This window comes from Electrophorus electricus, chromosome 17, assembly GCF_041902795.1.
Source record: "Electrophorus electricus isolate QZ-2024a chromosome 17, ASM4190279v1, whole genome shotgun sequence".
NCBI lineage: Eukaryota > Metazoa > Chordata > Actinopteri > Gymnotiformes > Gymnotidae > Electrophorus > Electrophorus electricus.
This window is the reverse complement of record NC_137513.1, coordinates 1,755,482-1,824,276: the sequence shown is the minus strand read 5'-3', so window position 1 is coordinate 1,824,276 and position 68,795 is coordinate 1,755,482. Positions and strand designations below refer to the sequence as shown.

Sequence of the window (68,795 nt, the reverse complement as noted above, 5' to 3'; positions counted from 1 at the left end):
AACAGCCGATTTGTGTGTTTTCATTTCACTGTTTTAATCTGTAAACTAGTTCTCGTGGTTTCGACTCGAGGCATTGTGGGACTGTGATGAATTGCATCCTGGGACAACATCTCTCTCAGTTCCGCGCTTTGTTAGCTAGCCGCTAATGCTAACGCTAACGCCAGCCCGCTCAGCAGCGCTGGTGTGCTGATGCCATGGGAAACACGGCTGTTCGGCTTTTATACACATTAAATAACGAGTGGCTTGTAAAGTGTGAGAAAATACCGACAGCGGTTTCATAAACAATGCCAAATTTTTGCGCGGCCCCGAACTGCACCAGGAAAAGCACTCAGTCTGATTTGGCTTTCTTTAGGTTTCCGAGAGATCCTGAGAGGTAACTTGTGTTTTATTGTAAAAGTCAGTGGTTACACTTAATTATTACAGCTCCTGTCGTCGATTAGTCGACTAGCCTGAAACTAAAAGTGCCGAACGTTTAAGTGCAATCCGCCTCAGCTAGCAGCTAGCTATCTTGAGCAGCGGGGGAAGAAGTTAGCAAGTCGTTAATTAGCTGCAAAAGTAAACACGGTCCGCTTTCATTGATCAGTAAGTGTTGTTGATCATGATAATTATTGAACAGTTAATATGCAGTTAACTGGCTATCGAGAATAACTGCATTAGTTAGCCAGTTTAGGCTATTTCGCGACGAACTAACCGCAAAGCTCGGAGCGTAAGTGCTAAAGCTGGTTGAGCCTGTTTACAGACGTTAAATGGACCTGCTGGCCCTTTGAGCCGTGTGTTCTGAAGAGGACTGAGTTATTTACGGTGATTTAGTCATGAACTAGGATTGTGTTCGACCTGAGCATCTACATAAAGGTCATTATGGTCTTTGGGTAGCCGTTCATGTTGGCCAGTGTCTGCATATATTGAACACTTCAGTTAAGGGCTTTAATGTCGTAGAGCGCGACTGAGTGTCTGTCCTACAAATGGTCAAAAAAGAAGTTTTAAGTTTTCCACTTATAGTAACCTGAAGTGAATCATACTATAAAACGTGTATATGTGTAGAGTCTAAGCTATTTGGTTGTTTATTTATTTCATTGATTGATTTATTTATATGCACAGATGTAGGCTGTGGGTGGAGAACTGTCGGCGTGCAGATCTTGAAGAGAAAACACCTGACCAGTTGAACAAACACTATCGACTATGTGCAAAGCATTTCGAACCCACAATGATATGTAAAACCGTGAGTGTCCTGGCCTGTGATCTCAGAAGTACCTATCCTACTTTACACCCATCCAGAGAAACTTGTCGAAGGTTCCTCTTCATGCAGTGCTGATCCTTATCCTTTTGCTGTTTTCTTTCAGAGCCCATATAGGACCGTATTGCGGGATACTGCTATTCCCACGATTTTTGATTTAACTAGCCACTTGAGCAATCCACACAGCAGACATCGCAAACGCATCAAAGTTTTGGTAAGTCGAACTTCTCACATGTGAGAAGCTATTGTTTTTTACATGCTTCTAGTTTTTAATACAGTAGCCCAGTGCAGACTTGTACATTTACTTATGGTTCCACAGTCTCTCTCTTGTTTCGGATAACCAATTACACCATACTAATATATACATTTTAGTCACTTAAATTTGTGTATCTTGTTTATTATTTTCAAGCAAAATATAAGCAAAGCATTTATAGTTGGACAATTATAATCTTTTTGGTTTGTTGTGCTGCCTAGCCCTATGGTATTTTGGTGAAGTCATTCATGTGCTCATTAATATTTTGTTTTATCCTTTTTTATACAGACAGATGAAGAAGTACGGAAAATCAAAGAGAGAAGATGTAAGTATTCCTTGTGGTTTCAAGTGTCGATAGAAATTGAAAGTAGAATCTGGTTCTTGTTGTAAATGTTTTTAATGTATTCATTAATTCATCTTGCAGTAGAGTCTTCGATAGAACAGCTGCTCTCCAAAAAGGACAAAAGCGATGGTCAAGATGACACTGAGACTAATGATGACATGCCTCAGCTGACTGCACACCAGAAGGAGCTACGAGAGTTTTTAAGATCCTTGTTTGAAGTGATCATTCTAATAGGAAAGCAGAACTTTCCACTCAGTAGCCACTCAAATGATGGTCCAGAAAAGAACTCCATCATGAGCACCTTTCAGGCTCTCGTGGAAAACCGCATCAATGCTGGCGACGAGTTTCTTAGAGGGAGGTTTGAAGCTTCACCTGTTAATGAGGAATATTGCCCAGCCTCCCAGCAGAGGCAGCTGCTGGAGGTGTCTGAGAGATGTGTTCGTGAGGAGCTGCTCCAAGAGGTTCGAGAAAGCCGGTTCTTCTCACTGGTTACCGGAGAGCTGGTGGAGTTTCCCGAGGGCCAGCATCTCCCAGTGTTCTTGCGTTTTGTGGACCAGACAAACACGCTCAGGGAGGAGTTTATAGAGTTCCTCTCCTTTGATGGAGAGGAACTCTCTATGGCAGATAAGCTGGAGTATCACGTTACAAAGGCGTGGGGCCTCAGCATGGAGGACTGTAGAGGCCAAGCACATGCTGGCTTTGGTGTCCTTGGCAACAGGATGAAAGCCATAGCTACCCAGCTGATGGACAAATATCCAATGGCTGTGAATAGCCCTTGCTCTACCTGTGCCCTTAACGTGCACTTAGCTAACAGCATTCCTCTGACCGGTGTTCAGGTGGTGATCTCGGTTCTTAAAAAAGCTGATGGATTTTTCAAGGCTACCCCACAACTTCAGGCTGAACTTGACAACGCCATCTCCATTCTCTGTCAGGGCAACGAAGACAGAGCCAGTGACCTCAAAGAGAGCTCTCGTGCAATCTGGACGGACCTGCATAACGTGTTTGAGATGGCCGTCGACCTGCTGGAGCCTCTCCTGCTCTGCATGGACAGTGTGCATGACAATGAAGACTTGAAGTGGAACGACCAAATCACTAGTGATGCTTACGCGATCTCCGAGGCTCTGGCTGACTTTGAGTTTGTCGTCACCCTGGTTGTGCTCAAAAACGCTCTCTCTTTCACGAGAGCGTTTGGCAAAAACCTACAAGGAGAGACCCTCGATGTGTTCTTTGCAGCCAATAGTCTAACGGCGGTCCTGCATTCTCTGCATGAGGTCATAGACAATATTGAGGTTTACCATGAGTTCTGGTTTGAGGAAGCAGTGCATCTTGCCATGGCTATGGAGATCCCTGTCAAAGTCCCCCGGCTTTTCCTCAGGAAGCAAAGGGCGGTGGAAACTTTGGAAATTCAGGCCGAGTCTTTCTTCAAAGAATACCTGACAGTTCCGGTCATGGAGTACGTCATTCAGGAAATTAAGGACATCTTCACAGAGAACCATCTCAAGGCTCTCAAGTGTCTGTCTCTCGTTCCAGCGGTCATGGGCCAGATGAAGTTTAATACATCAGAGGAGGCTCATGCGGACGTGTTCAGGAGCGATCTTCCCCACCCGGATACGCTGCCCGCGGAGCTACACTGTTGGCGGATCAAGTGGAAGCACAGGGGAAAGGAGGTCAGCCTTCCCTGCACCATCCACGAGACGCTGCACCACTCCGATGTCAAGTTCTTCCCGAACGTCAACGCATTTCTGAAGATCCTGGCCTCGTTGCCGGTGCTGAAGCTGGCTGGTGGCCAGGGAGAGACCGGCCAGAGACGCTTGAAGGCCTACCTTCTAGACACACCATTGAGCCACAGGTCCAAGAACCTGGCTATGCTTAATATCAACTATCACATAAAAATGGATCTGGAGGAAATGGTTGAATGTTACATCAAAAATTATCCAGAGGATGGAAATGATTAAAAAAAGCAGAAGGAAAAAAGAGTGACATCACACGGAGCCGACCAGTCCGTCCCAGTCTTGTAAAGCGTGTGTATGAGATGAGGTCAAGGTAGCTTAATGGAGTTATATTTTTTAACTGCTGTACATATATTTTTTCTGTATTTATCTTGTCCTATAGACACATTAGAACATTGTTTTATACTGCTTTTGTGTTGATCTTCCAGGCCTGAGTTTATTTAATCTGATAACCGCAGTATGAATTATGTTGGAATCTTGTTTTAGTTCAGTCTGAAGCAGGATGGCAGGTATTGCAGTCTCTTTGTAATTCTCCAAATAATTTAAAGTGTAAGTAAATGTAACTGCATTTTAATGCAGAGTTCCGAGAGTCTTTGGATGCCTTAGATTGATATGTTAGCATGAGGTAGTACAGAGAGCAAATTCACTAAAATATAAGATATTACACAAACTTGAACTTTTATGGTTGAAGTGGTTAACCACTGTGTGTGTGTGGTAGACCGACTGGTCCTGTACTGAAGGAGAGTACGTAGTCTACGCTTTATTGCCTTTAATGTAAATAATACATTATCTAGGTTTTGTTCAATGTATTCTTAATCTCATGATTTTTTGTGCGTAATATATCCTGACAGGAAGTTGATCACACCCGTGTGACATGTTTTGACATTTTTACACAAGGAAAATTATCAGAGTAGTAAATTTACTCCGAATTAAATGTAATCTGCATTTCTTCTTAGTCCCTGTTTGTTATTAAAGGGATGAATTGTGGCGTTTCATTACCTCTGCCTACAAACCCTGTTGTTGCAAATGAGTTATTCAGATGCTGAATTGGTGTTTGTTTTATTTTTTTTTATAAATAAAATGAATTACTAAAAAATTACATCTTGAATTAAGAAACATTAGCTCTAATAGAAGATATCAAGACTGAACTTTGTGCTGTAGCAGGTTTTGGGAAACCAAGACTGGATTATGTAATAGTAATTTCAGTGCAGGGGTCAATACCATAAAACATTTGAGTGGGAATGATGAAGGTCAGGATAGTAGGAGCCAACTTGAGCTGGTCTTTTCTTTCTTTGGATGTGAACATGGTTTTATGAGAGGAGATGATGGTTCATTCAGAGAGATGATTGGGAAAGAAAAACGTGTTAACAGATGAGCACTATCACAGCCGAATCTTGAAAGAGTTCTTATTTTGAAAGAAGTCAGTACTATAAGTGTACTAGTGGGCTTTAGCACACATATGCACTCTATAGCTACCCATCTAAAGCTATTTATATTTTTATACAAAATTCAGGACAAATTATGTTTCAATTCTTTTTTTCTCATCAGTAGTGAACCAGACCTAAGGTTATCATTATCACAGGAATTTTTTTTTAAATTATTATTTTATAATTGCTATATATAACCAATATATTACATATTTAGGTTTCCATATTTTAATGTATTTACAAAATGTTTCACTTTTGTTTTTCAACTATATATGAACCAAGATGCATTAAAATTGTCTTGGTGTTGGAGGGGTGTAAATATAACCTAATATACCAGAATTTTGGAATCCCTCCTTTAACAGGAGTGCCATTTAAAAAGTGGATGTGCAGTGCACTAACATGGTCTTGCTTTGTAGCATGTCATAGACATGTCATAGCCCCGTCATAGCAATGGCATTGCCTGTTAACGTAACGCTCCCTTAATTTCTCACGTTTCAAAAGAAGAGCAAAAGTCGAGGTGATGGCACTGTCTCAAAGACAACCCTAAAGCCCAGCATGGTGGCGGCAGTGCTGACGTGGGTCTCTGTGCTGTTAGATCGGCCTCAAACAGATCTGCATTCCAGTGTTGCACTGCAGTTTCATGTGTGGCAAATTACTGTTGAATATCTACTATGTTAACACAGAGTCTAAGATCCCAGGGGTCTTCATCATACTCATGGTAGCTTTAGAAATATATGTTTGTTAATGTCACATTAGAAAGCGCTCTCACTCTCGCTCTCTCTTTCTCTGTGCTATAGATGATCAGCACCACTAGATGGTATGTATTTCTCACGTGCTCTAAGAAGGAAACAAAAGAATTGTGCGTGCCTCCGTAGCCTACGAGCGCGCGGAAGTAGTAGCACTACTGTCTGAGCGTGACATAAGCTTGTGAGTAGCTGCAACTGAGGTGGAATAGGGGCTCCACAATTTAGAGTAGTACCAGCAGAGCTGCTCTCAGATCAGGCTGCATTTGTCACAAGAGAAGAGCTGAGACAGACGCTGTGAAGTAAGGAAACTCCTAACAAGACCATGCGAAAAATGCAAGGTGGCGGGGAAGCATTTTCTAAATCTCATTCACGCGACTGTGCATAACGCAGAACGACTGCTGTTGAAATAAACAGGTGAATAGCTGCAGTTAACAATAAATGTGAATAAATGGGGGGAAAAAAACAGGACGGCCTATGCGTGAATAGGACTTTTTCTAAACCACGGTGATAGGACCGTTATTTTTCGTCAGATGCCAAATGGTTAAATTAGGGGCGTCTCCTCCCTATCCAGACGCTGACGGCTGCAGGTGACCGTTGACTCTGCAGAGACTGGGCATTTACACGAGGATTCCTCACAACCGGGCTGGCCTTCATCCGGTGCGCCTGTGTACACCCTTTTAAACTGCAGCGTTTTATTTGTCGTTGTGAGGGCCAGCGCACGGGAAACGTTAAATGACTTGAAATTACTTTTTTTTTTTTCGTTGCAAAGGCAAGTGCGCAAGCGCGTGCAGCACAATACGGGCTCACAGCGTTCGCGGACGATTTTCACGGACTTTCCCTTTCGCATCCCTTTCGGGAGTGATCGCAAAAGGTGGGACAGTAACCCCTCCGCAGCCGCGAAGAGGAAAACCCGGTGTCTCATCTTCGTGCAGTCGTCCGCCGCGGTGCGCCATGGCCTGGCCGTGCATCACCAGGGCTTGCTGCATCAACCGCTTCTGGAGCGAGCTGGACAAAGCGGACATCGCCGTGCCTTTGGTGTTCACCAGGTACTCGGATGTGGCCGAGGTACAACAAATTCACCCGCAGCCCAAGTCGTCGCTACATCCACAGCGGCGAGGCCCAGTCACCATAGAAACCCAGCCCGCCCAGGAGGACCCTGCCAAGGTGTCTCGCGCAGCTGATGCCGCAGCATCCCCGCGCGACGGGTCGAGCGCCTCTGTGATGCGCCAGGATTTCAAAGCCTGGAGGATTCGTCCCGAACCGAGCTGCAAGCCCAAAAACGAGTATCACCCGTCCGAGGCTCCGTTCAACAACGAGACGCAGTATCAGAAAGATTACAAAGCGTGGCCGATTCCGAGAAAGGGCGACCACCCATGGATCCCCAAAGCCAGCCCCCCTGCGTCGGGTATGAAGGCCGAGAGCGCGGGCGCAGAGCAGGAGCCGGCCAAAGCTGCCGATGAGACGGGCGTGGAGAAATGTGAAATAGAAGAGAAGGTGCGAGAGAAAGAAACCAAGGAGAAGAAAAAGAAAGCGCCAAAGAAAGAGAAGACGCCCGGAACTGTGGGCTCCAGCACCGAGAAGCGTGAACCGACAGCGGAGGCTCCAGGAAGATCGGTGGCGGATGCGCTGAACATGCAGATTAAGCAAGAGGTGACCTCTGGAAGCTTATATAGGTAAATATTACTGTGAACATTCTGCATATTTTTGTCAGTGTACTATGAATATAATAATGCCATAATGTCACTTTGCATGTTTTCAACTTTAGCAAGCTCATTTTTAACACTCAGTCATTCCTGCCAGGGATGGAAGCCCAAGCAGATTAAAAATGTTCCTAGTCACTTACTGACATCCATTGGACTCGTTCGCGAAGTAAAATCCTGATAGTGATTTTAATCTTTAATGTTAATTCATTCCCCAACCCCACCCCAACCCCAGGGTTTAAATTTCATGTTGTTTGGTCACTTTGGCATTGCATATCAGTTACAGGGGCACCAAGAAGTTACATTTATTTTAACATGAAGAACAGATTTACACTTTAATTATCCTTCATGGTTCCTTATAAGAACCTGATTCTAAAAAGCAGAATTATGACCAAACAGTAGTTAATGTACTGATCTCTTTGCAAATGTTTATATACACATGGCACATAGACATAATCTACTGAACTGAGGTCAGTTTTTATTTTGTGCTACTACTTGAAATTGAATGAGTCATGCCTGTATTTTCAGCCCACGTGACTCCTACACTTCAGAAAAGTAGCGTATTGCATAAATGTCATAGAAATACTCATGTTATTGGTGTCATGCATTGTATACATTACTGCTCTTTTGTTTATTGCACTTATTGTTGTCTGTTACAGAGCTTATATGTATTTTGCACTTCTAGGCATCAGCATTGATCCCTGTATTTCTACAGTATTCTAGTTCATTGGTATCTGAACTCTAACCTGCTGTACCGTACTAGGATGTACTCTATGAGTAAATGACAAAGCACTTTTGTAAGTCGCTCTGGATAAGAGCGTCTGCTAAATGCCATAAATGTAAATGTAAACATAGTTTCAGATTTCTCTCATATACATTAAATATTTGACCGTTGTCTCTTGTCCTAAAAGGAGCGCACAGTGGATTTATAAGGTAGATCAGTAAATTAATTGTTGACATCACAGAGAGATACTAACCATGATGCAGGAGTTCTTGGCACTCTTCCTGCTAGGTGTTTTACAGGTGTTTTTCTCTCTTGGATAGTTGCAGCCTAAACTATGGAGCTCTTCCGGTGCTTTCGCTTTCAGGACGGAGTTCAAGGCTTACACTGATGTCCCACCAGTGAAACCCATCAAGGCAAAATGGCAGTACAAGCCACCGGTGGCGGAGAAGGCTAGCCTGGAGACCAGCTACAGCGCCACCTACAGGGGGGAGCAGTCCAAACCCGGCGCCACAGACAACAAGGTGCTGGAGCGCCGGAGGATACGCAGTCTTTACAGTGAGCCCAGCAGCAAAGACCCCAGCAAGGTATGGATGTGGAGTGCGGTGTCACCTAGGACACATGTAGCAGCCACTCCAAGCACTGGCTGGTCCGGCCTCAAAGCAGGCTGGTCCAGTCTATATGATGTTAACTAGCTGCGATATTGTCCTTTTCTATGTGTGGGTTTGTGGCTTTAAGTGTGAAATCAGGAATTGATGAGACCAGGGTCATCCTCAGTGTTTACTAACAGGAAGTAACCTTTTGAGACTTGATGCACTCTTGAAGGGTTGTTTCTCTGGGGTAGGTTCTGCACCTAGAACGTCCCTGCAGGCCTTAAACTGGCTTTAACAAAGTCACATTAACACGTGTCACTTACCAAACAAGTGAAGATGAATAGCGAGTACCAGTATTTAAAGCTATTTAGGTATAAATATTTCAAAGCGAGGACAGTGATTGTGTGTGTGTGTGAGTGTGTGATTATGTAGTCCCTTTTCTCATCCTCATAGGACTGTACTGACAGTGACAACACTTCTGTTCTAAGCCTGCAGTAGTCAGGTGTGTTTTTTTAAGTTTTCTACACCAAGCATGGACGTCCTGGAGCATCTCACCACAGCACACCAACACCATGGCTGAGATTAGACCCCACACCGAGCGTCCGATTCAATCCATCCGCAGATCGGACAAGCTAGAGCTGGGCTACCTAATTCCAGTCCACAGACGGGACAGGCTAGAGCTTTAAGTGTCTGAAGTATGATGTATAGGATTCATCGCAATACACAGTCTCAATGTCTTACAAATAATCCAAAAGACAGATGTGTGGAAGGATGGAAGGATTAGGAGGAGGTGGCAGGGAATGAAGGACTGATGGATGGATGAGTGTTACCGCAGATGGTATTCTTAAATCCATGGTATTCTTTAAGACAGTATTCTTAAATCCATGGTATTCTTTAAGACGGTATTTTTAAATCCAGGTTTGAAATTAGGACTACCGCCAGAGCGGGAGGATTGAATGCACAAAGAGAGGTGCTGACAGTTGAATGCTTAACACTCTTTACAGTTAAGACTAAAATACCTTTCATTCACATCAGAAAGCGACATTCTCATTAGCTCAAAGAAATGGGCCCTATTTGTCTACCTGTGTGACTTGATGCAAATGACTTATGCAAGGTGATTGGTTATGGTTATTCAAGTTAATGTATGTCTAGAGGGATGATGCTATTTAAAAGTTCTGCAGTACAAACGGTTAGTTTTTGAAGGGTGTAAGGGACCCATGCTAACAAACATGCATGTTATCCCAAACCTACAATGTTTTTAATTTGCTTGAATTTCCTAAAGTTTGGAGATAAAGGTTTTAACCCATAAAATGCCCTTAAAACCATCATCAAGGACCAAGTAGGTCCTTGTTAGTCTCTAAAATGATAGCAGTCATTTTAAGTGTTCGTATAGTACACCACACCTGTACCGAGTATGTTCTGCTGAGTCACTCTCTTGCATTGAAAATGTCATCTGCATTTAAGAGGTTGAAATAGGGTCCAAACTGTCATATTGTAACACAGATTACTGCCATCTACCCTAACGTACACTAACCAAAATAGTGAAAAATAATTCATAATGAAAGAATTATTTTGTGTGACATTTCCCCCACATTTATATGCACAGGTAAGATATGATGTCTTTTGCCGGGTTGTTGAAGAGCAATAATTTCCTTACTTTTTATTTTTAAAAAATACTAATACATGCAGAGGCCTGAGAGAACATTAAATACACAAGTATCTTTGTAGAAGAAGAAAAACTTGCTTTACACTGATGAGTAAAGTCAAATGTAATGTATTTCCTGTTGTATATTATCACCATAATTTATTGATTCCAAATTTGTGGCCAATTTTTGTGCCCATAGGTGGAGAGACCCAGTGTGTCCCTCTCAAGACCAAAAAAGATGACAAGCCATAGCAAACCAGTGAACAAGGTAAAAGCCAAACAAGGCAGTGGCACCGAGCCTGCCAAGAAGAAACCGTCTGCGAGCAGCCAGTCTGCTAAGAAGAAACCCTCCGTGACCAGCCTGTCAGAGGGAGGGGTCACCAAGAAAAGTAAAGAAATTATAAACAGACTAGCTGAGGCAAAAGATTAAGTGCACTTTTGTGTGGATTTAGGTGTGTGTGTGTGTATGTGTGTGTGTGTGTGTGTGTGTGTGTGTGTGAGAGGGGGGTCCTGCATTATGGATTAGGTGACTTTCATTCCCTTATACTTTACCCCATTTGCTAGAGTCCAGTAGGTCACATTTCCCATGTTGTGTCTCTCGGGATTTTAAAGTGTGAGTTGTGGAATTGGGATTTGTCAGCTGGCCTTGACGTGAATGTGCTATTACTGCACAATCCATAAAGGCTTCTCTCGTGTGTTTACGTCTGTCTCCAGTCCCTCCACACCAACCTTCCCCAGAGCAGAAATGTCAAACATGAGGCTTCTCTGTATAGAGCCTCTGAGCAATTAGTGCTCAGTACTTACAAAAGATTCGTCTTGTAAAGACAGAAATGTGTTTACACAACAATGGGCTTTGACTACATTTTTACAAACACTTATTACACATTACATGGGTATAGGTGTTTTTAAATCACACAAGATATATATTCATATTTGTTTAATTTCTAACACACGACATTAATTAATGTTGTGTATACACACCTGGCTCTGGCAATTTAGTATTTCTTGCCCATAGTTCAACTCACTGAGTAATTAAAGAAACATGGCGTTTGTCTGGTATAAGATAAGTACACAAGCACCAATAAAGCCAGATTCATTACAGCTATTAGCTGTTAAATATGTTATCATATTCACTTCCGGGAACAATAAAAATTAATTGCCCAGTCAGTGGTTTTATCACTGAGTCGCTGTTGACAACATTAATCAATCAGGCCAATAACACATAATCAAAATAGTGTCCATTATTTACCACTGATGTCATATAATATCCTTTTCAATATTGCCTTTTTGCATACACATACATAAAACATCGATTAGACTTATGAAGTATATACACGGCAGTTCAAACTTTTCAGCAGAATGGATGTAAGGCTTCAACAGCCTCTCTGTGTGTATCTGTGTGCCTGTAGTTTTAGAATGTTAATCCCTTAAAACATTTACATGTTAAATTCTTAAAAGGGTCAATATACAAATGTAATCTGATATCTGTTATGCTATGTAATGAAAAATAACTTTGCTCATTTAATCTTAAAGCTGCCTGCTGTCATTAAAATTAAGCTGTATGGACGAATGCTGCTAACCATACTGCTGAGTTTGGTCTTTTGAGAGAATGTGAGACGTACTGTTTGCTTGGTACCACAGAAGTGACTGGCACATTCCTACTGGTGGAAGCATGCTCATTCCTGTCAGTCTGTATGAGTGTACCTCTTTGTCAGTGGCTGTTCTGTCGTTAACCGTGCCAGCTAAGCCGTGATGTGGGAGAGCTCCCCTCCACGTGCACCTGCAGCTGCTTGGTGTTCTGCACCTCCTGGGTTCTTCTACCAGTGTGTGGTGCACATTATACTGGGTGCTGTGCACACTACACTACACCAGGTGCTATCTCTGAGCTATGCCGTCCCTTTGAGAATATAGTGCCTGTATACAGAGCAACTTAGTGCCACCTGATCCCCAACCAGAATGCGTCTGTATGTGTGATGTGGTCGTGGTGTCCGCTTGCTTTGGATGAAATAATTAAAACCGTTTAAGCGATGCATTTGTCGTGTGTGTTTTTGTTCATTTTTAAGGAAGCAACTTTGATGACTTTTCAAATTTGCTTAACTTTTGCTTGACTTGACTTGAACCTCAAATGGAATATTTTATATTTTTATATTTCCAGACAAAATAACTAAAAGGTAAAAAGAGAATATTCAACAATGCACAGAAAATATTTCAAGCAAAAAAAAAAAAAAAGTTTTAAACTGAACATACTATATCATAGCCAACAGAGGGAACTAATACACACTTTTTTCAAGAATAAGTCTAAATTAATTTTCTAAAATAATTATTTACTGAATTAGGTGGTATTAAAATAAGAGTTGAATTTTACTTCCAGTAATGATGAGAGGCTCTCCATCTGTGTGTGTACATCCTTTCCCAGCATATTAGTGTGATGGTTGATCCACAGGAAGTGAGTGAACTTCCCATTTTGGATTGGAAAGTGAATAAAGGTTATCACCAACCTCTATTAGGGTAGACAGTATTCCCTTTATATATCTTCTGAATCCTTAAGTTAGTGAATATCTACATTATTTCTGTCCTACGTTAAATGTTGGGATGAACATTAGTATTACATTTCTGCCGTGGACTTCAGTTTATATGAAGGGTAAAAATGGTAAGATCTTGTGGTCAGTTTAAATTCTTTAGCTTTCAGTATGTTGCCTTAATGTTGTTGGTTTCAGCTTGATAGCTACTGGGCCAGGGCCTTGGTAAAGGCACAGTGATGGCAGGCTGACTCCTAGTAGCACTGGGCAAGGTGGACTCAAGTGGGCTCAAGACAAAGCAGGAATCCACGCACATTTTAAGCACTGTATTATCCCCATTTAGCCTTTTTCCTATTCGTTTACCATTCATTGGTATAATGGGTATGCACATATCATACTGTGAAATATATTTTTTTGAAATAACTTTAAATCATTTTGGATTGTGGTATAATTAATCATAGTTCCTTAGCAGTATTGTAGTAGGATTAGGGTTCATTTAGAGGGGCAATTATTATAGTGTATTTTTAACGCTCATATTTATTATACTTCACAGAGAGGTTTCACATCCGTAAGACTGATTTTCTCTCAAGGACAGGGGGGAAAACCACATAAAACATTCTTAATCTGGTAAAAAACTATTCATTCGAAGCCATTGAAAATAAGGAAACATGACGTATATTTTCTCGTCTTAAATTGTATTTTGGGCCTTTGATTCCAAAAGTACTAAACAAAAATCGACAAGGCGTTGGAGGACTTTTATTCTGTTTCGCTTCCTTTGATAGGGTCAGGCTGCGACTGGAAACAAGTGACCCTGCGTACAAACTTGTCGACACGCTGCTTCTAGTTTGGAGCTTGTACATTGATGCTCTTGAGAAGAGCCATCATGTTTGGTCCTCATGCTGTCGTTAGGACAGTGTTGTGGAGGTTTTAGCTACTTAGCTGGCGTTAATGTTTATACTCCGTCGTGGTAACACTAGGCGTGTTTTGCGGCTGTTTAACGCTAGCTAACAAGCTAATGGGTACTTTGTTAGCTGGCTAGAAACTAATTAGCTAAATAGTTTACTAGCCAACCTAGGTAGGTAAAACTTTCCTGCGTATGTGTAAATAACGAAGTGTAAGTAGCTTTATTTAATTATATAATCTTTCTTCACCAAATACGCTTATGCTTTGCCGGTTTAATCTCATATTCTCTGACAAGCTAGCTAGCTAAATTTTGAAACTGGCCTTGGTAACCAACTACAATCACAAACGTTATTAGTCTGACAACTAGCTTGCTAGGTTAGTTATTTAATCCCCGCACATATATGTTACGTGTTAATAGCTGCTATTTTTGTATGTATGTATGTATGTATGTATGTATGTATGTATGTATGCAAGCTAACTAGTATGCTACTATTTTTCCTTCACTATTAGCTACGTGGAAAAGTCTAACGAATTTGCAGTTGTGTAATATAGTTGGATAACGTCCTTATGAATTCTCTTTTACTGATATTTAGGTTTCGAGGTACAATGGCGAAAAGAAGAAAACTCTCCAATATGGTGATTGCATGTGAGTGGGCTTCTTGTACTTTTAAAGGGGAACGTATGGAAGAGCTCAGTGATCACATGTCTTTGCATGTGAAGGAGCATCTTGGTGAAGGAGACGCTTTGGAGGAGCTCGGTGAGTGCTTTTAGGCATCTGTCAGATACATTTACCAACGCTGATGAACGTGATGAGCCTTGCTCTCAGTAATACAAATTACTCCTCATATCAAGCACTCAAGAGAAATGTTGCCAATGTAGTTAATTGTGCACTGACACTTTAGAAGCACTTAAGCGAATTGCCTTTATTGCATTGCGGTTTAAGTGTAATATTAGACTAACAGGGATGTTGTCTGTGAAATGTTCTCTGCTCTAGACGACTACCCGTGCCTGTGGCAGGGCTGTGAGTTCCTGGCTATAGGCAGCCCTAGTGAGCTCCACGCCCATGCCCAGTTCCACATCTTCCACAGCAAACTGAAGTTCATCGGCACCCAGCTGCTACAGTCGCATCCTGAGCTACCCAGCTGTACTCAGGAGCTGCACAGTAACAACTTGGTTACTGACATCTCGGAAGGGTTCGTGTGTCAGTGGGAACACTGTGATGTAAGTGTGAGCCTCTTCTGGCATGTGTAGATTTGGAGTTTTTCAATCATTGTTTGTTTTTCGCTGGGGGCTTTGCATGGGAAAAAATGCTAGTTATATACATGTGAAGTCTTGTACGTCACCTGTATATCAACAGCACCTGGTTTCTCTATCGGCAGAGCACGTTTAACAATCCGGAGTGGTTCTACCGCCATGCTGACATGCATGCACACTGCACAGAATTGCAACCGCTACTAGATCAACAGCAGGCTCTGTTCTGCAGCTGGAAAGGTAGCTTATTCGTATTTCAGAGGGCGTGAAACATGAACCTTTGTGCGACCCTTGCGTGCACAGTTTTGTCATTGGGTGTCTTCCAGGCTGTGACGCTTTCTTCAAGATCAAGTACCGTCTGCGGGAGCACCTGCGCAGTCACACCCAGGAGCGTCTGGTGGCCTGCCCCACCTGTGGATGCATGTTCTCCAGCAACACCAAGTTCTTCGATCATATCCAGAGACAAGCTGAACCTGAAGGTGACTGAGCCTCTCTCGCTCAGTGCTCACTCACAGAGTCATGGTGTACAGTGTTAAAATGTTGGTAGCAGCATACAAGGATGCTTGTTGAAGTCGAATAGATTGTAGTCTTTCATGTAACTTGCACGATAAGGTGGTTTTGCCACTGTTTAGTATTTCTGGTGTTAACGTAATGGTTTATCTGAGTGTTACTGTTCCTGAGAGCATGCTTGCTTCGTTCCAGAGTCTTTGACGTGTGGGCATTGTGATAAAGGCTTCGCTAATGAGAGGCTACTGAGAGATCACGTTCGACAGCATGGTGCGTTCACAGTGCGAGGAGAAATTCCAGTTTTATGTCCCGATTTAATTCATGACATTTCATGACTTTGTTCAATAGTTGCTGCATCAACTTGTTTGCATCAGTCTTTGTGTCTTTTTTGTTGCTGCAGTAAATCACATAAAGTGTCCCCTCTGTGACATGACATGCACGTCCCTGTCCACCCTGAAGATTCACATTAAGTTCCGCCACTGTGACGAGCGGCCCTTCCCCTGTGACTTCTGCGAGAGCAGGTCGTGATGCCGGGGGCCGTCACAGTCTCTCTCTCACACACACACACACCGAGGAGATACTTGGGGAGAAGGGGGGCATTGTGGTGTGATGCTTTGTTTAATTTGCTCTTCAGCTTTAAGAACCAGCATGACCTGCGCAAACACATGGAGACCCACAATGAAGGAGCTGCCTACCACTGCACAGTGGAGGGTTGTGGCTACTCCTCCCGCATGGCTCACACCATGAACCAGCACTACAAGAGAGTGCACGAGGTCAGCCAGCAGGGGGTGTCATTCACCCTTCTTTGGAAATGCCTGGTTTGACGAATGAAATGGAGTGGTGTAATAATAGAGTATAATTGCTCCCAACAGGGAAATATGGTGTCACGCTATAAATGTCATCTTTGTGACAAGAACTTCTCGTGGTGTTACACGCTCACCCTACACCTGCGAAAGAAGCATCAGCTCAAATGGCCATCTGGGCACTCCCGTTTTAGGTACTGTACACTTGAGTCTGTTTTCCTCACAAACTAGCGTGTGTAATAGATGTTTTTACATTGAAATATATCATACAACTTTATGTTTAAGTTTATCCTATGCCTGAGAACAATTCGAATCTTTCGTACTGTCAAAATATACCTTGGCTCTGTGACAGCCATCACTTGTTTTGTTGAACAGGTATAAAGAGGACCAGGATGGATACCTGCGTCTGAACATGGTTCGCTTCGAGACAGTAGAGGTTACGGAAGAACTGATAAAGAACATGGCGGAGAAACGCACCCCCCGCAAGGTGCCGGGCTCTAGCGTTCAGGCTAAGAGGCCTGCACTGCAGATGGACAGTGCAAACACCACCTCTGCTGCCTCCTCCTCCACCGAGCTCCTGGAAGGAGCCGCCCCCACAAAGGATGATGCCGCCCCTGTGTATTGTGTGCTCAGCCCAGTGAGCGAGGTGGGCAGGGATCTGGAGGCATTGCCAGGGGCGGAGTCGGAGGTGGACTCGGGTGCAGTTCAAGCTCTGGCTGCTGTGGCCAGAGGGCTGGGTATGGACGTGGTGTGAGAGCCCTGCATGACACACAAGACTCCACTCAGTGTGTCTCAGATTTACACTGCACACGATCTAGGAAAATTTAGTGTTTACGGGAAAGGAACTGGGTGGGTTGTATGAGGCTGTTATAAAAATATTCCATGTTTAGATAATGTGCAGATTTGCACGTTCATGTTTTAAAATGATCTCAGGTGTGTGTTGCTGAGTGACGATCACCTGTGTGATCAGAGCTGCCAGTGCTGTGACATTACTTGAATGTTGGTTGAATTTTACAGAGGTTTGACTTGGTTTGTTATTTATATTTGTAAACAATTGTCTTGGTTTAGTCAATAATAAAATAGCGATCTAATTAATTTAAAAATGAATCATGTTCTTAATGAAAATGTGCTTGCTAAACCAATAAATCAGTAAAGAGTGATTTTTTTTTTTCTTCTTCTTAAAATTCTTTTAATTCTTTTTTTTTTTTTTTTCTCCACAAAAAAAGTAAAGGGCCAGTTTCCCCAATTATTGATTAAGCCTAGAGGTTGAAGAAAAAAAAAAACATTTAAAACTCCTCTTCGAAACAACGCTTTAATGAAAGACTAGACTTAATCTGCATCCACAAAATGGCCCAGACTAATTTCACCCCTGTACATCCCAACACTGTACACTGGTCAGACATGAAGTGCTTGGCTCTGCCTCTGTCCGGCTCATGGTGCCTCCCCCTCTCTGCCAGGGCGGGCAATGGCTCTGTCCTGCCTGTCCACCATGGAGGAAGTCTGTCTGGGAGAGCCCATCCGCGGCAGGAGAGCTGGCAGTAGGGGGGGCGGAGCTGTGTGTATGTAGCCAGCAGCGGACAGAGTCTTGCCAAGCGGGCCGTAGGGCGGTGGGTGCGGCAGCCCCAGGCGGGGGAGGAGGGGGCCGGGGTAAGCGGTGGGCAGGAGCCCTGGGTGCGCTAGGTGGGGCTCCAGAGTGGCGTGGTGCAGCGCTAGAAGACGACTCCTCTCGTTCTCCTCTCGCAGCAACACCAGACGCTGACGCTCCTCCTGTTGGCTCCTCTGCTGTTCCAGGGCCATTGGGTGGAGGAGGGCCTCCCGTGGGAACATGGGCGCCCCCATGTGGGCGCGCTGCAAAGGATCGGCCCTTAGCAGAAGCTCCTTGGGAAGTGGGTCCTTGGGAGGGAGGTCCAGAGCCCTGTACAGACTCCGCATTGGATCCCAGTGCTGGGCAGGGTAGGGCAGCCTCTCACCGCCCGAAAGCATGCTTGTCCCCATGAAGGGCGACACCAGACGAGTCCTGTCGAGGCTGTGGGGAACTGCTGCAACTCCTACAGACACAGGCATGGACAGCAGGGATGACGGATGTGTGGCTGTGGTCCTGGGGCCTGGCTGCAGTTTCTCCAAGGCCTTGGGAAGAGGCTTGACTTCGGAGGCCTCCTGGTCCTCCCTCTTCTCCTCCTTTACCTTCACCTGGCTGTTCCTTGCTTCGGGCTCAGTCTCCACTCTGCTCCTCTTTGCATCCGGCTCCCAGTGTGACCCCTCGCCACCACGCCTCTCCACCTCTGATCTCTGGTGTTTTGGCGACAGAGTCTCCTCAGCACTGGGCTTCTCCTCATGGCGCTGGTCGTGCTTCCCTGCCTTCTCTCTCCTCTCCTGCTGGCTCTCTTTGTGCTTCTGGTCCTCTGGTTCCGCACTCTGACTGGGAGGATCCTGCTCTTGCACTCTGCCTCGTTCCTTGTCTTTCGGCTCTGGGGACATGCCTCTAGCTGGCTCTACCATCTGCTTGTGACCCCGTGGACTAGTGTTAGCAGGCGACGGGCGTGTCCCGTTTAATTTCTCCTTTGTGTCCCTGCAATAAGAGAATAAAGCAACGTAAGCGAAGTAGGAAACAACAAAGGCAGGTTCCTGAGCGTCTAGATGCGCTTTCATTCAACGCTTGTGTCTGAGAAGTAAGACTGAGGATCTTAAACCTTTCATGTTGTTCTTTGTCTCTTTTGTCTGTCGTTCTTTCCAGTGTGGATGAAGCCTTTTCGGTGTCAGGGCCTCGGGGCCATACAGGTGGTGTAGGAAAGGAGGAGGGTGTCTGATGCAGTCTGTTCCAGGTCTCCTGAGTCCCCACTGCTGCTCCTTTATGGTCTTTACTCACTTGTGTAGAACCTGGAGCTGCAGAGGAATTTGAGCAAAGATCTAAGTGGTCTTATTTTTACCTTCAACTTCCTCTATGTCTTTGCATTTTTAGTTTCGGTACTTTTGACGACGTAGAGAGAGCACAACTGCAACCAGACCCGGGAAAAGCAGATCTCATTGACTTACTCAGCGATGGGTTACCAAGTCCTCCAAATGCCGTGGAACTCAGTGTTCCCAAACCCCCAAAAGCAGGTGGCTTATTGAGAGACTCTAGAATGTAAGAAAAGTGCTTGGGGTTTTAATGGCCTCAGTTTCAGCTGTTGGCCAGGGATGAGTCACAGCAGTCACATGGGAATTCAGCCTTACCATGATGAGCAGGAGGAGTGTGGACGTTGGTGTGGGCATGGGGCATGTGGCCATAAGGAGAGACCATGGGGTGGGCGGGACCTGTTAATGGAAGATATCTCATCTTAAACCTGGAAAATTTCCATCTTTCTAATCTCTGTCCAGCGCTCTTGGGGTCAGTTCATATGGAAAAACCGCACAACCGATGTGGATATCACAATATAGATTTGACTGGATCTCTGCTGTGCGCTGTAATACCGCACGCTCCGATACTAACCGCACTAATATAGGCTTGCTCTTGTGTTTGTGGGTGTAACAGAATCCCCGTGACTTACCAGCAGTGGAGAAGATGGTGGAAGGGCGCGGTAAGTCACGCGGCTGTGGGACCAGCCCTATGAAGCCTGAACCAAGGGGACGACTCAGGAGGTCTGGCTTCAGCCCAAAGTCCAGCTTATGTGGCTCGATCTGTATCTGCTTCTGAAATGCATGCAGACCAGAAAAGCGATTATAGCTCTTGCGTGGCCCCTGAAAGGTCGGTGAAAAGGTGTCTTCTCAGCCAGCATTTGTTAACATACCTTTATTTTTTGCTGATGGTGGTAAACTTGCCATGCTATGTGAACATGCATGGCACACCATTTCCCTGGTTTCTGTTTTGTTTTGGGTTTTTTTAAGGGAAAAAGAAAATGCATGTAAAAATAAAGATAAATTACTGGAACGGGTCAAAGTTTTTTTGATGAAACGTGACTGAATGAAGCTTGTTAAAAGGCAGGTGGTGTAGGTGTTACCTTAGGTGTGGGGCACACTGAGTCCAGAAACTAGGAAAGAGTTTGTATGAAATATTTAGTCAGCCTGCTTACTTTAACTTTAATATTAATTTAAATAACTCAAGCATTCTTGCTTTCTTGTATCACCAAGCTGTTTAAAAAAACTAAAGGTTTAACCTGCAGCTGGATGTATTTTTTTGTAACATTGAGTTGTAGTCTTACTCTAGATTCTTTCTGTAGGAGTGGGCGGGGCATTGTTCCAGGTCTGGAGACTACGTCTAGAGGATTATGGGCCTATCAAAACAAGAAATACAAATGCATATTATTTTAAATTCGCTTATTTCCAAACATTGTTTATGAGCATGTGGTACAAGTATTCAATAATACCAAAAACATTGCACAAAGGTGTTGGATATAATGGAATCAATCTGGATGCATTTTGGGGTATTATAGATAAATCATAGTTTATAGGTTAATCCTTTAAACTTTAATACTTTTTCTTCTACACTCCAGTAACACAAAACATAGTAAAAATGATTGTTTCCAGAAGGTCTTTAATTTTTTATTAACCAAATAATCCATGTTCCTCATGGGTGATGTGAAGCAGGTGGATCGGCACAGGTGTGCAGTACCTTGGGCTGAAAGGCTCCCTGCAAAGAGCCGAACATTCCCGCTGGAGGCAGTACTGGAGCCAGCCCGGGCATCCCGGATGGGTAGGGGTGAAACAGCTGGAAAACATGGCATGCCACTTTTATCATTAGTCTGGAAAAGTGAGTCCTGGAAATGCTGTCTACAGCGCTACGATAGAAATGATAGCAACACAAAACAGGCCCCAAAATCTGTTTATAAAGTTTGCAATGATTTAAGGGGAAAACATAAAGGTAGTCTTTGGTCTAAAAGGTTCCAATAATTTTCAGTGTATTTTTGCACTAAATTTACAACGTGAGTAGCCCATCACACTACATGGACTACATAAAGTAAAATTCATGTGGAAGTGACTTACACTGTGCCTGTGGAAGCTGTCCACTTTTGGTGGGTATTTGTCAAACTGGAAAGAAAGTTGATATATCTTTCTTTAAATGCAGAAGTTAAAACCATACGACATGTACACGCAACCAATCAGATATCACACGCTGCCCATACCACAGCTCATCCTAATTTACTGTTGGCGATCTTTACAAAAGCAAACAAAGAAGGGAGTCATGTGGACTGCCCCATGTCCTCAGGTGTCTGGTGGGAGTACGTACCAGGGGCACGGCAGGGCCTGGCAGGATGCCCGGGTGGGGGTATGGCGTGAAGGTGTGCTGGTGCGTGTGCTGGTGCGTGTGTTGGTGCTGGTGGAACTCGGTGCGTAGGTAGGCGGGTGGCGTCAGTGCTGTTCTTCGGTCCATGCCCTGAGAGGCCAGGAAGCGCGAGTTCAGCTCCTGACGCAACAGGTCTTGCTCTGCGGGTCGGTCGGGACGCACGGTTAGCTTGCACGCGTGTTTCGCCAGCGCTGGTAAACCGGTGTGCACGACTGCAGGGGTGGTGAGACAATGCTGTGGCCTACCTGTATAGGGAGCTGCTGGCGGTGCACCTGCCACAGCTAGAGCACTTCCTGTCAAGAGCGGAGGGGGTGGCAAGGCAGTCGGAGAAAACATGGCGAGCGCAGTCCCACACACACAAGAGCCAGTCCCAGAAGCACAGGTGTCTTCCCTGACTAACGGAGCAGCTTTTGCTGCGATTATTCTGGTGTGCAGGTAGTTTGGATAGGTCAAAGCAATCTCAGTCCTTATTCTGTTTCCAGGACAGGTGACTTAACTCTACTCCTCCTTCCAAAGAACCTCCACACCCACTTTTGTCTGGTCTCGCATTTGTATTGGCAGCAACATCACCGATATCTGCAGAGACAAAATGAACCCCATCAGTGGAAATAGCCGCATGCCCTTCGATACGGTCAAAACTCACCCACCTTCATATTGGTTACTGCCGTGAGCCCATTGCTTGGATTAGTGTCAGTAGGAAAATACATCCAGCGTACTCAGACTGCATTATGGGAAATAATCCAATTTAGGACTAGGCCACTAATAATCCGCTAATTTCATTTGATAACATGTCGTTCCAAGAAAAGGATATTAGTATAATGCTCTTGGTTAATGCTGTTAGGCAGGGCCACGCAGCGGTTGAAGGAGAGGCGGACAGATCCGTGGCTGGCAGGTTCTAATACAGCAGGGCTTAGGCAGAATAAAGGCCATCTTGCCTCTTTTATTGCGGCACCTTTTCTGTGGCATTACGCTGCTCTCCTCTTTAATTCGGCTCCCCTCAAAGTAAACCTAGCATTTAATGGCTAATGTCGGTGTCACTTTGACATTTACCGGACCTTCCCAGGGGTGCACCAATGCCGAATGCAAATGGGGCGGAGGACTGGAATCCCAAGAGGATTGCCGATGTATACAACCTGCAATTACCTCCTTCTGAATGCCACTCAGGCACATGAGGGTAAGCAGTAAATCTCCTTTGTGTGGAGCTGTCAATTCGGGCCTTTTCCGTCCCTGGAGTCCGTTGTACTGAGAGTGAAAGGTCTTTTGAGAGGACCATAATGGATGGTTAGGCTCTCTCGGAGTAAAGCCCCATTCGTGGGCTCCAGGGGGCCATGGAGGAGGGAGCACTAGAAACAGCTTATTTGTCTCTGTGGAACGGCGGCTTCCCCCCGGTGAACAGTATGTATGGAGCAGGGTGATGCAACCACAGGAGGGTGAACACGGCAACGCTGCGCTTCAAAGCGCCATGCAGCTACGCTGTGCTCGCGAGAGCACACGCAACCGTATGGTGCAGGACTGGCAGTCCAAGATGTTGTGAAATAATCAAAGAAAAAATTTAAACCCAGAAAACATTCAGTGCTGTCTATATTATTGTCACTTCCATTGCATTTAATCAAACTGCACAGATAATAAATGTATCACACAATGATACAAAATTCACAGCATTAAAAAAGACGGCAGTACAAACATGCAACGAGGCACTCATAGCTCGTTACGCACAGCTTGCTCACTACTGCTTATGTTTCAGACTTGTGAAGGAGGTTTTGATACCTAATTTATTATTCCTACTTATCTTCAAAAACACTAGACACATCTTTTCCGAAAACACTGGTTCTGTTCCATTGTAAAGCTTCATTGTCTTAAAGCATTTGGAGTTTTCCGATCGGCTGGTTCCCACTGAGTGAAAGCCCTGTCTGAGAGTGCCTGACGACACCCACCTCCAGTCCTTCTTGGTTTAGACATTTCAGTGCAGATGCTGTAACTCGACCCGACTGGGGCTTGGACCGCTTGTTTCCAGTTAGAGTCACGACACATTCAAGTTCTTTTGATGCAGGTTGGGTATTAGGGTTAAGCCCCTTGAGCTGTCAGCCCACCAGCAAACGGCTCTTCCTATTTCACTGGCAGCTCCCTTGTCCAAGCCGTTTTTGTCATTCATCAAGCCCATTACTGAGCTAACACTCTCTGGCATGCTGAGACTAACAGCCTAATCCCTCCATTCACACAAAGGCCAGATTAGCTGAAGGTTAAACACTCTTGTTCTTTAAATTTCTGTCCTGGTCGGAGTGCTGGGAAAAAGCTCTTAATCTTGTGAGGGAGCAGTTGGAAGAGGTGGGCGTGTGTGTGTGTGTGTGTGTGTGTGTGTGTGTGTGCGTGCGTGTGCGTGTGCACATGCACAAAAGAGATGCACAGGACTCATGTGGGCCTTGAGGCAGCCTCCCCGGAAAACAAGCCAGAAAATGTTTACAGTGGCGATCGTTCCGGAGGGGACAACCGTAGGCCCATAAATCACCCGGCAACGTTGCGTCTCGCACACAGCAGCAGCCGTGTGCAGTTGGCCAATGACTCGAACAGAGAAACAGTTGTTCTCGCGTGCTGACAGATTCCCACGTTGGTTTTATCTTAGCTGTAAATGAACCGTAGTCAGCTAAAGGTGCATCTGTTCCACACCACCTCTTACATGTGCAGAAACATTTCTCCAACATCTGAGGACAATATGGCATTACTACCCTTCAGCACACTAGATGCTGAAATATCCCATCACAGAACGTTTCACAAACCTTTGATCTAAACCTTGAAATATTTAGACAACAGAGCAACATCTACGTGCCATGAAAATAAACCAAAACATGATCTACACAAGACCTACTAAGAACACTGGCATCTGAACTGAGACATAAATAGCTTTTGGGCCTCCACAGCCAAGAAACCTTCACACCTGCACAGCTTTAAGTGTTTAAGTAGCGAATCTTTACAGCCCAGTGAGAGTGGAAGTTAGGTTAAAGAAATTTTATGTGGCTCTTATATAAGGCAACAGGGGCATCTATTTCAGAATTATATGCCAGGTCTGTCTGAAGGTTCACAGTCTTTGATATAGAGTGTCAAAGTCTAAGACTTCTTTTAACTCTCTTCCGCTTTCTCTCTCGCTGTGCGTGTGTGTGTGTGTGTGGTAAGCAAACAGGCCCTCTCTCCGCCTTCAACAGTAATCCTCCTTGATTGCAAGTACACCACAGAAAGATAGTAACAACAAAACCCCAGATAAAAGACATAATATTTTTCCACACGACATAAAAGGGACTGTGTTTTAATTGGACCCTTTCAGTCGTGACTTGCTCACAACTCATCTTTTCTGTTATTACATATAACTAACGTACAATTAAAGCCAAACCTTGTGTACACATGGGAGATGTGACATATTAACATGGCATTCAATAAAATGAAAATACTGTCATTTGAGCAAGACACCCCTGGCATTCAAGATAATCCCTTCACAATGCAGGATGTAAGACAGCAACCCTGAAAAGAGCGCATGAATGAATGGCAGAGAGCAACCCGCCTGCGTCAGGAGAGGTGAGTGCACTGGCATTGAGCTCTTTCATTATTCAGCGGTCAGGTTTCTCCCAGTTAGGGATCAGGGGCGGTGATGTAGGGCAGACATGCACACAATAGCTGTCAGTGCCTATGGGATGTCTCGAACAGCCTGCTTCCTGGAAAACTCGGCCCCCCCCCACCCACTCACACAAGTGGAAGAATTTGTAGAGGCTCCCTGCTCTGTTTTAAAGAATGACCTTACCAGCGAGGAAGGAGCTTTGGGGGGGGGGGGGGGGGGTTGAAGAAGGAGGAGGAGGAGGAGGAGGGGTCCGTCTCCAGAGCGCCAACGCGGCGGGTGGGCGGGAAGAGTGGTTGTCACCCCAGTGCGGGCGCGTTTAGCTGGGGTCGGTCCTTAGCGCTCGTAAGCCAGGTAGCCAGAGGACTTATCTGAGCTGTGCGGAAAGCTGTGAGCTGGCAGCTGCCTCTCTGATCCCTCAGCAGGGCGTGCAGACCCCACCACCCCCCCGCCGCGCTCACGCCTGGACCAGCTCAGGTTACCGCCAGAACAATGTCAACCCTGTGCAGGTTCTTTGTCTCCGAGGGCCCGCCTGCATTAACACTCATACCTATGTCTGAGCTGGACAGGGAATTACTACATCATACTGTGGCCTTGGACGGGTCATTTGCAGTGTTTCATGTACAAGCCAGCTGCAATTAACGTGGTTTTGAACATACTTGGTCTCAGGGGCCCAGAGAGAGGACCAAAGAAATCAGTCTCTCTTCCTGGCCTACAGCTAAGAGCTTTTGAGAGCTATGTCTAATGTACTGATTTTAAAAAATGGTCCAACCTACAGTGTCTTGAAGTTAAACCCCTTTTCAAACATACAATATGTATTTGCAATTCGTAATATGAGTTTGTGGCTATGCATAGCTTTTGAAACCAAATTCATAGCCGTAACTCCAACTGCAAAACTCAACAGGCAACCAGCTGTTTTGCATACAGAGCAAGGCTGTGAATTTATAGAGGCCAAAATACTCCAGACCTCAGAGCTCCCTCCTTCAGTGCCATCTGGATTTTTTTAAAGCCCTGGGTAGACAGGATTTTTTGTGTGTGTTTGCTCCAAAAGCATTAAGGTGAGCGTTTTAAAGACCTCTTCAAACAGACTGCTGTCAAATTAATAAAAATAGAGTAAATAAACAGTCCGATCTGGACTGCAATAAACACTGAAGCACTGTCTGGGGAATCCTGCTACCCTTACACCAATAAAGCCGCCTGTGGCCTCCACATGAGGTATCTGTTCCTACAGGAGCAGTTCATCCAGAAACCCCATGCACCAAGCGGAATGTGAACGTTCCTGGGTGTCCTTTTAATACACATCAATCACGGAAGTTATAAAGCTGCAAAAGGCCTCACGCCCTGGCCAGCCGCCACCCACTGACCAGCGCTGGGCCCAAAGCTGCAAGCCGCTCCATAAATAGCCCCTCCAGTTATTGCAGGCAGTGAGAAGGTAAGGATTCAGTGTTGAGGGAGGCTGTCAGCATATGACAGCTGGGTGTCAGCCAGGTGGAGACTCAGCTCCTCCGGGGCCTTTCTTTAAACGGCATCTCCGCCGAAGCACATACCAACAGCACAGACGTGTTTCCCGAGTCAACACCACACTAATGTAACCAGTACACCTCCACAGCCGGGCCACGGACCCGCGGCAGTAAAAGGCTTAGACACTTTTGAACAGTACTGCTGTCAGCCGCCAAGCCCTTCTGTCAAGTGTACCTTCAGTCAATTACACTGCTCCATGTGACATCTGCTGGCATAAACAGGCTAATCAAAGTGAGGACATGCACAACTTTAAGCAATTACTATTACGTCATGCACGAGGACCTTTGATTTAGTTACAGCTATTGAATATTGCTTAAGAAAATGCTGATGTGTACAAATGTGCTCCAAGAAACGTCTGATCAAAAGCTAATTCTAAGAACTACCATGAGGAATGTAAAAAAAAAACAAAAAAAAAACCTCATTAACTATCCAATCAGCCATAATTGTGGTAAGCACTCTTTATTTTTAATTACATTAACAGGATCCTAAAGACCCCGAGACACCACAGGATGCAACTGGATACATCTACGGGGAAGAAATCCTTAACAGTGCTGCAGTGAAGTGGGTGTGAGTGCTCCCAGTGAAGGGCCTCGGTGCTCGGTGGCTCTAGCATGTTGTCTCCCAATACAGCAGTGTCCCGCATCTCCCGGGTTGTTATCCGGGCCCACCCGGGCAGAGAGCCCCAGCTTGGCAGGTGGACCGTTACCCCTGACCCTCAGATGCCTGCTGCCCTACAGTCAGTGACCAGGGCCTGGGTTCTGCTGACAGAAGCCACACAGCGCAGCATTCGCCCAGACCATATCCACAAACACCACTCACTACTGCTGCTAACCGTAGAACTATAATTCCTTATGCCCTTAAGTGCCTCTGTTTGGATTTTTAGTAATCTTTAGTGAACAAGGGCAAAAAAAAGGTGAAGACATGCAGTCAGTGGCCATACTTTAACTATTGTGCGTTAAATACAGTGTCGTGCCAGTGCTTAACAAACATACTGTGAAATGTAGTTTATGTAAATGACCCTCAATAAGGTTGAAGTGACTTACAATAACAGTGTTGCGTTCCAAACCAATTACTTTACAGATGACTGGCACACGCTTGGCTCAGTGTGTGCACTTTCTTAAGTAATCAGGAGGCTAATTGGTTAACGAGCAACCACACTTTGCATCCTTGTACTCAGTCCAGGGGATTTCTCACTATGCCATCTGCTCAAAGGTAATCTGCAGAGCCTCGTCGGAGTACTCCAGCCACAGGCTGCCCACAGTGGCTTTATAGAACGGATGTGTTCTGTTTCAGCCACAGTAAAGGCTGGGATCAGAGCTTATTTCTTGCTTATTCCGAACAGCTCTTGCAGTTTCTCTACCTGCGAGGTCTACCTTGAATATCCAGCCCAATGAACAGGCAGTCTAGGAGTCAAGGAAACGGGCCTCGTTTGGGGAAGATATGAAATATATCTATAAAATATGAGATACGTCAAGCACAAGCATTTTGTAAGACATTGGACATAACCCGAAAGTCAAAACCAGGCCAGACAGCAGCATTAAAATCAACTGCTTGGTCTATTTATGAAACAAATCCCAGTTAATTAATTAATTAACTCCAGTTGCAGAGGTGATGACATCGTTATCAGGTAATTGGGTTTACACAATCCTCTAGGTGGTCGATTCTTTTCTCTACTCTCAGAAGTACCACTTTAACCCAAAGTTCCCTGGCATGTGAGACTAGCTACTCAATCACTTATGAACAACTGAATGAAAGAAATCAATGGAATTGTGTACTTAATACCATCATGCCAACAGAGGGCCCACTGCTTGGATCGAAATTATAAAGTGCACCACATATCTTGGGACATAAATAACAAAATATTTAAAAATATACAGCTTGTCTTCATTTCATTAATCAAACTATGCAGTTCCTGCTTTATATGAGCATTTTCGTACCTTCATATGGTGTGAAGATGTTCTTTCATCAGAACCCTGCACCGTAAGTATGAGTCTTTTATGCAGCTCTCTGAAATCAGCAAAATATGAAATACTACACTCTGAACATTGCTACCCTTTGTATCCACAAGAGAGCACTGTTAAGATGCACTGAAAAATGATATGGCTTTCTGTGGCATTTATAACACGTTATTTTTAAACCCCGATGCACCAAGTTATATATAATAAATTCTAGCGTTTAATTGAGTAATTGCATATACGAAAATATATGGAGACGTCTGGAAATGAAGCATTTAATGACCACAACTCAAATTAAATCTTAAAATTAAATTAAAACGAAATACCCCAACATTCAGACAGCCGTATCTGCCTGGTGTTTACTGGTATTATTGGCGTTTCAACTAGTACAATTTATGCATATGTGCTATTGATCCTTTCGACTGTCAGTTAATTAAGAATTAGTATACTAATAACTGTCTGAAGTGCGAACCTATTGTTTTCTGCCTTCGAATGTTTTCTTTGCGTTAATATTTTAATGTTCGTGTTAGCATTCACCAAGAGTGAAACTGGTCAAACAGAAGCCATTAAATGTAAACCAAACGGATCATCACTGGCTACAGCTTTTGAAACTTTTACTCACCTAATTTGTCGATAAATGACACCAATACAAAATAAATCTGTCGATCCTTCATGTGCACATCAATGGTATAATCCACAAACATAGCCAATTCCACCAAAAATAATTACAGGGGATCCTTTGACGTATCTTCCCGGTTTTCCAGCTAAAATTGCTCCAGCATACGCGACTGTGGGTGTAAAGTTGCTGTGTTACAAGGACAAAGAACCCGCTCAAATAGTGCAGGATCCTTCCAAAGTCAAGGCGCTTGCACAACGCGATGAGCGTTACACAACTTTTATTCCTTAGTCTTTTACCACGACAGAGTGGCTGGAAAAAGAGCTGTGCCGAGCACAACGGGAAGACAATTATCCATTAAAACACGGGGTTCCTTCAGTTCTCTAACTAGCGAACCAGATGAGATCCAGACCCGACGAAATGACAGCGCAGGACACGCTTCTCCGAGGGCATGTGCACCCGACGGTCGAGCACGGCTTTTGCGGAACGGGGTCTGCCAGCACACGGCCGCGAGCGCGGAGGCTCTCTGCATTCTTTTCCTGTCCCCACCCTCAGCAGAGCTGCCGCTCTCGCGCTCCCCACCCCACTCCACCCCACACACGTCTCCACACCACCCTACTCCACTCCACGCCACTCCACTCCACTCCACTCCCTCCAGCAGAACGCAGGCGATGCGCCCCGCAGCCGCAGTAACCTGCTCGAAGGATGCTCGTGAGCTGGTTCTAGCTCGCACTAACATGAGAACTTACTCCCAGCGAAGTGAGACAGCGTCACCTCCAATTAATGGTGGTGTGCTGATCTGGCAGGAGGTATCTGTCTCGAGTGAGAAATGCACAGTATTATGTCATACCAGCGTGGTATATAAGCATGCATGGATATTTATAAATTCATATAGAACCCATAAACAGCCACGATGCACACGAAAGCTATGATGTGCTGTAGAATAAGCCTGCTTCCGATGCTGCATGCAGCAATGGCTGTTGGACTGATCCGCATTGCAAGCTGCAGACAGGCCAACCTACAGCGAGCACAGACTAGTACACTGTTACCAACTGCACAAAGGGCCCAAAAACCCCACAATGCAAGCCATGATCACATGATCATATCCTCCCCGAAACAGCTCCTCCATGGGGAAATAGCCCTGTTGTTGAACAGCATCTAATCACAAGAAGCCAGTAGGTGAAGATTAAGACAAGCAGCTCTCCGAGCTGCGGCCTTCCTGCCCCTCCACTCCGAACCACTCCCCCGAGGCCGAGCTCAGCGGAGAAGAGAGAAACGGCAGAAGACTTCAAAGCCCCGCAGGCCAGCCAAGCCGGCAGGGAGGTCTCTCCCTCCCTCTTTTCAGCCTCGCCAGCCCTGTGGGGGTGTCTAATTGCATGGCGGCGAGCGCGAACAGAGCGAGGCCTTGTCAGAGACGCGGTGGGCTCTCCCACTGGGACAGGGCTGTGATTCGCGACTCCGCGGCAGGGCCAGCAGGCTGAGGATAGACGGGCCGTGCTTCCTTCTGCTGATGACACACGCCGGGAGACCGATCCAGAACGGCGAGAAAAACGTGGATAGAACAGCAGGTGACTGGCAGTTGCTTCCAGCCTAAGAAAATTGGTCCAAATCTATTTGCCTGATGCGTGACTGACAATTCAGTTGAATTTCTCTTCAATATTAAACTGTAAAAGATCAGTTACTAAAGATATTTAAAACTGGTGTGTCAAACACCAACACATTTAGTACATTTTTAGTTATATTCACAGATATCAACACTGTAATACACGATCATGCCAGCAATCTTTTCCACTTTTAGAGGTTCGACAAAAATAAAGTAATTTATTAAACTACTTACTGTACAATTAGTACACTTACAACTTGTTTGAGGTCATTTGATATATTGTCTAATTATGAATAACAATAACTGACAAATTATAAAAATCTGATATAAGGGTAGACTGTGTACTTGTGTATCGTATTATTAGCATAAGTGTCCATTCAACAATAAACCACTTCTTCTACAGCTGTTTAATTTACTCTAAACTGAATTCCTAGTCTGATTTCTTTGTGCATTGAGCGATTTGAATAATAAGTTGGTAATACTCAACATCCTATAATACTTTGATTCTGTGTTGAGGGGTGGCTGCAAAAGAACATTTACACATGAATTTTAACTGAATATTCAAAAGCAGAATGTTTTTAATCAGTTGTTCGTGTTGGTTGGTGATTGTATGCAAAAGACATGCAAATGAGCAATAAACTAACGACCACTTGACCTACCGTGTGAATAAACGGAGTGTGTAGTTGGCCAGTAAAACAGTAGTCTTTTGTGTTTTAGTGTGAGAACTTAACGCGATACACAAACACGAGTTCATACACAAATTAACGGACCCGGGAGTGCATTACAGCTCTCCTGAGACTCGATGTACTCCCCACTCTTACCTCGTAGCTAGACGGCAAGTGGAGAAGACCCCAAAATGGCACCTCAAATGCAGCTAGCTCACCATAAAACGGCACAAGGTACGCTTCTGACTCATCCAGTGAAATCTTTGACTATTCAGCTCTTAATCTGTTCACTGAAGCTTAATGACAAAACTTCTCAATGGTCCTGCTTTCCTCCTCATTTGTTTTTAAAGCTTCTAGAAAATGATTACACTTCTCAAAACCATGAGTTTCTAATAAACGTTTAATTATTCTCAAAGGCTACAAACCTGAGGCAGACATAATCACAGAAAATGAGCTGCAGAGAGAGCAAGCGGGTCTCTTGATGAGATGAGTGCCCATTTGCATGAAGGCTTTCGAAATCATGTTTTTTATGATAATGAACCAGAATAGTCTCACTATAGTGTCACACACGGGCCCACACACCTTCAACTCACCAAAGAAATTAAACCAAGAAGGAACGCAACATACTCATATCCATGACCAATAACCAAAAAGAGAGAGGCAAATCTCACAGACTGGCTTCAAAGGCAAAGTCATTAGTGCAGCGTGGCCTGATTGTTTTCACTGATTTTCTGTCCGTAGGAGGAGTAAATGGATGTCTTAGCCCTGCAGCTCGAGACTGGCTATTAATTTCCCCGTGCAGCTCTGGCCTGGTGGGCCAGGGAGAGCAAGAGCTGATTAAAGTAGATAAGTGTTAATGGGGATAGATTCCTCCACAGTAGCCCTCTGGACTGATGCAGGGCCTCCATAACCACTGGCCTGTAATGGCCTGTGACTCTTATTGACTGTTATTAATGGCCAATCGGCCTTGAAAAGAAGTGTATTGCCTCTGTGTGTTGTTAGGTGTAGGTCAAGATGCAAACCACCTGCTATTCTAGGCTCCTATATGCCAAAACTCCTGGCTCAGCCTGTTATTAGGAGCAAAGTCACGTTAAGACTGCCATTAGCTAATGCTACATTATGCACTGTTAATGACTACAGAGCCTCTCCATCCTGCAAAAACAGCACCGCAAATTGACCGCCAGGGCCTGACTGACAAAATCAAAGGAATCTGGACTTTGGTGAGACCCAAAATGAAACGCCAGGCCTCTTGTATTTCAAAGCACACCTAACCACTGAAAAGGGTCCCAGATGCCCTTTCGCTTAGATGATACAATGTTGCGTCTACTCCACCAGGGATAAATTAAGCATGGGAAAGTTTTAGTGAAATCCTTATTTTCCAGTTAATCAAATCTTGCCTAATCAAATTAGGAGCCATAATTCCCGAGGATGCGTGGCACAAAAGTGCATTATTCCTGCCTCGGGAAGTGAAAGGGCGAAATCAGTGTGACGCCATTCCCCTCCGCTTCAGTGGGCCTGAATTGAAGTGCTCTTCCGACTGACCCAGGACTAAGAGGCAGGGTTGGAGTAAACTCTGGCACTGTTTAGGTTCCCAGCTCATTAAAGAAGCGCGTCTGTGGCCTCCTCCAGAGGGGACTCAGCCGGTCATTAATGAGACACTTGTGTAGCTCCCCCTGGATGGCGGTGGTGAACAGGCGCCTCTGCCACACACACAAACACAAAGCACCTCTCACAATGAAGCCGAGGTCTTTTTACCCCTGCTTGCTACGCCGATCAACAACATCTACAAGATAATTCACAATAGAATTGGGGGGATCTGAATCTATTTAATAGCCTTAAAAAATTCAATATTGCATCTGAAATATTTCTGACCATTAGGTAGCACCTCAGAATTTCTGCCATACGGAAGGTCCTGACAGATGTACTGAGGGTTGCTGTGTTGGGCAGGTCCACGTGATCATCGAACGCTACATGCAGTAAGTATGCAGTAAGCCTGACGGTTTGCACATAAGCGTTTTCTTCTAACACGTGACAGCTAATGAATATGGCTCTTCAGATGTTCTGAACTTGCCTTTCCATTCATTGCTTTCAGTGTTAACAGCCTTTTATGGGGATTCTTAACACCTATTCCATAGTCTCTCAAGGTCAGTCTGCTGGCATGAAGAGATGGAAAAAAAAAATTTACTGAGAGGCTCAATCCCTATTCATTTGTCACATTTGCATGCATGCCTCTATACTCCATCAGACAAAGAGCATGCTAGCTTAGTCATTGCCCCCTACCAATTACAAATGAGTCCATTAAGCTGTCTGCATCAGGCCCGGCCTCTTCATGGTAATGGCTTGTGAGATTTCCATCATAATCACGAGGCTCTCGCTGCCGCTGGGAGCGCGGACCGAGGAGAGTCCGTGAAGACGGAAACTAAATTCCTTCCTTTTTTTTCCCCTCAGAATACATGTTTCGGGAAAAACACAACAGATATGTCAGAGATGGATATTTCAGGTGACAGGCAGCAGCTGAACAGGTCTGTCAGTTACGGGTCCTTGTTTTGCCGTCTTCGTTCAACGGGGTGCCTTCACCTTTATCCTGCAGCTAAATCCAAGCTCAAGTTTTCTCTAGATCGCAGCCTGAACTTCAATCCGTGTAATGGCTTAAACTGCACATGCAGCAACTGTTGCTTTCCCGAGAGCAAGCTGTGATAAGATTCTCTCCGGTTAGCCCCTGCATCCCCAGGCTTTTCACCCTGTGATGCTACCTCCCCGGCTCATTGGTGTAGGGGCACGGCCCACCTTCCCGTCCCACCATGCAAGATAAAGCGCTAGTGCTTGATCTCTCTATATTTCACATCCCAGCACATCCCCCAACTAGCAGCCCTACATACTGAAAATGATGGCAGCATTTCACCTTGAAGACATCTAGAGCAGTGGTAATGCAGTGCCCCGGCGCAGCGAGAGCACGAAGAAAGATGACGGGAGCTGGGAGGTATTAATCACCAGGACAGTGAGAGGTTCAGCCTCCAGCCGCAGAGGGAGCCGGATAAGCTCCTGAAATTGCACTGCCCTCCGCAGGGTCCCCGCGTCTCACTGCTTTATGGCAGCCGAGTCCCGGAGGGCGCCTTGACGATGCGCTAGCCTCCGAACCCGTGCCGTCAGAAATGATCCATGAGCGTCATTAACAGAAAATATCACTTCAGTCGACCCGCGATCGTGCTTCGCTAAGGGTCACATTATGTGCGAAGAACAAATTACGGTCCAAGTACATTCAAATAGCCCTTCAAAAAAAAAAAAAAAAAAAAACCAAGGGAAATGGTGATATGTCATCTGTGACAATGGCCTCTGGTGTGAAGCCAACAAAAACACGAGGGAGGACTCATGAAGTGACAGGGTGAGGTTCTCTCGTACCTTCTGTCACTTGGCAAAGTGATGCTAAAGAAAACTCCCACTCACACACACCACAAAGAACTTGTGGTTTTAATCAGAGGCCCAATCAACACCTTTGAACATATATCTCAATAGGCCCCTCATACTAATGACTGTTTATCAAGCAGCCAAATTATTAGGAGTGAAGATGAAATTTAATCAGTGTATGCTGAAAGATGTCCTAGATTTGGTATTTGGTTTGGGTCAGAAATGTGCTTGCATGGTTTTTGGGTGGGTGGGTGGGTATGGTTATTGTATGACAAACAACAAACTTTGACCAGTGCTTCTGAATCACCTTAATGACCCTTGGACATTTAATTTTACTGCAGCTCAATTGGTCAGTGGAATATGCAATTAATAATGCAATGCTTGGGTTAATGCCTCTCGATTATGAGTCCAGAGTGATCTATAACTACCAAAACCTGCAGAAGTATGGCATCCATTATCCTGCGGCATTTATGGTCACGACAGGCTGATAATACCATGCTTGAAACAACAAAATCTCTTTCGTAAATTAGTTCTGCATTTTTGCCTGTGGATTTTGGGGAGAAGAATAAAAGAGCGTTTGTGAGTTCTCCCGCCCAATATCAATTTCAAGGTCCATTTGCTGCCTCCTCCCCGATCTCCGCCATGGTGAACAGACGGCGGCGCCCTGACTGTGCGCATATGGCACAGGGCCGGGAGTCCGCCGGAGCTGATAATGACGGCGGCGGTGGGCTGGCCCGCCGCCATGGCCAGCACCGGCGCGCCGTAATTGACAGCCGCGCGCCCACCTCCCCCTCCCGCAGAGCTGAAATGCGACGGCACCCGCTCTCTCTCTGGCTGCACGCTCCCAGATTCGCACGCGCCGCCTCGGCCGGCGGGCTCAGCGGGGGCAGGCCATCCAATTTACAGCTCCGTCCAGTGGCGCCCCTGGGCGCCGTCTCCAGTCCAGACGGTCCGGGCCTAATGATGAGACCTTCCGGCAGCTCATACATTACTGGGACACACACACACACACACACACACACACACACACACACAGAGTTGGAAAAGCGCGACCGACGCACTTTTCGGTTTTCCACACTGGCTCGGGAGGCGGCTATAGAGAATATATATATCTGCACCACGCAATGCCTCGTCTCGTCCAGGATCCGAATTCCAAGAATCAGGCTGGTGGCCCGTAGCCTGGAGTCCACAGGCACGCGCTGCATCACGGAGAAAAGAAAGTCAACTTGCACTGGCCTCCCTTCTTCCCGGTGGGAGCTGAAACTCGGCCAAAATACTTCCTAAACACACTATGAAGAGAGAAACCTCACGATCAGGAATACATTAGAAATTCTGTCAATATGTGTGTTGGCTTAAGCCTTGGTTGCTACCCGGGAGCTTCTCGCCGAGGAGGGTCTCGCATGGTGAGATTGCAGCCGGCTCCGCTCCCACACACGGACGGGAGAGTGGACCTCCTCGGCCCACTGCTGAGAATGCCTTGGCACGCCGATGCGGCGAAACAAATTGCGTTCTGTGATAGCGCCGCGTGAGACTTGGCTTCACCACCGTCCTTGGGATGCATACCATCTGTCAGCTCTGCACCTCCGCACGGAGACATCGCATCAGAGAAAGACACTCAGCACTGCACATCGCCGTGGACGAGAAAGACCCGCACATTTACTGGTAATAGAGCATTTCACGTAGAATATTCTACAGCTCACTCTAAATGGACAGGAGAATATAATGACTGATATACATTCAATGTAACGAAATGTTGATTTGTTAATATTGTTGCAAAATAAATCCACAAATTCTCCTACTTTGGTATGCCACTGTACTAAAGTAAGCTAACGTTTATGACAATGTACCTGTTTAGGAAACGTCAGTTTGGGGATAAAGGAAAACTGACTCAACCTTTGGCACAAAATGAACCTCTTGCCTTGAACTACTGGAATGAGTTCCTGAAGGAAGATGGCTTACTTCATTTTGACTGAGAGGAACGTACGTGACTGGATCCTGCGCTCATTCTCGGGGCCCCGGGGATTAAACGCTGACGGAGATCCAGCAGGGACTTAGTTGAATCCCCTTTGATGACTCTGCCTCTCAATAAGCAATTAACCCTGATCCCTGTCTGCGTGTCCCAGCGAGGGCAGGGCAAGCCGGGCTGAAGGGTCGTCTGTCAGCTCCACGGCAGATGGTGTGGGCCGTCTCGACCCAGCAGAGTGAGAAGGGAGCTTTCAGAAACTGGCGCTGTCCACCAGGCGAGCAAATGATGAGGTCAACTCATAACACCGGGGATTGGAGAGGAGACTGGGAAAGAATAGTCCATAGTTTTTAAAAGGAAGACATTGTGGCTCTACACACACACACACACACACACACACACACACACACACACACACACACACACACACACACACACACACACACACACACACACACACACACACACACACACACAGTTGCGCTGAAATGCTTGAGGTTTAAGATGGATTCCATAATTGATACTCAAGCACTTCCCCCTAAACGTTAACACAATCTCGTAAGGATATGCAGTTAGCACTTTAAGCAGGCCCACACACCTACGCACGTCATTCTTGAAGGTTAGTCTATAACAAGCTACAAACTCCCCATTTTCCTGTATTGTAGTAATGCTCCGAGACAAAATTTTGTAAATGACGCGTGACAGGTGAGCTTCGCTACCGTCCTTACCACACTGAATGTGTCAGTCTTTAACAGTCTTTTGGCCCCCCTGATTACAATGACATCCAGCGATGACAGCTTACTTGACATGTACGCACTCAGATTCACATCGGCTAATAGCCATTTCTCGTCTCCCCAGGGTTCGGCAGCCGGGCCAACCGATAACAAACCTGTCAGGACGTCTTCGGCGGGAAGACGCGCTCTACCGCGCGTGAGAAATTAGGCACGCGATGGAGAAATACTGAGTGTGGCGCGAGCGACATATAGCTGTGTGACAGAATTTGTTTTATCCGCGGGCACAAAATGGAAGTCGCCACGGCAGCTGATTAGGTCTTATCGAAGCTGTTTCGAGCGAGCGCCTTTTTACATTTTTCTTATCTCCAAGCAGCCAACACCGGGAGATCACCAAGGTTGAGCTGGTTAGCCTGCCATCTGAAGCTAAAGAAATGTGGCAGGAGGATACAGACGTGGCGTGGGAGAGCGCGAGAGAGCGCGAGGGGTGGGGGTGGATGTAGCTACTAAATACATTCAGTACATTCAGACAGTTTATAAGAAACGATATCCAATGGGGTTTAAGTACTTAATCCTTTTAGACCATATCAGGACTTGGTTGTTCTTCTGTTCCCTACATATCAATGTTGTTTGTAGGCCTAAATACAGGGCTGGGAAGATTACTTTCAGAATTTTATGAATAATCCAACTGAAATTGTAATCTTAAGGATTACACCTGAGTGCAGTATTCTGGCCCCAGAAGCAGAAAACCCATTCAAAGTAAGGCCCATTAAAATATGATACACAGAACCCTGTAATTATAGAATTACGTATGTATACCAGTGTTTATGCTTACAACGAACTAACACTGGATTAAACGATGGAAGCAAACACTTTGGTTAAAACTACTGAGAATTTCCCTGATAGCATAAATCCTACAGGGTCCTTAAAAGCCTAGAAGTCTTGATCATGGGGAACTTTAACTAAGCACAGATATTACAAAACTATATCTGCACTCAACCTTTCTTTCTGTCTCAGTTTAGGTCCTCATGGTGTTCATCAGGTATGACACCACATCCTTTTCCCAGCTGGGTGACCATTCAAACCAGACAATACCAACAGCATCAAAACAAGTGATGCTCCTTCAAATGGCCACCTGTATGGTGCTAAATCTCCATGACTCAAGTAGTACTCCAGATGCCCGTATTATCAACTAGGTCCAAGGCTATTGCTGTTTCACATGTAGAAAAGAGAAGTAATATCCCTGTGCATTTTCCCAAGATGAGAATGACACGCTGTATTCATTTTTAATTAATTATGCATTATTAAAAACTGTTAATTAGCACGAAACTCCAAATGGCCGTCCCTGGTCCAGTTGGTCCCGTTTTGGCTCCTTGGAGCACCTTGGCGGCGAGCGCATCGTCTGCTGGTGTCCATTTACTCCTCAATGCTGCGACATAAGTCAGTAATTGGATGAGGCTTTGTGATCAGATGTTCTCCAGGAGATGCTAATTCCACTCTTTCTGACCTGCCTAATCTGCTCAAGCGAGCCCGGTTCAAGCCGGGTTAATGGGCTCTGTCCCCCACCCTGCTGTTCGTGGGACGCCAATCAGGCAGCATATGGTTCGCATACGCTGCAGATGCATATCAGCTACCCTCACAGCGACACAGATGCACGTGACCGTGCGCACAGAAAACATGGCCTATTGATAAACCAATTAAGGTCCATGTACTTGTCCCCAAGTGAATATGGGGGACCTTTTCAGAGGTTGTGCCGATGCAAATGGGTATCAGGTAACACCGCGACTGATAAAAAATCATTACTCTGACTGTAATCGTTCCAGTTTACTGGAAGGTTGAATTTCTTTTCCTCCCACGGGAAATAACTACTAAAACATGATCTTTCTGTTCGGCTGACGTTATCAGTGAAGTTCCGTGTTTAGGGACAGATAATGAGTTCCTGATTCTAGTGAACTGACCTCAGTCTGGAAAACAACTATATAATATAACCATTTTGCATCAGTCTGCTGATGGCTTTATGCATGTTTGTGTATGTCTTTCATCAATCTGGTATCTGTTTTGCAGAAAACACTTGGCTCTGTCTGAAATATGAACTAATCTACTATATGCCAGTTGCCTGAAGGAAAGATGATTATAATTTAGTGCCCCATTCAACAGAACGCTTATGACGTCCTGCCCCGAGCATCCAAGGAGTGTGTGCTGCAGGCCACAGGTTACCTGTGCTCCGCGAGGAACTAAATCTCACCCTAAACACAGGAATTATCTCTCCAGCCAACACCAAATGCTCCTTTCTTCCTAAACAAGGACTGGCTTAAAGCACCCCTGCTTTTCCTTTGCTACCCTGTACCAGCATGTAGCAGAGGCAGCTCCGTGTTGCAGTGAACACCGATGCCTTGGCCTGTGAAACCAACGCGATTAAAAACGTAATCCTCTCCTGCGTCACCCTTCGTACCAATTCGCGAAGGAAATTTGTAGGCGATTAATTAAATTCCCACGTCTGCGCCTGGCAGCCATTAGTCCTGGCTCTGCTTTCCGCAGGTCGGTCAGGAGCAGCAGGCGGTGTGCCAGGTCGCGTCACCAGGGGCAGCCAACCTCAATAAAGCCCTGCTTCCCTTTCGCCCTCGACAGCCATCATCTCCCCTTTTTATTGCCATTCATTTTCCGCCGGCAATACGATGCCGCCATTATGCCTGACTGATGTGGGGAGTCGGAGCAATTTCCTGAGACACTTAACGCCAGGTCACATGGGGCTGGTAACATGAGAGAGAGCTACGGCCATTGAGAGGTCGCTTCGAGATGAATGCCAATCCAGATGTTAAGTCAATGGCTTGGGGTGAAGAACCGCTCCCCCACCTCCCCCTCAGATAATCGGCAGAGGATGCAAGTGTTGCGCTTGCATTTGGAAGGACAGCAAAATGATGTTTTTGCACCACCCGAAAAGAAGTGACTGAGAGCAATAAGTTATTATAGCAACCCCAATCAGATATATTCATAACCGCCTCATAAAAAAGAGTGGATATGCAGATGAACTCATGCAGGCAGATGCTTCGCCTATGTGATAGAATCCATTACCATCGCATTTTTCTGTCTCCTTTTCATCGCGCCTCCCGTTACGTTATGGGACATATCCTTTTGCATGGGCAGAAAGGGCGCATTACGCACAGATAATGATGACTTTGTTATCCCTGCGGTCTGGGAGGCCCTTCTCCCTTCTCCCCTAACTACAAATGTCAGCCCAGACAGCCAATTACAGGAGTCAGATTACTCCTTCTCCGCTATCAGCCCAGTCTCCGAGCCCTTACACGGCGAAGAGCCAAAGGTAATGCTCCCCGGGGTCACAGTCAAGGCCACGGACCTGGCTATTAAAGGCCGAACAGGTTTTGTCCAAGTGGCTGGCTGGACATTTGAGTGACGTGCGGTCGATACCCTTCTCTCTGTTAGTCTCAGCTGGCAGCAGGCTGATGTTTGCAAAGGTTTCTCTCCACTACTAAAGGACATTACAAATATTATACTTGCCTATAAAAAAAGACCAGAATTCTTTCAACAAAATAAAAATGAAATGGCATGAAGATCAACTGATAAGAAAAGCAAGTGATGGTTCTTATTTGTTATATGAATGAAAGAGCCTTGCTTTATGTCAGTGGGTTCACGGACGCTTTAATGCGAAAACAGCTTCTGAACCACCAAACGCGTTCGACAGTAGGAGAGAAAATCCAAGCGAGCTAGAAGTTCACAGCAGGCTCGAGAGTGCCATCTGCTGCACGAATGCATCCACGCAAGCAACGACACAGGACAGCACTGCGCACACATGCTTGTAATGTATGTGCAACTGGGTCTCCTGAGACACATGCAGAAACTTTTAAAATGGTTAATCAGGATCAGTTATCTAGGTTTCATCCATGTTATCAGTCGTTGCCAAAATGAATAGTATTAATAATACATCTACACAGACATCTACACTGGTAAATAAAATGTTATTTAAATAATATCCATACAATAGAACAACTGGTATGCAGCAGTACCAACCTCAACAGCAGTTAAACAGAACAGGGAGAGAATGACAACTGCACTCTGAAAACTGGGGTTACCACTGCTGTTGTGGGCAAACTATCACAAACACAAGACAAGTCACAATAAGGTTGACACGTTTATTCCTAAAACATTGGGTGCACCATTTCATAGTGGCACAAGATTGTGTACACACGCACGCACACACACCATCTAAATCTGATAAAATATATAATCTGACATTGTCCTCTCATTTGAACAAATTAAAACTGCTGTACAGGAATGCAACTAGAACCTCTCCGGACGTCCCAACCACACAAAGGTAAGAACGGGTTCAGCATACTTTGTCTGTACAACAGAGCATTATAAATGTCTGTTCACATGGAGAAAATATTTCTCTAAAAAAGTAACCTACAGCAAACGTATTGTTTCCATTCATGTCTTGCAATTAAGACAATTACACACACAATGATGAAGCATTTTCATTTCAACAGGAAGGCAATGTGTACCTTCTACTTATATAAAAGATTAACAAAATTACACATTTATTAAAAAATGTACAATAAATAAGATATTCAAGATATTAGCAGGCATTCCATTAGGATGAGCTCATAGATAGGGAGGAGGAGAAAAAAGTCCCTTCTGCTCCAGTTGTACGAGATGGACACTGTAAAGTGTTGCCAAGTGTCTAGACCGGTCTGGCCGTGTGTGTGTGTGTGAGAGAGACCAATGTCTGGCCTCCAGCAGTGCAGGCTGCTTCTCTTACAGCGAGTTCATGATAAAGTTGTACATCTGGTTGAGCACTACAAAGTGGATGGGCAGGCAGGAGCGGCGGTCCTGCGTGGCAGGGTCACAGGTCAGCCAGGAGAGGGCGTTGTACTGCTCCAACACAAACCTGAATGAGCACCACACAACATACCCACAGAATCAGCCGCCACTTCCCAACATGAAGGCTTATTGTCCTCCTTCTCTCAAATGAAAATCAGTCCTGAAAATTACTGCTCTGCTTAAAAAACATGCACTTAAGCAATAATGTGGACAAAGTATATCACTGGACCAACATATCTGTATCTGAGTATTCAACAAATGACAAGGTGCTTGATGCACGGTTTACAGCTGGTTATCAGACAGAAAGTATGGCCAACAATGCCAGTGATTAAGGCTACGGTGTTGTCAGCTGGAAGGGGTCTACACAGTGTTCATTCTTAAGAAAAGCAGAATCTGTTTACAGGAGATGTAGTGCGAAGTCCATACACCGACATTAAGCTGAGACCGCAGTGTAAACACACTAAGGTTCAATAAGAGGAGGAGCACAGATGAGTAGATGTATCAGAGACGGCTGTAGGTGTCAGTAAAGAGTGAGTCAGGATGACGATACCTGAGCACGTCAGAGGTGTGACTGGAGTCCAGAGGGTGGGAGTGTTTACTGTGAAGAAGCTCATCTGACTGCACCGCACTGCACTGCAGGTGTAGTGAGGCCTGACACACACACACACACACACACACACACACACACACAGGGATGTTGGAAAACGCATTGTGAGCTATGCGTGAATGGGGTCCGGATAACCAGGTTAAAATATCCACCCTTCTCCACCCAGCCACAGGGGCTGGCCACACAGGCATGTCTCACCTTCAGGAAGAGGGGACACTGGTTTTGGGCCTGGGGACAGGAAGACCAGAACCAGTCGGGCAGCGGGCCGGCTCGGGCTGTGGACACGAAGTAGCCCAGTGCCATGGGCTGCTGAAGGATGTTGGGCGTCTCGTCGTGGGACTCCATGCGGTCTGTGCTCTGGCCCTGAGGGACGGGAAAACAGGAGGTAAAAGGCCAGCTATGGACAGCATTTGGTGTTTATAACCCTGCTATGTGGTCACGATGCCTTTGTGGATACACAAAGCAAAGCAAGTTCACTTACCTCATTACTTACAAAAAGAAATCTAAAAGGTGCTTTACAAATAAAAGTAGAAAAGGGCAAATTCATGTAAAGCTGAAATAAAATACTCAAATCTAAATCAAAAGAGAAGACAGACGAGTCATTAGGACAAGGGGTAGGATGGCAGTGGAACAGTATCCCTGAGAGATCTGCACACAGCCTGCCTGAACCCTCGAGGACATGGGGTGCATTAAGGTCTGGATTTAAGACCATCGAATGTCTCGGCTCTTTAGAGGCTCTCCAACACCTCCCTGTCAGGGTTACACACAGCAGCACACGCACAAGTCTGACATCAGCTAAAATTAACATACCTTTCCGCCGCTGCCCCCATGGGGGTCATGAGAGCCAGGCGAGTGCACAGGCGACCCGCTGGGGGAGTTTGGTAATATGTTAATGAGGTCAGGGTCCACATCGTTCTCGGAGACGAGCAGGTCCAGGATTCCGTCCATGCCGTCTGAGGAGACAACAACGAGGACTGATCAGTCAGAAGGGATACTGGAATGTCATACTGGTTTTCAGTCAGGTTTGGTACATGTGTCCGCGGAGAGCATGTAGTGGATGACCTCGCTAGCATCAGCAGGTCACTTCCCAAGAGTTCACAGCACCTGACGGAGGTGAAGTGCATTCACTTTGCTTCTGTGGGCGGGAGGCTCACCGTGAATGGGGTTGAAGGGCAGGTCGACGACCTGGACCACAGCCGAGGTGGGGAACACCAGGATGTGAGTGCACGACGTGTCCTGAGGGGTGTTCAGCTGGGACGTCTGCATGTTCAGGGCAGTGCTGCGGCCAAACACGGAGCCGGTGGACACAGAGTCTACACACACACACACACACACACACACACACACACACACACACACACACACACACACACACACACACACACACACACACACACACACACACGTTCAAACCAGTGGATTCGTATGACTAACACCATGTTTATATGATCAACTAAAGGAAAACTAGAGATTATAACTGAAGTCAAAGTTCATGTTTTCCAGTAGAAAGTGCATATGACGTAGTGTGGATCTGGGCTTGGGCTGGAGAGAGCCAAGCTGGATTCCTGGCCCATAAACACAATGTGCTCATGCTACTGGTGAACATAAGACTGAGTTCAAGAGAGTGAAAGCTTTGTAAAACGTGCGCGTTTCATTTCAGCTTCAGTTGTGTATGGACGTTCTACCCGGCATGATGACGAATGAGGCCTGAGGCTCGATGGCGACCAGACAGGCGCTGAGGATGCTGGGACTGTCCGCGCTGGAGATCCCGCACATTCTGCACACCTCCTTCAGACGGCAGCTCAGGGACTGCAGGCTCCGCCTACTCAGCAGGATGCTCCAATCTGATTGGACAGAGCCAAACGAGAGCAAATCAAGTACGAGCAACGAGGCCGCGTGATGTGGAACTCCGCCTCACAGAACGACGCCCACCTTGCAACTCCCCGTGACCTATCCGGCCGAGTCGTCCAATCACGACTCTCCAAGGCAGCGAGGTGAACTGAACCAGGCCCAAACACCACTCCCACAGTTTCTGCAGCCCCAGCCGCCGGGCTGAGCCCTTTTTCCTCCGCGCCCTGTGGGAGTAACAAGATGCCCTCAGTAAAATGCGCGCATGCACACACATACACAGACCAATAGAACATTTACATTTAGCCATTCAGCTGACGCCTTTAGCCAAAGCGACTTACAATTATGACTGAGTACAACTTGAGCAATTGAGGGTTAAGGGTCTTGCTCAGGGGCCCAACAGTGGCAAATTGGCAGTGGTGGGGCTTGGTTAAGTACCTTAACCATTGAGCTACCACTGCACTAGAACAGAATCTGCCCAGAAAAAACTCAGCCCGATGTCCCTGCAGCGCATGCGCGCACACACACACACACACACTCACTCACCGGTTGGGCACGTCCACGTTGATGACACACGTCTCCAGAAGCTCGCCATGCTGGTCGGTGCAGCTGGCCAGTAGCCAGCGCTGGTCGTGCGACAAGCAGTACGCAACGAAGAGCACGTTGTACTTCTGCGTGGCCTCGCCAAAAGTCTCACCCAGCTCCGTCTGCTTATCCTTCACCGGGGCCAGGACGAATGGCGGCATGTAGACCCGCGTGCACTGCGACCTCTGCCAGGTCAAAAAGGTCAGTTAGAATGGCGCTGCGGCAGATAGGGCTGAGGGACGGAGGAGGTGGCCGTACCTCGGAGACCCGCAGGGCGGCGTCGATGGCAAGGCCAGGCCCGAAGCTCGTGAGCGGTTTGACGTTGGTGGAGGCAGGCCCGGTCCGCCGGCACTGCGCATATACGGAGAAGGCCATGGACTTGAGGTTCTGGGCGTACGCATGACGCTCCTCCTCCTCGCCCCGCGCCGGCTGCAGCAGGTACTGGCATGGGACTATCTGCATGGGGGAGAGAAAAAAAAAAACAAAAAACAAAACAAACAGTGATGCATGTGGAAAGCAGGGCATGAAAAGGGCACGTGGCGAGCGGCTCACCTGCACGGACACGGCGTTCCTGAGTGGTGGAGGCAGGGACTGCAGCATGTCCAGGTAGCAGCAGAGGAGACCCAGGGTCCACACACTGGAGCTGGAGCCGCTGTTCTGCTCCGTGCAGGTGAAGGGGTCCACCAGGTAGACCACGACGGCAGGCGGGTAGGTGACGGCGTGGGAGTCTCCGTCTGTGGGCACGCCCACCGCCTCCCGCTCCATAGTGCTGTAACGGGAAAACGGTCAGTCAAGGGGGAATCGAGGGGTCACAAAGAGGAGGCGAGTCAAGTTGCGAGAAAGGTGGGGTACCTCTCGGGAGGCTCCGGTTGGGGCTGAGTCTGGCAGGTGGCCGATGCCCCGTCCCCCGCAGTGCCCGGCCCTTGGGCTGCAGCCTGTTGAGTGCCCAGCACACCCGACTCGCCAACGGCAGGCAGAGAGGCGGGCTTGGCAGGCGCTGACCCTCCCACACCCTGAGGGTTAGAGGTGGAGGCTGGGGTGGTGCTGCCAACACCGGAACTGGAACTGGAACTGGAGCTCGCTGGCTGCGAGGACCATGAGGAGGAGGAGGAGGAGGAAGGGTTCCGCTGGGTGAGCAGAGAGTTGTCGAGGGACTGAGCTGCCAGGTATGGCCCTGAAGTGGAGGAAACTCAGATTACATTCAGACTCACCGCTGCATTTGAACTCGATGTGATTGGGCGAGCGAGCATACCCAGGTCACGACGGCACGCTTCAGCATAGAGCCTCAGTTTGGCCAAAGACTCGCCGCCACTGCTGTTGCTAGACATCCTGAGGAACCAGTCGGTGAGGGGCAGGTCCACGGGGGGCCCGACCGCACCGCTGCCCACCGTCACGATTCCGTCAGCGTGAGCTGCCGAGACGGGCCTGTGCCGGCCGAGCCGGCATGCCTGCGAAAGACCCCCAGAGCGCAGCCCCCCCAATTACCATGTGACCTGGCGTGGTGTGCGTAGGGCGCGGGGATGCAGGCCGGTGCTTACGCAATACCTCATACGTCGCCGTCAGCTCTCTGAAGAAAGTCCTGGCACCGCTGAGCAGAGTATCGCTGTCAGGACACACGACCACGTAACCGACGTCCCTCTGAGAGCCGAAGGGGTCCAGGAGCAGCTTCTCCCAGTAGGGCAGGCCAAAGGGAGACAACAGCACAAAGTCGTACTCGTACCCGACCAGGAAGGTCGGGATGGGCAGGGGTTCGGGAGACTCGTCGGTGCCTGACGGGAGAGAACGGCACCGTTCACATCTCTCCGCATGGAGGAGCGAGGCCTAACCCACACACAGAGCCGGCCGACGGACATACCGTAGGTTCCCCTGCCAGCCATCTTGTGGAACTGCTGCCAGGTAAGGGGACCCTGGACGCCCCAAGAGTGCACGGACCTCTTCTTCTGGATGGCATCCTGCAGCACAGGCTGGAGGGACAGGAGCATCCGCAGTACATCCTGAGAGAAGAGTGAGCTCACGTCCACGGCTGAGAGAGAGACAGACACACAGGTGTTACACACTTCTCACTCCTTTTGATGAGCTCATAAACTAGAAGACCAGCGTTCAAGCCCAGAGCACGTGCAGACGGACCATCGTGTTTGGCCCAGGGATGCAGCCCGGAGCTCTTCACCAGGTTCTCATCCACTTTCCCGCCGGACATGTTGTCCATGAACTGGCGGCCATGCTCCAGAGCCACGTAGCAGTCGCTGTGGTAGTCTCGCTCCTCCAGACGCCGGGGGGGTGGGGGCCGCTCGCCAGCCGGCTCCGGCCTGGCGAGGGGCGGGAAGGGGTTGGCGCAGCGCTCCTGCAGCAGGAGGAGCAGCTCGTGGGGGAGGCTCTCCATCTGAGTGCCACCTACGTGCATGGGGGAGGAGGTGCAGTGCAAAGCCTCAAAATGCTTCTCCATCTCCCGGTCGGCGTCTGAGCCCCGCCCCACGATGTCCAGCTCATCCTCCAGGAACAGGCCGGCGCCGTTGCCGTAGCGGCGGTTGACGACGGCGCTGAAGCCGCAGGAGCAGGGGTCGGGGGCAGAGCTCTGCGGGTCCAGGGTGGGCTCGCTGACGTACATGCCCACGTCTGCGCCCTTGATGTTCATGTTGCACACGCAGATGCAGCAGCTGTCGAAGTTACAGTCCTTGAACAGATTCATGACCGAGTCAGACAGGATGAGTGTGACGTATAGGCTGTGCGCCGTGGCTGGTTCCACCGAGCTGAGTGGCCGGCACGTGGACGGCGTAGACGCGGGCGAGTACGGCTCCGAGCTCTCACACTTCAGCGAGCCCTGGACGCTGGCCGGCCCGCGGGGCGTGCGTGGGGTGCGGGGTGTGCGCGGGGTGGGGGCGGAGAAGCGAGGAGTGGCGGGCGATGGCAGGATGCCCACACCGCTGTTGCTGGGCGGGGCGCTGTTGGACAACAAGGGCGTGTGTGTCTGGGGGGTGTATGTCTGGCTGTAGTCTGGATCCACGCCGCTGCCCACGCTGGGAACGCTGCTGCCAAGAGACGGAAGCAGAAACAACCACAGTCACACACACACACACACACACACACACACACACACACACACACACACACACACACACACACACACACACACACACACACACACACGTTTCCTATGACTCGCCAGCAGCTAGAAAGAACAAATCAGACCGCGGAAAGGATCACGGAGGAGACATCTGCTGCTGGTGTGTGAGAGTGAGCAGGTCGTCACTACACTGTTACAAACAGCAGGGTCTTCTCTGCACAAACATGTTCAGGACCTTCTTCCCTTTTAAGACAGTTCTGAGATTTATAAGAACTGAGAAATGAGATTTACAAGCCACTCATCTTTAATCCTAATAAGCAGTTCTGAGCAATGAGCCAACAGAATGCACTGCTCACAGTGCCTACGGAGAGGCCACGTGGGGGAGGAGGAGGAGGTGGGGGGTTCCTGGAACGCACCTGTCCTTGCCGAGGTAGGGCCTGTACACACACTCCTCTGGCAGCCTGATGGGCAGCAGGCACTGGCTGGGCAGCGTTTTCAGAGGGGCGTATAGAGAGCAGCCCACAAATGCCTGGCACAACTCTGGCTTGAACACGAAAGAGAAGTCCTGCCGACAGCAGGGCTCGGCGTTAGGGTGCCACGCAGCGCAACACAACGCTACATAATGCAGTGCAAAGGTTGGTTTTGTCTTGCTGTGGGGGAATGCTAAAGTCCACATGTTGACATAATAAAGGTCTGCCTGGTGCTCACCTTCACCTCAGAGGGTCGGGGGCTACAGAGGCTCTCGTCCACCTCCATTTTGAAGGCACCACCCAGTATGGTCCCATCGGGCGGCCCGCCGTCAGTGGAGCCGCACTCATTACCACCCACGTTCATCGGGGAGAAGCCCACGTTGTGCTGCTCCAGGGACGGAGGTGTCGGGAACATCTGATGGAGGTCGGCAGAGCCTGGACACACAGACAAAAATGGTTACTCGGTGTGTGAAAGAACGGGACGGGAGAGAAAAACCTTCAGCACCTCGAGCGCACACATTATACAGAGTTTCAGAACTGTGGTGATATTGCCAGAGAAGCAGTGGATTGGAGACTGTGCTGAGCTGACATACTTATACAAGAGAGGCCGTCAGATGCTGTGGCTTTGGGCTCTTTGCCACCAAACTTCTCTGTTCCTGCTCTTCTGGCTCCAGGCTGTGGGGGAGAAGACGAATCAGACACTGCACAGCTGCATGGAGACCTCAGGACCTACAGACCCACAACACCACTGGAACACGCGCACAAGACCACACATGTGCTCAGAAACACGCACACTTAACAACACTCACTCACCAACACCCTTAACAACACACGCAACTCTCTGAACAGTTATCATGTCACAAGTCAAAATGGGGGGGAAAAAAACTTAAACAAAAAAAACAAAACCCAACCTAAAATATAAACAGTAGTCTCAGGCTTCAACCGGACATTTAAAAGGTCAGACTGACGAACAGTACATTTAGAAGTTAGGCCAGCGGTGTACAGACCATGAGCTCATCCTCGTCGGAGTTGAAGAGATTGTCCAGGTCATTAATGGACACAGCCAGATCGGTCTCGTGGATCAGGCTGGTAGAGAGGAGAGGTTTACCCCCGCCTGACTCAGGGGCATCTATGACACAAACACAAACAAACTTCACATGTAGCAGCAGGTTTCCTGCAACAAAAACAAACAAGCAAACCATCTGAATCTGAAGTACTCACCGTCAGCAGAGGAAGTACTACCATCATCCCTCTGAAAGACAAAAACAAAAACTATGGGTAGAGTGCAAACTATGGTGTTGGTATGGTAGTAACCATAAGGAAAGATGAATCATTGTTGGTGTTTATGACAAAAAACAACAACACACCCACTGGTAAAGGAATTCTGGAAAAATACTTACAAATGTGATTTAAATGTGGTTTCCAAAGTTTGAGCAGCAAATGTTTCGAACTGACAGTTTAAAAACATTAGCTAGCTATCGTATGTTGTCATCAACAGGAGAAATGAAGATGACATCAGTTATGTTTCATTTAGCTGATACTTAAGCCTGTAATAAGTCAGAAACTGTGCAGTAATAATTAACACATTTTCTTGTTAATTAGCAGCAATGATCTGTCACGCAGTACTGGTTTAGACTGGCGATTTGGCACAGCAGCTTCTTGGATGAGCTTTGGTGGATGTCCATTAGGAGGCAAGAGGGGTTTTGGTGGACGACCGTCAGAGGGTTAAAGGAGAAAGACCACCAAAACCCTGTTTTAAAGGCAACAGCAGCAACATGAGTGAACTCCAGCTAGACTAGGAAACACCACCATACAACACCTGACTCAGTCCCAACCTGGAGACTGAACAGTTTATTAAGTTTCCAGGTCACTGACCTTCTTTCTTTTGCCAGGTTCTGCTCCAGGTCTCCTCTCTTTATCAGTGAAGGTGAACTCCTCCTCAACAAAGGCATAGGGGTCCGTGTCCAGCTCGAGGTCTCCCTCACCCACAGCTGCTGAGAGGCAGCGCTTCTTCTGAATGTACATCCTCACCCTCTCCTCTGACACCTTCAGAGGCCCTGCAGTGGAGGACATTGTCCTGGAAACCCAACATTTTAGACAATTATGACCCGGAGTGTCGTTATTATTCCAACATATGGAGCTGTGTTAAGGTAAAATGCCAGAATGTGGACTGTGTGCGGTGTGTGTGTGTGTGAGAGGTGCGTTTACTCTGTGGCAGACACGAGGCCGTCGGGCGCTGCGGCGGCGTCCTGCCTCAGCCTGTCCACAGGCAGTGGCGGTGGCTGCAGGTCTGCGCTTCGCCTCCTGGGCAGCCTGAAGTACGTCCAGGGAGCCACATCCTCGCCGGGGTTGACGGCAGCGCCCATGTACGTGGTGGGCTCCACGGAGTCTGGGTAAGCAGACGGGTAGTCCACGGGAGCGGGGTAAAGGGCAGACCCGTTCGGGCTTTTCTGAGGCAGCAGACAGGGCTCCGTGGAGGGAGGGTAAAACTGCTGGCGGAGGGGGGTGGAGGAACGTTTCATCTCCCCTGCCTCCTCCTCCTCCCGCTCGCAGAGATGCGGGCTCAGAGGTGGAGGCTGGGGGGAGCCGGCCATGTCGCTGGGCACCGTGTGAACTTTGCTCAAAGACACGTCTGCGGAGCGGAGGCCCGGGTAGCAGCTGACCTCCGGGTCACGCAGGCTCAGGTCCTGGCCCGTACAGCTGCGGTGGTGGAAGGGCGTCTGGGCTCTCTTCTGCTGCTTCTCCGCCTTCTCCATCTTGTCCGTGGCCTTGTACCTGGGGGGGGGCAGAGAGGGCGGGTGCCCCGGCGCGCTGCCTGCATGCTGCTTCCAGTTTCTCTGTCTGGAAAAAAAGTTACTTTTACTTTCAGTTACTTGCAAAAACCAAATTTTGACAAACCACATCCAATGGGGTGTGTTGATTTTCTGAGCGCATGACACACAGCATACCTTATGCAACTGCAGTGCGTTCTTTGATGGGGTTCGACAAAATCCCACAAAACACAAACTCTGGTCGTCTTCTCCTTACACAGGGCGCTGGTCACAGCTGAGAACTTTCCCCTGTCAACATACAGCTCAATCACCGAAGAACACAACTTCGCTTGCCCACAGAGCAAAGCTACAGTAAGAATACATCAGGCAGATGGATGTGTGGTGAGACTGAAATCCTACTTGTTCTGAGCCCGGTTCACACTACACTCCTGCCACACGGTCTCCACTAACTGCCTGGCCAGCTGGCGTGGGACCTTGTCTCCGTGACGACCAAAGCGGCTGGCGTTGGAGCTGTCTACCACCACAGAGGGCTTTGCCCACCTGGAAGCCAGCTGAGACACTGAGGGGACAGAATCGACCGACCAGGAGTTTACCACACGAACCTTTTCTGAATTAGAGCCGCACACAAAAAAAAAAGATGGGACACAAGCTCAGGTTGTGGATGGGGCAGTACCTTTCTGGACCTCCTCTGGTGATGTGGGTGGGGTCAGGGTAACCGAGGAAATGACAGGCTCTGTGTGCCCTGCGTAAGTGGCCTGGACTGTGGCGCATGCCCCAGTCCCACCAGTGGAGCTCACCGTGGCCACACTGGCTGGCACGTCTGACTGGGCCACCAGCACCAAGCAAGCTGGATATACCATTCTCACCCCGGCTGAGCCCAGTCACACACACACACACACACACACACACAATTTTGCATTCAGCTCACAACTACTAATAAAAATTATAAATAAATAAAACTAACTTATTTATTGACAGTTTGTCATACCGACAAGAACTTCCACGGCAGCCAGGGACTCATCTTCCCAGTCCGGATCGTCTCCCCCAGATGCCTGATTGGCACCCGGGTTGATGGGATAGAACTGCTTCCATTCCTGGATCAACTTCTGAGTCGGCGGGTCTGAGAGCTTGAAAGATTGACCCGTCAGAGTCCCGCTCAGACCATAAGGACTGAGAATAACTGCAAAGACACAGAACATGCACGTGATCAGTTGCGCTGTGCCGAGATTAAAACACTTCTGTAGCCTTCCCCACAATTGCCTTCAGTCGTTCGGCAGGGGTTGTGGGTAATCACAGCAGTAAGAGCAGGTCTTGCTCACAAGGTGTGCTGGTGTGGCATGTGTGTGCATGGCGAGCTCCCTGATTACCTGTTGCACATATGTGCTGGAACCTTCCATTTAATCTTTCACGGGCACTGAGCAAAAGAGGCAGCGGTGAGAGGGCAGACCAACAATGCAGGATTAAGGCCTGTTTGGATTAGAATGGGACCAAGCTGCTTATATGACTGACTAAAACGTCCTGAGGGAAGATGCTGCTGACTGACAACCCTGTTGACAAGCCCGTTCAGTCAGTCAACCCACAGGCATTACCGAAGGGCAAACAGCACATCCACGCAGTTAAAGATCAAAACAGTTTAAAATAGGGAGGCCCAGGAGCAGGCATGCGTGTGGGGCAACTAGAAGCAGGGTAGGAAGAGCTGTCCCAGGAGGCTCAGCGTCCTGCTGTTGTAGCTTGGCCGTTAAAGCATCACATGCCTGCCAGCAGACTGACCCCTCCAAGTCTTGGACAGAAGGCCAAAGAGACAGGAGCCGGGCAGTCATCTCCTGACTCCCTGGCGGTACACCGCCTGACGCGTTCCAATTAAGATCGCACCATTTCAGTTTCTGTGACCTTTCTTTGAACAAAACCGCAGCGCTGCCAAGTGACCTTCTGAAGTAGCCTTGTTTCAGATGGGCCGACATTTGATGCCTTAGCTCCAAGATGAGATGTACATGACCCGATTTACACTGCAGGCTTCTTACTAATTGCAAAGCAGCCAGGAAGAGACAAATCTGTGGGCACCAGCCCACAGAGTACTGGAGCTGGAAGTCAATCACTGCCTTTACTGACCAGCAGGTGCACAAAAGGAACACGGCTGTCAGGAAAAGTCAGCAGGTTTCTCTGAAAGCAACCAGCACTGCAGACTAACTACCATACAGGTAGAATCAATCATTTTAACTAAGAGCCTTCAAAGCGATAAGTGCTCTTAAGTCCCACAGTGGCACTCGGAGGAAGTTATTCTGCTGCTAGCCTTACACACCACTGTCAGCACACCTAATGCAATAGTTATAACAATCTGCTTATTTTATTACCCCAACCAAATGCTTTGAAACATGCAATTGAGCTGTCCAAGAACCTCATTTTTACCTTACGCTCTCTCTCAAATTTGCCAAAGCACATCTTGTCATTCTTATAAAGTACCCTACACTATTTCAGGCTTCAGGGGTTTTCCCCTCCATCAGTGCAATCCTAAAAGTGCCAGAGCAAGAACACCTGCAAAGAGCAGAAATGATGTGACGCTAATCGGGGCGGGACAATGGGCCTGGTCTTACTCTGCACTGGGGCAGGATGAGGGGCTGGTTTAACCCTGCACTGGTGTGGGACAACGGGTCTGGTCTTACCCCGCACTGGGCTGCTGCTCTGCAGGGCCAGGGTGAGGTGCTCCTCACTCAGCAGGTACACAGGCTGGTGCTGGTTGACCTCCACGCTGGTGCACACGTTGCTGTCGCCGTGCAGGAAGAAGGTGAAGGAACAGGACAGGTGCTCACTGGTAATGTGGCGGGAGACAAACAGACAGGAGATTTAACACCTGGGTCACCAGAACCATCAACAGAGAGCACTGAACACGGAACACTCCGGATACTTCAGAGAAGTCAATCACAGACATGTAGATAACTCGGGCCCCCACACACACACACACACACACCCCAGTACAAACTCTGCACAGGTAGCTGACACAAAGTGTGCACAGCCACACAGTTCTCAGTGCTGCCTGCAGTCATGCTACATCATTTAAGAGATCAAAGGCATTCCCACACTCACTCTGGAATATTACCGAGGAGCCACGCTGTTAACGAGGGCCGCTGCACAAGTGAAAGTGAAAACACAGATTCCTGCTGACCGCGCTGCTGCAAAACCCACAACAACTCATTGTTAAAGTTGAGAGGGAAATCACATTTTCCAGGGCGTGCATCAACAGCCGTTGCAGAGAGCGCAGCAGGAAGCCAAACAGGAAGCCAAGGGGCTACGTTTGACACTGTCTTAACCACAAACACATCGCAACGTCTCGGGCCCAAAGGAGCCTGCCTGAACCAGGAGAAAAATGAAAGGAGGAGCATAACGGGACAAGAGCGTGATGAGGGAGGAGGTGTAAGGGGACAGGAGCATAACGAGGGAGAAGATCTCGGGGCGGCTGCAGGACTACATGAAGTGCAGAGTGACTGGCCTCCCGCGATAATTAACACAGCGTACGTTCACATCATCGGTGGGGAGAAGGAAAACAAAAAAAAAACAAAAAACAAAAAAAAAAACAACCAAAAAACAAAGCAACAGCCACCCCAACAACACTTCATAAGCAAAACTGTTCCAAAGGCTCTCTCTCCCGGCTGTGGGCGTTTACCTCTTGCTGATGGGCTTCTCGTCCTTCTCGTAGGGCCTGACGAACCACCTGCCGACACGTACGAAGCGGCGGGCCATCAGACAACGCTCCAGCAGGTTGTGTATGGCTTTGAAGAGCAGTGTGCGGCACTCATAGGTCAGGCCGCTCTCCCACAAGCCGTCCTCGTTACCTGCCCGAGAAACAACCCAGAGGCGTCAGCGACTGCCTGCCCAGCCCACACACACACTCCTCCTGCTACCAGGCTCCAGGCAACATGCCTCTACTACAGGTGTGTCAGCTACTTCCTTAGCATCAGCAGGTGAGCAAAGTACCAAACAGTCAGTGGAAACAGGCTAGGAACATAACTAGCCATGGAAGAATCCAGAGAATTAAAGAGGCCTAAACCAGCCTTCTCAGTCCTCTGGAGGGAGTGCCTGTGAACAGCGGGTCATGGCAGACTGCCTGCTTCAACATCACGGCACCTGTGCTGTCACCAGCGACATGGAGTGCCCGTGTGCCCAATGTCCTCCCGACGACAGCACTGTGGCTCAGAAACATCACCCCACTGATGGAGGATCTTGCCCGCGAGCTGTTTGCAGAAGGCAAATGCTCACGAAATCACAGGAGCATCTCAAGAGAGCGGAAGGCATTCCTTCTAATTGATTTATAAGTCTTGACATGCAGCATGTGATCTGTTCTCTGTACAAATGAACATCTGTGAAGCTTACAGTGACCTTACACAAGGATTTGCCATACACCCCAACCCCCACAAACTGACCTGGTAAGGGGTGAATTGCCACAATTGTAAGGAGCTGTGGTAAGCTGAAGGGAAGGGACATACTTGAGAGGTCAGGGTGAATGAGTTCGGCAAAGTTGGGGTCATCCCCCCACCAGAAGAGCCAGAGCTCACGGCGCCCAGGGCTCTGGTGCCTCTGCCACACACTCAGCACGTCAGCCCTGAGGCAGCGGCTGAAGCTACACAGGATGGGGTCCTCTTCTGTCACCGGGAAGAGGAGGGGGGACGAGGTGGGGCCCTGCCACACAAAGCACTTCCATTTGATGCCTGTGAGGTCAGCCTGAGGTCACGGGGAGAGAGAGAGAGAGAGAGAGAGAGAGAGAGAGAGAGAGAGAGAGATGACAACACAATAGCTCATCAACCACAGGATGCTGCTAAGATGCACAAAATAATAACTATCATTAATGACCAACACATTTTACATGCATATGCATTAAAATGCAGTTTTCAAGAGCAGGAGAGTAACTTCTTTAGAGGATGTATGTGTGCGAGTTGAGACCGTTGGTGTCCTCAAAAGTAATATGATACTGTCAAGCTATTTCTACCCACTGTATCTCAAGCAAACATGTAGGATCAGTTGAGAAGGAACATTTAATAGCATGAAAATTACACATGGGGAAAAATATACCTACGCTAATGATAAATACACTTTAAAACTCTTAGCATGGTCTCCCACTGTCAAACAGACAATCATAGGATCAAAGGACAATCTGACAGGAAAAGGTTTCAATTACACAAGGAAATACTTTGATCTTTCTTTTCAAACAAGCAAAATAACGACAAAGCTTTTCCTCTTTATACGGCTGTAAATGTCAACACTGATTACATTAGCTGAATGTCCAGTCATGCTATATAGATACTCAAGCGATGGCAAATAAAATGAACACTCATTTAGAATACTTTATAAGGTAACTAATATCTAACTAACATTTTACGTAGCTAATGTTCCCTGTCATTCTTTACGTGCAAACTATTTTGACAACAGCTAGGAACAACTTGCAAGCGGGTTGTTCGGCTAAATTTAAACTAGGAGGACGATAACCTATCTAAAGCTATATAAATTCCAGGCCGTGCCTATCAAATCTCAATTTGCAGCTAAACACGTTAAACGGCAACAATGACATTATGTACTTTGTTGTATCTATGGGCCCTTAGCCTACTTCCAAGTACCGACTTGCAACTTGTTACGACTGTTTGCTAGCGAGGAGGCAATAACTAGTTACAACTGGCGTTAGCTTTAGCTAACTGATCAGCAAAGAGTGGCGTCGTGAGGCAAAGCCGTGCAGTTCAGACACCTCACGCCTCACTCTGCATTTTCTGTCCTGTACATTGTTTCCTGCGATCTACCCGTTTAGACACCGAACGGCTCAACAGGCCTGGGTCGCTATAGCTGGCTAGTTTAGCGCTCTCGTATCTAGCGTTAGCTGCATCGCTAAAGGCGTTTTGGCCGTGTAGTCTGAGCTGCCGTTGGCTACGTTACATTCCTTACCAGGCAAAACAGATTGGAGTGGCAGTCCTCCAGACTCGCCCCGTTGGCCACCAAACAAGAACTCATCCTCACGGTGAACGCCGTCTCGCCATTATTTCACACAGGAGGAGACGCGAGCTGAGCGGTCGTTACCGCGCCGAGAACAAGCTCGCGAGGACCTCAAACAATCACTCAGGACGTCTCGGGCTGGCTAGCCGCGAGCTAGCTAGCGTGTAGCTAGGTAACAAACTCTTTAAATGCTCCAGTCTCTCTAACTCGCTAACGTCAGGCACTTGGTTACTATGAAAAACAAAAATAAAAGGCTGCGACAGAAACCTTGCTAGCTATACGAGAAACGACCGACTTTCTAGATATAATGTAGTCACTAAAACCAGATGAATTAAACCGTTAAATGTAAAACACCCCTCCCCCTTTACTGAGCAGCAAATTATCAGATAGCCCACTAGCGTTAGCCTGTTAGCTAACTGGTTGGCAAGCAGTCAAGTCGACTAAAAGTATTCAGTAAAAAAAACCCAAACATCTTTTTTTCGGCCTCCACACTGGACTTCGCGCATTACAATAGTTTAAAAGTGGAAACAAAAGCACAATTTGAAGACGAAACACTTTCCACTTCTCAGCAATGTCTTAGTTTTTCTGTTTGACTACACGGGTCGTGTCCTTTAATGGCGGACAACTCTCGGCCCCGACTGGGAGCGCTGGGGAGTCGAAAGAGGAAAAGGAGTCGAGTCTGAACTCCAAGGCTCTGTGAAGGCAGGTCAATGTGCACAATGTCTTGATCGACAGCATTCTCCCTGGAAAAACATGTTTCTGAGCGGCTGTTTTATGAAAAGCGGTGCCCAAGATGCAGTTTTAATCATATTGTGTAATGACGAAAGATTCGCAAACAAAGGTTACTAAAAAAAAAAGAAAACACCGCAATGAGCAGTTACGAGTTTATTGCACATCAGGACTGACGGGTTTTTAACTTTGAAAATTCCAGAAAGAAGTGCCATTTGAGAGCCTGGGAGGTTCAGGATGGATCTACTTTATTGCCACCATATACAGAAACAAATCACACGAGTGTCTGTTAATTGGCCAAGTGTAGTGAAGACGATATACTTAGCTAGTGTTACACAAATAATTTTCCTTTGTTTATTGTTCTTTTAGAAAGTGATTCGTGAGAAATGTCAAACTGTGATACTGTAAAATAGTCCATACAATTTGAAAACAAAACAAAAATGCAATCACTTATATGTCTCTTTATAATTCATATGTTAGAAATACACGTGTTGACACTTGGGCTTCTTTTGTGTGTTTACTTCCAGAAGACTGTTTAGAGTGCATAAGTGACATGCTCAGACCAGTGCTGTCCTGAGCAGCAAATCGCGAGCACAGGTATTATTACTTTTGCACCAGTATTGAGTGTAATTAGCTGGCTGCATTTTGGTTTTATTTGGCATTACATTGCAGTTAATTACGAATAGTTCATACATTAATTTTGAAAGCTGTTTGATCAAAGAAATGCTGTAACGGAGTTCATGTAAGGGCTTTAAGAGGAATATTTGGAACAGGAAGTGTGTAACATGTTTGTGAAACACCAACAACAGTAATTTCTTAATGATAAATTTTGTACTGAATCTTCATGTGGCCTCTGCTGAACTGGTGGGCCGTGGTGGGCCGTGATGGGCTCTGTCCCCATGACCCTGTTCACACTCACAAGGAAAGGCCCGTAGTCCGGGTACTCTGTTACGGTGAAACTGCGCAGACAATACAATGCTTTTCAGTGCTGCAACCTTTCTCTGTTCTTTTAAAGATACATTACTTGGGCTTTGGTTGAACACTGATGTCTTTATTATATGATCTATATAAATTCCATACTTATTACTTGCATAGTGTATGACTTGAATTTTAAACTACAATGTGACATACTTAAGCATGTGTGTTTTTTGCAGCCTCCTCATAGCTCCAAGTAGAATTCCTCTGTGTGCGAGTTTAGTGATGTAATTCTTAGTATCATTGTTGAGGGAGGTGAATACAATTAATGTAATTTGAGTTCAAGATCAAAAATGTTTTATTGGATAATAATTATTATTGAAGGTATGTCTGAAAAAATGGTGTTTCTATGCTGTCCTCAAAATGACATTCGGTTCAGAAATTATTTAAGCATTTATAATGCGACTTCCATGTAACATACATGATGGACAAGGAAAGGTGTGAGAGGGACAGACAATCATGCTGAATGCTGAACCATCATTTCTAAATCACACAGAGAAGTCAGACGTATATTTCAATACAGAGAGAAGTCCAAATTGCAGTGCAGTACAAAGGATTTCCAGAGAAACAAGATGTTTAGAGGCCATTCTTCAGCTGTGAAGACGTGCGTATAATATACATGTATATATAACAAAAGCTAAATGAAACGTGTGCATGCTCACCTGTAGGGAAAACCATCGGACACGATAAGCATGTCAGTAGTGGCATGAAAAGAAGAAACAAGTCTCTGTAGACCATCTCAGGAGCTGTGTGGGCTCTCTTCTCTTAGTGAGAAGGCTCGCGTGTTGCACCACTTTTACATGACTATAGCATTTTACTTCATACTGAATACTGAACTATCACTTCTAAATCACACAGAGAACCATTCATTCATGTATTTTCATACACCTGTCTGGATTCTCTTTTGAGTGCAGTGAAATATTTTAATGAATTGGCCATTTAATTAACCTTCCATAATGAGTAAGGATTCAGTAGTAGGAAGTAATGAAAAACTAGAGGTCAGGGACAGACTGGACATCACATGATACAGATTTACAGTAATGTCTTAGTTAGAAGACTACTCAAATGCCCCAAAGGATAAGGGATGTGGACTTTTAAGCTGTTGGTCTCAGTTTTTATATGACTGTGAAATATGGAAACACCTTATAATAGAAGCGGATATTGGAATTCAGAATGTTTGCTTTTCTACAGTGAGAAAATCAGCATATTTGAGCATGTGCAACAACAACACAAAACAAAACCAGAAATCCTGTGATACCTGTTATTTGCAGCTTGGATATTTTCTATATGTATTAAACCAGTTTTGTGATAATATATGCAATTTCAAAATTGCTTAGGGGTTTTTCACAACCAGTGTCTGACTGGCAATGATAATTGAATTGATGAATTTGTTCCTTTGTGTCCGGTAATTGATTTGTTAATATTAGTGTCTATGAAACACTTCTCTAAAGTAAATAAGATTATAAAAAGTAAAGACCTATTTTATTTTGCAAAAAAGGAAGTACGTCCCACTGGCAGATTAGAGTTAGTTTTGCTATTTAACTTGTTTGGCAGTCAGTGACTTAAGGTGTGTGTGTGTGTGTGTGAGATAGAGGTGTGCATATGTGTGAAAAATAGTTGTGTATATATGTGTGTGTGAGACAGAGGTGAGTAATGGTGAGTAATTAGTATTAAGCTCTAAGTGGAACTTCCCTCTTTAATAAAGTAAATGATGTACATGGACACCTCCTACAGGTGGCGCCCTCTCACCAGCAACTGTTCTTGATGGTAGCGCACAGGCAGCCCAGCATCCCCACTGTCGTCATGGTAAGGGTATACACAGGACTAGGGCCCACCTTCCCAAGCCTAAGTGTCTAAGGCTACTTGTAGCAAGGGAAGACGCGAAACTTATAGATGTTGGCACATTTCCAAAAGTACTTCCCCATCTAATACAGATTCTACTGCCAAACCCCAGACAAGAGTTCAGAAATATCTATTTAGAACAAGTTTAGGAGTGTCTGGCCTTTGTCCAGACAGGACACACTCGTGCCCTCTTTCTGTGTGCTTTGCTTGTAGGCGAGCATCACTTATGTTTGGTAGCTCCATGGATCTGTGAAGTCAGAGCATTGACTGTATGTGAGTCAGAGTCGCTGGTCTCTGTAGTGGAGGTGGATGAGGGGTACGTGACTGTATGTTGGATGTAGAACAGAGACACCTGCTGGAGACTGGGCATTTAGTTCGGAACACTAGGGATTAACAAGTACGGCTCCGTTTGGCTAGGACAGGTAGTGTGGCGGTAACCTCTAACCTTTTTTCTTTAAGTTTGGGATTGCATTTCATGTTGGAAATTTTAAACTCTCTTTTTGTGTCCAGGAATAGCTTGGACTGAAACGGAATGTCACCTCGGAAGGCATCGTTGTTTAGGAGTTGATGCTTAATTAGAAAAATTCTCCTGTAAGCATTTTTGAGAAGCTGCAACACCAATAGTAGAGAGCAGTTTAAAATATGGGAAGAAACATATTACAATAAACATGTCTTCTGCCTGAAGACCAAATGTCACAGGAAACCGTGAGCTTCTGTAATGGATCATAAAGGATTACAAAGAACATTTGACAATTTTATGCCATGAAATAAGAATAATAAAGATTTCATGTTTTCATTTAATTTTATTTTCAACCCAATTTATTTTGTCATTAAAACATTTGCTTCTATTTGACCAAGACGAATCAAGTATTCCAAGGTTCCCGGTAGATCACACTGTTGTGACGTCTTTTTTTTTCCAAGTGGTGAATTTCAGGATAACTGTATCATTCGGATTTGGAATGAAACATCCAACACCTGCAAAAGGTTCTCTTAGGTCAGTCTGTGATAACATGTAGCATACATGTTCATACATGTTCATCTGTCCAGCAAGCAGTGTTGGGAACATTACTTTAAAAATGCATTTCACTACAGATTCCAGAATACATGCCCTTACATTTTAATCAGTAACGTTTTCCATCAATCTGAGGAATTATTCCAAGGTTTTAAAAAATTAATTAAACATTGTCCAACATTTTCCAAAGCAATGTTGTTGTAATCCAAAGTATTTAAAATGTGTTACTCACTTTGATATCATTTAAATCACATTTAATTTGCATGTATTCTGCATTATGTAATCTGTAGTGAAATCAATTTTAAACATAACCTTCTCAACACTTCCAGCAAGGCAACACGAACCCGCTGTGCTGTCCTGAGCTGCACATCGCGAGCACAGGTATTATTACTTTTGCACCAGTATTGAGTGTAATTAGCTGGCTACATTTAGGTTTTATTTGGCATTACATTGCAGTTAATTACAAATTGTTGGGTAAATTCATACATTAATTTTGAAAGCTGTTTGATCAAATGTTGTAATGGAGTTCATGTAAGGGCTTTAAGAGAAATGTTTGGAACAGGAAGTGTGTAACATGTTTGTGAAACACCAACAACAGCCATTTCTTAATGAGACTTTGTAATAAGGTTTGAGTCTTAAGATGAAGGCCAAAATATCTGTGCATCGCCTGAAGCCTTTTCAATGGTTCAAGCATTGCTATTGATTTTCCAAATATTTCATCTGTGAAAGAAAAATCAGAATAATTTCATTTTGTACTGAATCTTCATGTGGCCTCTGCTGAACTGGTGGGCCATGATGGGCTCTGTCCCCATGACCCTGAACTGGTATAGATGCTGATTGAATGCATTAATACAATCTTCATGAGTTGTGCTTTTTATCTGAATTCATTTTTATTTTATTTGATAGGGACAAGCCTAGTCTAACTAGAAATCTGGTGCGTATCACACAATTGTCTCCTCTTCGTACACCAGGTAGTGAATTTTAAGATAACCACATTATATTGTCTGGGAATATAACATCCCATGCCTGAAAATGGTAAACCTAAGTCAGTGTGTGTGTGTGTGTGTGTGTGTGTGTGTGTGTGTGTGTGTGTGTGTGTATATATATATATATAAATAATTGTAGTAAAGTAGACAGGTTCCAGAGAAACAAAATGTTTTGGACACAGGTCCTTCATCAGCTGTAGTACTGAATCCGTACTCACCCACATCAGGCCTTATTATGGTGCCATTCTGGAGCTTGTCCAGGATCTCCCAGTACGTCTTCTGAGTGTCATTCCTTGCCAACCCATTCACACTCACAAGGAAAGGCCCGTAGTCCGGGTACTCTGTTACGGTGAAACTGCGCAGACAATACAATGCTTTTCAGTGCTGCAACCTTTCTCCGTTCTTTTAAAGATACATTACTTGGGCTTTGGTTGAACACTGATGTCTTTATTATATGATCTATATAAAGTCCATACTTATTACTTGCATAGTGCACAACTTGAATTTTAAAGTACAATGTGACATACTTAAGCATGTGGTTTTTTTGCAGCCTCCTCATAGCTCCAAGTAGAATTCCTCTGTGTGCGATTTTAGTGATGTAATTCTTAGTATCATTGATGAGGGAGTTGAATACAATTAATGTAATTTGATCCTCTTCAAGATCTGCAGTCAAAAATGCATTATTGGATAATAATTATTATTGAAGGTATGTCTGAAAAAAATGGTGTTTCTACACGGTCCTCAAAATGACATTCGGTTCAGAACTGATTTAAGCATTTATACTGCGACTTCCATGTAACATACATGATAGACAAGGAAAGGTGTGAGAGGGACAGACAATCATGCTGAATGCTGAACCATCATTTCTAAATCACACAGAGAAGTCAGACGTATATTTCAATACAGAGAGAAGTCCAAATTGCAGTGCAGTACAAAGGATTTCCAGAGAAACAAGATGTTTAGAGGCCATTCTTCAGCTGTGAAGACGTGCGTATAATATACATGTATATATAACAAAAGCTAAATGAAATGTGTGCATGCTCACCTGTAGGGAAAACCATCGGACACGATAAGCATGTCAGTAGTGGCATGGAAAGAAGAAACAAGTCTCTGTAGACCATCTCAGGAGCTGTGTGGGCTCTCTTCTCTTAGTGAGAAGGCTCGCATGTTGCACCACTTTTACATGACTATAGCATTTTACTTCCTGCTTTTTTTGGTATCTGCTTGGAAGGACGAAATCAATAAGCTTCATAAAACATTTGTCTCTTTGTTTAAAATATTTTGGTTTAAAATCTTTTAGTTTAAAAAATCTAGATTAAGTCTTATTGTTAAATCCTATAGATTTATTTTGTCATCAGAAAACCATAATTAAACACTAACTATACAAAATATTAAATACAAATGTACATTTATGGATTTGGCAGATGCTCCAGCCTTCTACATCATGTACACACACATACAAATTTTTATATATAACACTAATATTTCGTTGGACCGCCTTTAGCCTTGATTACAGCACGCATTTGCTGTGGCATCGTTTCCACAAGCTTCTGCAATGTAACTATTTATTTCTGTCCAGAGTTGCATTAATTTTTCCCCCAAGATCTTGTATTGATGATGGGAGATTTGGACCACTGCGCAAAGTCTTCTCCAGCACATCCCAAATATTCTCAATGGGGTTCAGGTCTGGACTCTGTGGTGGCCAATCCATGTGTGAAAATGATGTCTCATGTTGCCTGAACCACTCTTTCACAATTTGAGCCCGATGAATCCTGGCAATGTTATCTTGGAATATGCACATGCCATCAGGGAAGAAAAAATCAATTGATGGAATAACCTGGTCGTTCAGTATATTCAGGCAGTCAGCTGACCTCATTCTTTGGGCACATAACGTTGCTGAACCTAGACCTGAACAACTGCAGCAACCCCAGGTCATAGTACTGCCCCCACAGGCTTGTATGATAGACACTAGGCATGATGGGTGCATCACTTCAGCCGCCTCTCTTCTTACCCTGATACGCCCATCACTCTGAAACAGCGTAAAGCTGGACTCATTAGACCACATAACCTTCTTCCATTGCTCCAGAGTCCAATCTTTATGCTCCCTAGCAAATTGAAGCTGTTTTTGCCGGTTAGCCTCTCTGGCAAGTGGTTTTCTTAAGGCTACACAGCTTTAGTCCCAATCCCTTGAGTTCCATTTGCATTGTGTGTTTGGAAATGCTCTTACTTTCACTATTAAACATATCCCTGAGTTCTGCTGTTTTTCTACGATTTGATTTCACCACATGTTTAAGTGATCGCTGATCACAATCATTCAAGATTTTTTTCGGACCACATTCCTCCCTTGAAGATGATGTTTCTCCACTGTCCTTCCACTTTTTAATAATGTGTTGGACAGTTCTTAACCCAATTTTAGTAGTTTAAGCAATATCCTTGTTTTCTCTGCTTGTTGCATGCCAATAATTTGACCCTTCTGAAACAGATTAACATCATTTCCACGACCACAGGATGTGTCTTTCGACATGGTTGTTTAACAAATGAGAAGCTACTCACTGCATCAGTTAGGGTTAAATAACTTGTTGCCAGCTGAAACATAATCACCCATGCAGTAATTATCCAATGGGAGGCTCTTACCTATTTGCTTACTTAAATCCAGGTGGTGACCTTTTTTTGGCCAGGCAGTGTTTGTGTATGTATGTATGTATGTATGTATGTATGTGTGTGTGTGTGTGTGTGTGTGTGTGTGTGTGTGTGTGTGTGTGTGTGTGTGTATGTATACACACACACACATAAACACATACATACATACACACACACACACACACACACACACACACACACACACATGCATACATACATACATTTACATTCCTATATACACACACACACACCTTAATATTTAGTGTTGACCCTTCTTTTTTAAGACTTCTGCAATTTGCCTTGGCATGCTAGATATCAGCTTCTGTGTAAAATCTTGACTGATGGCAACCCATTCTTGCCTAATCATTGCTTGGAGTTGATCACAGTGTCTATGTTTTATTTGTCCATTCTCTTTTTGAGGATTGACTACAGGTTCTCAATGGGATTGAGATCTGGGGAGTTTCCTGGCCATGGACACAATTTATTTGTTCTCTGAACCATCTGGTTATCACTTTTGCCTTGTGACATGGTGCTCAGTCAAGCTGGAAAAAGAACGGTTCATCACCAAATTGCTCCTAGATCGTTGGGAGAAGTTGGTCTTGGAGGATGTTTTGATACCATTCCTTATTCTTGATTCTTTGATACCTTATCCTTTTTCCTTAATCTACCGTAGAGGGCAGAGCCTCCCACACTATGGAATAACCTTCCTGTAAATGTCCGAGATTCAGACACAGTCTCAATATCTGTGCAGTCAGGCATTTTATTAACTGCTTCACTTCTTAGGTAAAGGTGTAGATCTGGGGATCCATGGGCATTAAGAGTTATGGTAAACTGGGATGTTATGATGTTGTCACTTCACCTCTTTTTTGTCACTCAAGGTTGTTGACTGAGGGCCTCAACCCATCTCAGCTGCCTTGACTACTCCCACCAACCCCTGATGCCCCCTACTGTAGCCCACCACACCTCCACCCCAGACAACCACTCTCCGTTGCCCTTAATGGACGTTCTCTTGCAGGATGGGTCTCAGACACATGCACACCTCGGGACAAGGCTAGGACCTCTGGAAAGTTGGACTAGACATTAATTGCTTTTTTTTTTTTTTTAGTTATTTTTCTCTTTAAATTTGTTATTATTGTGGTGACCATTGCCAGAGGAGGATGGTCCCCCTTTGAGTCTTGGTTCCTCTCAAGGTTTCTTCCTCATGCTGTAGGGAGTTTTTCTTTGCCACTGTCACCCTTGGTTTACTCACTGAGGGCTTGGACTTTGTGACATCTGTTGTAAAAAGCACTATAGAAATACATTTTGATTTTGAATTGATTATTCATGGTAGTGTTCTTAGGCAAAGGTTTGAGCAAACCCACTGCTTTGGATGAGAAGCAACCCCATACATGAATGGTCTCAGGATGCCTCACTGCTGGCATGACACAGGACTCATGGTAGCACTCACCTTTTCTACTCCGAGCAATCATTTGTCCAGATGTCCCAAACAGTCTGAAGGGGGCTTCATCAGAGAAAATAACTTTACCCCAGTCCTCTGCAGTCCAATCCCTGTACTTCCTGCAGAATGTCAGTCTGTCCTTGGTGTTTTTCTTGGAGAGAAGTGGCTTCTTTGCTGCCCTTCTTGACACCAAGCCATCCTCCAAAAGCCTCCGCCTCACTGTGTTGCGTGCAGATACACTCACAACTGTTTTCTGCACTGGTGGTGACCCGATGCCTTAACTGCATTCTCTTTAGAAGACGGTCCTGGCACTTGCTTGACTTTCTTGGCCGCCCTGAAGCCTTCTTCACTGCAATTGAACCTCTCTCCTTAAAGTTCTTGATGATTTGATAAATGGTTGATTTAGGTGCTATCTTACAAGCAGCAATGTCCTTGTCTGTGAAGCCCTTTTGATGCAATGTAACAATGACTGTGTGTTTTCTTGGAGGTAACCATGATTAACAGAAGAAAACTTCAAGCACCACCACCGATTTAAAGCAACCACTCTGCTCTTCTAATCAGCATGACAGAGTGATATCAGTTGCCGTGTCCTCGTTAACACTTTCTCCTCAGCTAACAAGAAGATTACAGAAATGATGTTAGCAGGCCATTTTGTGGCAGTAATGAAATGCAGTGGCTGGAATGCAGCAATTTTTGTGATTAAGTTATTTTTCATGGCAAGGAATGAATCTGCAATGACTTGCAATTCATCTGATCGCTCTTCACAATCTAGAGTTAATGCAAAATTGTCACCATAAAAACTGAAGTAGCAAAGTTTGTGAAAAAAAAATTTGTGCTAGTCTCAAAACTCTTGGCCATGACAGTATATATATATATATATATAGATCGAGAGAGAGAGAGAGAGAGAGAGAGAGAGAGAGAGAGAGAGAGAGAGAAATAAATACCAAGGGCTGAGAGAAGAGCTGGAAGGTGAAAGCAACTGGTAACCAGAGCGCCAGTGACCCACAAACTGGGCGAATGGCTCCAGCAACATCTGAGGTCTCAGTCCAGATGAGTGCAGTCCTGGGAACAGCTAAGACACAGGACCCTCAATCTCCCAGACCTCTGGTAGAGGACCTGCACTTGAAGGAAAAAGACCACTCAGAGGGCGAGTGGGGAAATTGTTTTTATATATAAATTTGGGTTTCATTTATGTTTAATTTTGATCTTTCATTGTAAAATCTTATGAAATAACAAGATTACACAGCAAACACCATTTCCATGCTAATTTAATATATAGTCTGACCTTTCATATCAGAATACAATGGATTCTCTGGTGACATCACAAGGT

General features: G+C 46.1%; 5 protein-coding genes and 2 long non-coding RNA genes across 16 annotated transcripts; 3 read left to right on the top strand and 4 right to left on the bottom strand.

The window, feature by feature from the left end:
* Nucleotides 1-87: 87 nt before the first annotated feature.
* thap12b (THAP domain containing 12b) lies at nt 88-4,659 on the top strand. The gene is made up of 5 exons (XM_027021227.3): nt 88-373; nt 1,099-1,219; nt 1,341-1,448; nt 1,776-1,812; nt 1,912-4,659. The coding sequence occupies exons 1-5, from the start codon at nt 285-287 to the stop codon at nt 3,783-3,785; spliced, it is 2,229 nt and encodes a 742-aa protein (XP_026877028.2). The 5' UTR covers nt 88-284; the 3' UTR covers nt 3,786-4,659.
* Nucleotides 4,660-5,747: 1,088 nt separating this feature from the next.
* Nucleotides 5,748-12,424, top strand: map6b (microtubule-associated protein 6b). 2 transcript variants are annotated; one of them, XM_027021210.3, is made up of 4 exons: nt 5,748-7,406; nt 8,522-8,741; nt 9,201-9,249; nt 10,592-10,729. In XM_027021210.3, exons 1-3 carry the CDS (start codon nt 6,685-6,687, stop codon nt 9,243-9,245), a joined length of 987 nt encoding a protein of 328 aa, XP_026877011.2. In that variant the 5' UTR covers nt 5,748-6,684; the 3' UTR covers nt 9,246-9,249; nt 10,592-10,729. The 2 variants fall into 2 exon arrangements, with proteins under 2 accessions (XP_026877011.2, XP_026877010.2); XM_027021209.3 differs by lacking the exon at nt 9,201-9,249 and having other exon boundaries at nt 5,779-7,406; nt 10,592-12,424.
* Nucleotides 12,425-13,677: 1,253 nt separating this feature from the next.
* Nucleotides 13,678-17,535, top strand: zgc:112083. Of its 4 annotated transcripts, none has more exons than XM_027021219.3 (10): nt 13,680-13,986; nt 14,408-14,571; nt 14,809-15,035; nt 15,194-15,305; nt 15,392-15,544; nt 15,768-15,842; nt 15,973-16,093; nt 16,207-16,345; nt 16,445-16,569; nt 16,751-17,535. In XM_027021219.3, exons 2-10 carry the CDS (start codon nt 14,421-14,423, stop codon nt 17,127-17,129), a joined length of 1,482 nt encoding a protein of 493 aa, XP_026877020.2. In that variant the 5' UTR covers nt 13,680-13,986; nt 14,408-14,420; the 3' UTR covers nt 17,130-17,535. The 4 variants fall into 4 exon arrangements, with proteins under 4 accessions (XP_081556759.1, XP_026877020.2, XP_026877017.2 ...); XM_027021217.3 differs by having other exon boundaries at nt 13,681-14,025; XM_027021216.3 differs by having other exon boundaries at nt 13,680-14,571.
* Nucleotides 17,536-17,648: 113 nt separating this feature from the next.
* On the bottom strand, nt 17,649-29,908 carry auts2b (activator of transcription and developmental regulator AUTS2 b). 3 transcript variants are annotated; one of them, XM_027021214.3, is made up of 14 exons: nt 29,335-29,907; nt 28,695-28,764; nt 21,881-22,211; nt 21,579-21,775; nt 21,335-21,379; nt 20,964-21,059; nt 20,554-20,625; nt 20,353-20,382; nt 20,143-20,214; nt 19,903-20,044; nt 19,589-19,669; nt 19,409-19,492; nt 19,066-19,258; nt 17,649-18,944 (listed from the first exon to the last, which is right to left on the bottom strand). In XM_027021214.3, exons 3-14 carry the CDS (start codon nt 21,969-21,971, stop codon nt 17,807-17,809), a joined length of 2,241 nt encoding a protein of 746 aa, XP_026877015.2. In that variant the 5' UTR covers nt 21,972-22,211; nt 28,695-28,764; nt 29,335-29,907; the 3' UTR covers nt 17,649-17,806. The 3 variants fall into 3 exon arrangements, with proteins under 3 accessions (XP_026877015.2, XP_081556758.1, XP_026877016.2); XM_081700632.1 differs by lacking the exon at nt 19,409-19,492 and having other exon boundaries at nt 29,335-29,908; XM_027021215.3 differs by lacking the exon at nt 28,695-28,764.
* Nucleotides 29,909-34,941: 5,033 nt separating this feature from the next.
* Nucleotides 34,942-36,878, bottom strand: LOC145651897 (uncharacterized). The gene is made up of 3 exons (XR_014117985.1): nt 36,372-36,878; nt 36,120-36,290; nt 34,942-35,992 (listed from the first exon to the last, which is right to left on the bottom strand). It is a non-coding gene; the product is annotated as an uncharacterized LOC145651897 (long non-coding RNA).
* A 4,951-nt stretch (nt 36,879-41,829) lies between these two features.
* med13b (mediator complex subunit 13b) lies at nt 41,830-58,511 on the bottom strand. 4 transcript variants are annotated; one of them, XM_081700617.1, is made up of 30 exons: nt 57,796-58,511; nt 56,289-56,586; nt 55,532-55,700; nt 54,534-54,679; nt 52,862-53,053; nt 52,547-52,744; nt 52,273-52,432; nt 52,051-52,161; nt 51,311-51,943; nt 50,978-51,179; nt 50,324-50,354; nt 50,110-50,231; nt 49,696-49,777; nt 49,341-49,537; nt 49,049-49,197; nt 47,699-48,594; nt 47,427-47,594; nt 47,117-47,340; nt 46,824-47,019; nt 46,424-46,745; nt 46,124-46,340; nt 45,830-46,027; nt 45,533-45,756; nt 45,071-45,213; nt 44,824-44,982; nt 44,293-44,451; nt 43,949-44,091; nt 43,337-43,501; nt 43,082-43,182; nt 41,830-42,598 (listed from the first exon to the last, which is right to left on the bottom strand). In XM_081700617.1, the coding sequence occupies exons 1-30, from the start codon at nt 57,859-57,861 to the stop codon at nt 42,466-42,468; spliced, it is 6,204 nt and encodes a 2,067-aa protein (XP_081556743.1). In that variant the 5' UTR covers nt 57,862-58,511; the 3' UTR covers nt 41,830-42,465. The 4 variants fall into 4 exon arrangements, with proteins under 4 accessions (XP_081556743.1, XP_081556744.1, XP_035389796.1 ...); XM_081700618.1 differs by having other exon boundaries at nt 47,699-48,597; nt 49,347-49,537; XM_035533903.2 differs by having other exon boundaries at nt 47,699-48,597; nt 57,796-58,510.
* A 3,661-nt stretch (nt 58,512-62,172) lies between these two features.
* Nucleotides 62,173-67,489, bottom strand: LOC145651896 (uncharacterized). Its single transcript, XR_014117984.1, has 5 exons — nt 67,475-67,489; nt 64,433-64,607; nt 63,915-64,050; nt 63,606-63,742; nt 62,173-62,364 (listed from the first exon to the last, which is right to left on the bottom strand). It is a non-coding gene; the product is annotated as an uncharacterized LOC145651896 (long non-coding RNA).
* Between the last annotated feature and the right edge of the window lie 1,306 nt (nt 67,490-68,795).

Coding starts and splice junctions, on each gene's coding strand:
- map6b (XM_027021209.3), top strand. CDS start 6,685: ATGGCCTGGCCGTGCATCACCAGGGCTTGCTGCATCAACCGCTTCTGG. Junction 7,407..8,521: donor ACCTCTGGAAGCTTATATAG/GTAAATATTACT, acceptor TTTCGCTTTCAG/GACGGAGTTCAAGGCTTACA. Junction 8,742..10,591: donor GCAGCAAAGACCCCAGCAAG/GTATGGATGTGG, acceptor TTGTGCCCATAG/GTGGAGAGACCCAGTGTGTC.
- auts2b (XM_027021214.3), bottom strand. CDS start 21,971: ATGTTTTCTCCGACTGCCTTGCCACCCCCTCCGCTCTTGACAGGAAGT. Junction 21,776..21,880: donor GCCAGCAGCTCCCTATACAG/GTAGGCCACAGC, acceptor ACCGACCCGCAG/AGCAAGACCTGTTGCGTCAG. Junction 20,045..20,142: donor ACCATCAGCAAAAAATAAAG/GTATGTTAACAA, acceptor CATGCATTTCAG/AAGCAGATACAGATCGAGCC.
- thap12b (XM_027021227.3), top strand. CDS start 285: ATGCCAAATTTTTGCGCGGCCCCGAACTGCACCAGGAAAAGCACTCAG. Junction 374..1,098: donor TTTCCGAGAGATCCTGAGAG/GTAACTTGTGTT, acceptor TTATATGCACAG/ATGTAGGCTGTGGGTGGAGA. Junction 1,220..1,340: donor CCACAATGATATGTAAAACC/GTGAGTGTCCTG, acceptor GTTTTCTTTCAG/AGCCCATATAGGACCGTATT.
- zgc:112083 (XM_027021216.3), top strand. CDS start 14,382: ATGAATTCTCTTTTACTGATATTTAGGTTTCGAGGTACAATGGCGAAA. Junction 15,843..15,972: donor AGATCACGTTCGACAGCATG/GTGCGTTCACAG, acceptor TTGTTGCTGCAG/TAAATCACATAAAGTGTCCC. Junction 16,094..16,206: donor TGTGACTTCTGCGAGAGCAG/GTCGTGATGCCG, acceptor TTTGCTCTTCAG/CTTTAAGAACCAGCATGACC.
- med13b (XM_035533903.2), bottom strand. CDS start 57,861: ATGAGTTCTTGTTTGGTGGCCAACGGGGCGAGTCTGGAGGACTGCCAC. Junction 50,232..50,323: donor TAGTACTTCCTCTGCTGACG/GTGAGTACTTCA, acceptor TTTGTGTCATAG/ATGCCCCTGAGTCAGGCGGG. Junction 49,538..49,695: donor TGACGGCCTCTCTTGTATAA/GTATGTCAGCTC, acceptor CTGTGTGTCCAG/GCTCTGCCGACCTCCATCAG.